The sequence below is a fragment of the Bidens hawaiensis genome, unplaced genomic scaffold (assembly GCF_021521415.1).
Source record: "Bidens hawaiensis isolate Kalapana, Puna unplaced genomic scaffold, B.hawaiensis_p1.1 tig00028894_1, whole genome shotgun sequence".
Lineage (NCBI taxonomy): Eukaryota > Viridiplantae > Streptophyta > Magnoliopsida > Asterales > Asteraceae > Bidens > Bidens hawaiensis.
Window position 1 is genome coordinate 198,051 of NW_027494749.1, and position 72,089 is coordinate 270,139.

The window sequence follows — 72,089 nt, forward strand, 5'->3', positions numbered from 1 at the left end:
TGTTTTTATAAGAGAGAATCGGATAGAAATCTTTTCAATGCACACTTGATGAATGCAACATGAGCCACTATTTATAGGCAATCTGGATGGTGAGGCACGGCCCCGTGCTTGATGAGCACGGCCCCGTGTATTTTTATGACATGTGCCAGATTTGTTTTGTCTTTTGTGTGAGCTGGCAACGGCCCCGTGGTTAACAGGCACGGTCCCGTGCTTTTTAGTGACATGTGCTCAATTCTTCTTTGTCTTTTATGCATTCCCGTCCACGGCCCCGTGCATGCTGAGCACGACCCCGTGCTTTTGTTCTCAGATTTTGTCTTTTCTTGTTCCATAAGCATGGGGGCGTGTTTCTTGAGACATGGGGACGTGTTTCTTTGTTTTCTTGTGTTTTCTTCTGTTTTTCTTCGTCTTTTTGCTTGTTTCTTCGTTTGAGGTTTGGTTTCACCTGAAATTACGTTTTATTATGATAAGTAGCCTTTTATGCTATGTTATTAGATAGAACTTGCAGTTTTTAGAGATTATTTGATGCTGAAAAGATGTATATTTCTATGTACATCAAACATCCCCACACTTGAACATTGTTTGTCCTCAAGCAATCGTCTTATAAATGTTCTCTAAAAACAGCAAATTTAGATTATAGCTATTCCTTAAGCGAGCTCCAAGAAGATGAAACACAATAACCAATCTTTATGTTAGTGATAAATAAGAGAGAACTTTTGTTTTTATGAGCTTCTGTTTATGCAAAACGTCACGTTCTCGCAATATTAACTCACACTCGGTTTTTATATCTGATCATACCTGGGATGTAGGTATGTGAACACTCTTAGCCAAAATGCAATCTGTGATAAATAAACTTGTAACAAGTTCAAATCTTCACCTTTTGAAGGGTTGCATAGATTAGAAGGTAAAAAAGGGTTCCGGTTTAGTGTGAGTAGGAATTGGTATTTTGTGGTGGTTCAAGGTTTAATGGCAAATACAACTTCAGTTGTTTGTCGGGAGTCTTGAGATGTCTTCAATGGTTAGCTCCTTTTCTTTGATTTTTTTTTTTGTAAATACTATATACCTAATGACTCTTTTAAGGTCAGATCGTCAAGTTTTATCGAGGATGTGAATTAATTCTTCCTCAATTCTGTTATGAATATAACTTCCAACTCTAATGGATCATTCGGCTTTGAGCCTAATAGCCCCCACCCTCATTAGTTCGGTATATTCATGCTGAGACTGAGTTTGACTTTTTCTACATCTTCCTTCGTGGGACCAGTTTCCGCAACCTAAGCATCGTTCATATCTTTTTGCTCTTCTCTTCATTGCGTTTTTGGAAATTCCATAGAATGGTGGCATTTGTTCGTTTTAGCGCCACTTTTTCCTCACCTCATTGCTAAAGAGAAAGATTCTCTCCCTAAGTTCTGGAGGCAACCTAGGTTTTGTGAAGTGTATGTAGCAAAGGAAATTGAAATCGAAAGAATGCATTTCCAGTTTTGTAGGGTCTGCCGGTAAAAGACCAGTGTTGTATTTTACCAGTTCAAAATGGATAAGGTGATCGGATTTTTGGGTTTTGTAATTTTGGTAATGGGTTTATGTAAATATTACCTTCTTCTTTATACAACGCTTCGTGCGGTCTTGAAATGAATAATGACAAGTTCTAAATCACACGAAACATATGACTCACTTAAAGCTTCCGAAAAAATATTTATATGGCATGAGGTTTATCTCACAGTAACGGGGGAATTGGGTATTAACGCCATATTTTGCATAAACTTATTCTCAATATTACAAAACTTCTTCTTACTTTTTCACTTTTATGTAATGATTGGTTATTTGCAAAAAAATTTCTTGGTTTTCTTTTTAGGTTTAAAATAATCTTTGTTTGCTGCAAAATATATTTGTTTTAGAGATTTTTATAATTAGTTGGACAAACAAACAATTTGGTCAAGTAATTCCCCTCCCCGCACTTGAATCTCACATTGTCCTCAATGTGATAAGATTCATGAAAATATAAAAATTCTAGTTGAGTATTATGGGTTAAAATGGAGAGTTACTTCCCTACGGGTTAACGAAATTTCGATAGAGCGTCCCCTGTTTTTCGTCCGTTTTCCTGTTTTTGTACCTGTATAATATAAAACTACAAACAACCACAAACAACCAAGCATAAACTGCTGAAAATTGGGTATGGAATCATCCATCCCTAGCCCTATTGGGCTAAATTAGAACCTATCATAATGTCTTTGGCACCAACGGCCACAAAATATCCAAATCAACATAAAAATAAACAAACAAGTACGATGAAAAGTAAATTGTTTAAAACACATAAAAAGTTCATGAAATACTACCAACTCGTGCCCATGCGCGACCTACCAGTGCCGCCAATCATCAGTTACCCGCATCCGGGTCAAACGGTCCCCACTGCCTGTCCATGCGATAGCCCAAGCGATCAATCTCTTGCCTCGTCTCTGCATATTCGGCTGCTCGCTGTGCATCCGATGCAGCCATCTGTTCTGACATCCTGTTAAACGCGGCAGTAGTGTTAGCTGAGAATTGATCAATAAGTCCAAATATACCCTCGAAAGAGTATCGGCTATCATGTGATGAACTGGGGCCGGCCCCTGATGAAGATGGGCCTCCTGTCTGATGGTAAGTTCGGCGGCGGTATTGTCTGGGCGGTGACTGTCGTCTCTCGTGCACGTCCTAAATCATCATCTCTGACGGGTCTTCCGGGTCCCATACCTGGTTGTTCTTGTCACAAAAACTCTTAACTGCCCTGACACAAAAAACACGGCCCCGTGCTTAGCAGGCACGGTACCGTGCTGCATAGTGCAGACAGTACTGTTTTGTTTATTTGTCGAGCTGGTTTATTTTTAACTGGGTTTTTATTTTCTGGTTATTTTAAACTTGGTAAAAACATCCTAAATTTCATTAAGAACATAAAAGTAAAGACATAATTAAAGATAGATGAAATGAAAAGTACAACAACAATTCTCGGGTCCTAACACATAGTTCTAGCGGAAACAACTTAAACGAGAAACAAAGGCAGAAACTTCAACGGCCACCACTTCCGAACAAGTCCTGGATGTGTGGTGGTGCTCGTTTGGCTTCCAAAAGTTCGTCAAGTTTTTTGTTGAGCGTGACGATTTCTCGGTTGAGAAAGTTAAGTTTGGAAGTCACATCCTTGTGGTGGCCATCCACAACATGGAAGTTTTCGAACCTAAGCAGGTCGACTTTGTTAATCAACTCGACTACTCGACCTTCGGTTTGCATATTGCTTTCAACTTGATCTCTTACGATGCATTGGAGTCGCATGACTTGTTACTCGAGGAAGGAAGATTCATGTTGTTTCCCTTTTTTCACTAGCTTCCATTCAACCCGTTTTCCTTCCATTTAGGTAATTTTTGTTTGGTGTGAATGGAATAGTGAAATTATGCATGCATTATATAGAGACTGGAAAGTTGAACACGGCATCGCGCATTAGGAAACACGGCCCCGTGCTGCTAGAAGAATAAATGTTCCTGAGTCAGAGAATTGTACGGAGTCAGCGCGTATCATGCTGAAGATTCTAGGGTGACCACGACGCCGTGTTTAGGAAAGCACGGCCGCGTGCTTTTTGTCCCAGTGTTTTTCATTTTAATTTTTCAACATGATTTACTATCCGGAATTTTTAGAATGACGTTTATTGTGATAATTTGGAAGTTTGGTCATCTAAAAATTACTTTTCATTAAATAAAGATCCTAGAACAATTTCGGGATAAGCCCGGGTTTCCTAAGAAAAGAAAATAGTCGGGTTAAGCCCGAAGTCCTAACACATTGTGCTTAATGCACTTGATTACACATAAAAGCATAAAATTAAGTTTCCTAGAATTCCCCGAAAGGCTCTCCTCCTCCGAATGGTCCTGGTGGTGGAAAATACATGAAGTCGAGAACTTAAAACTGGAGTTGCTCGTTGATTTCTCATAGTTCCATTTTCATGTTTTCCACTGATTCGGTTAGTTGCATGAGACGCATCTCTGCAAGGAGATTCATTTCGGTGAGTTCTTTCACGAGTTCTTGAAGTTTCAAAAGAAGCTCGGTTTTGAAAACATGGCGGGGCATCATTTCTCGGATGTCGGGAAACGGGAATTGCTTCATTAATCTCAGTTGGCATGCTGGATTTTCAGAAGTTTTTGGTTTGTGCAAGGAATGCAATGACACAAGGTGCCTTTTATAACCAAACAGGAAACCAAGTACGGCACCGTGCTTATGGAAGCACGCCCCCGTGTTTTTAGTCTGACAATTCAGTAGACTGAGATTTTTGCAGCGTAGATGCCGGCCCGTATTTTTCGGCACGGGACCGTGCTTTTGAGAGCACGCCCCCGTGGTTTTTATGTTTTCTAAAAATAAATATTTTTTGTTTTTTTTAGTTATTTACAAGGCCTAGTTTTGAGAAGGTCTTGACCAGACCTTATTTCCTCACGTTCTTAATCAAGAAGTTTGGAGGGTTAATACCTCCAACACTTCTTCGAGTGGACCGTCGATATATGGTTTTAATCGATGTCCATTTACTTTGAACTTCTGGCCGTTTGAATTTGAAATTTTGATGGTTCCATAGTCAAAAATTGTTTCCACTACGTATGGACCTGACCATCGGGATTTCAGTTTTCCTGGGAAAAGACGTAAACGAGCGTTGTATAGCAGTACACGATCTCCGATTTTAAATTCTTTATTTCCTTTTAAATGAGCGTCGTGTATGCATTTAGTCTTTTCTTTGTAGGTCCAGGAATTTTCATAGGCCCTTGTTCTTAGTTCTTCGATCTCACGAATTTGATCTTCCCGGTTTGTTCCGGCGGACTTTAGATCAAAGTTCACTGCTCTAAGGGCCAATAGGCTTTCTGTTTCAATTCTACTGGTAGATGACATGCCTTCCCGCAAACGAGCTTGAAGGGTGTCGTTCCTATGGGAGTTTTGTAGGCCGTCCTAAGGGCCCACAATGCGTCATCTAATTTTTCTGCCCAATTTTTGCGATTCATCCCCACACTTCTTTCCAGAATTCTCTTAATTCCTCGATTCGAGACTTCCACCTGTCCACTGGTCTGCGGGTGATATGGTGTTGCCAGGCGGCGGTGAACCCCATATCGTGCTAAGACCTTGTCCATCTGGGTGTTACAGAAGTGAGTACCTCTGTCGCTGATGAGGGCTTTTGGTGTTCCGAATCTTGAGAACAACTTTTTCAGAACTCGTACAACTACTCGAGCATCGTTAGTGGGAAGAGCTTTTGCTTCTACCCATTTAGATACGTAATCGACTGCTACAAGAATGTATTTGTTTCCGAATGACTTAGGAAACGGCCCCATGAAATCTATTCCCCATACATCAAAGATTTCACAAATTTGAATGCCCTTTTGAGCCATCTCATTTTTCGATGAGATGTTCCCGGCTCTTTGACAAGTATCGCATGCTTGGATCAAAGTTTGTGTATCTTTGTATATAGTGTGCCAGAAAAATCCTGCATCAAACACTTTTCTGACCATGGTGGCGGTACCGTGGTGTCCGCCTGTTGGTCCTTCATGACAGTGTTTGAGAATGTCTAAGGCCTCCTTGCCTGCTACGCACCTACGAATGACTTGATCCGCACCTATCCTAAATACGTATGGATCTTCCCAGAAGTAAAACTTAAGATCGGAGAAGAATTTCTTTCGCTGTTGATGGGTAAGTCCTTTTCTGAGAATCCTACAAGCTAAGTAATTTGCGAAGTCAGCATACCAAGGACTTTCGTCTTTTTCCTTTATTACGTCTTGAATGTGCATGAGGACTTCATGTGGGATATTATCATTGATAATTTCCTTGTGAAGTTCTTCGGGGGTTGGACATTCTAAACGTGAAAGATGGTCTGCGGCTACATTTTCTGCTCCTTTCTTGTCTTTAACTTCGATATCGAATTCTTGGAGTAGTAGGATCCACCGGATGAGTCTAGGTTTGGCATCTTGTTTGTTGAATAGTTATCGTATTGCGGCATGGTCGGTGTAAACTATGGTTTTGGAAAGAACTAGGTATGATCTAAATTTTTCAAAGGAAAATACTACCGCTAGTAACTCTTTTTCTGTTGTGGTATAATTTTCTTGTGCATCGTTAAGAGTTTTACTGGCATAGTAAATTGGGTGAAATTGTTTTTCTTTGCGTTGTCCGAGTACGGCTCCAACTGCAAAGTCGCTTGCATCGCACATGATTTCGAATGGAAGGGTCCAATCGGGTGTGGTCATGATTGGTGCGTTGACAAGTTTGTCCTTCAATGTATTGAATGACTCAACACATTCCTCAGAGAAGACGAATGGTGCGTCTTTTTCTAGAAGTTTGGTCATAGGTCTTGAGATTTTAGAGAAGTCTTTTATGAAGCGGCGGTAGAAACCTGCGTGACCTATAAAACTTCTAATGGCTTTGACCGAAGTTGGCGGCGGAAGTTTGGATATGGTTTCTATTTTGGCCCTATCAACTTCTAGTCCGTTTTGAGAAATCTTGTGTCCTAAAACAATGCCTTCCTTTACCATAAAGTGGCATTTTTCCCAGTTGAGCACTATATTTACTTCTTCACACCTAGCTAACATTTTGTCTAGGTTTTTCAGGCAATGATCGAAAGAGTCTCCAAAGACTGAGAAGTCGTCCATGAAAACCTCCATAGAGTTTTCGATCATTTTATGAAAGATGGCTACCATGCAACGCTGGAAGGTGGCTGGAGCATTGCATAGTCCAAATGGCATTCTTCGGTGGGCGAAGGTTCCGTATGGACATGTAAAAGTAGTTTTCTCCTGATCTTCAGGAGCAATGGGAATCTGAAAGTATCCGGAAAATCCATCAAGAAAACAGTAGAACATTTTTCCAGACAATCGTTCGAGCATTTGGTCAATGAAAGGAAGTGGAAAATGATCTTTTCTTGTGGCATCATTAAGCTTCCGGTAATCAATGCAAACTCGCCAGCCTGTGATGGTTCTAATGGGTATTAGTTCGTCCTTCTCGTTCATTACGACCGTCATTCCTCCCTTCTTGGGTACTACCTGAACGGGACTTACCCAAGGTGAGTCTGAGATTGGGTAGATTAATCCGGCATCAAGCAGTTTGATTACTTCCTTCTTCACCACATCTTGCATGTTAGGATTGAGACGTCTTTGATGTTGGACCACGGGTTTGTATTCTTCTTCCATGAGGATTTTGTGAGTACAAAAGGAAGGACTGATGCCCTTGATATCCATGCGATAGCCTTCTTATGGTTTTTGAGAACCTTAAGAAGTTCGTCTTTCTCTTCTTTGGAAATGTGAGATGAAATAATTACTGGGAGTTGAGAGTCTTTTTCTAGAAAGGCGTATTCGAGATGGTTTGGTAGTTCTTTTAACTCTAAGGCCGGTGGTTCTTCAATTGATGGTTTTGATTTTTCATTATTTTCACTGATTTCGCATATTATTTCTGATTCTTCTTGGTAATTGTTGTTGAGATTTTCGTTTTCTAAAATGGGTTTGTTAAGTGTTTTGTCTAAGACTTGTGTTTCTATGGGAGTATTAATGGAGGAATCTCGCATATAGCAACTTACGATGGAGTCTATGATGTCAACACAATATAAAGTGTCATCGTGTTGTTGCGGATATTGCATAGATTTTCCTATGTCAAAAGTGATTGTCTCGTCATTAACCCTGAGAGTGAGTTTACCGGTGCAAACATCAATGATAGCCTTTTCGGTGGCTAAAAAGGGTCTACCTAAAATTAGAGGTACACTTTTGTCTTCCTCCATGTCTAGAATCACAAAATCTAGTGGGAAAACAAATTTTTCAATTTTGACAAGCATGTTTTCAACAATGCCCCTAGGATATTTAACGGATCGGTCAGCTAACTGAATGCTTATGCGGGTGGGCTTTGGTTCTCCTATCCCTAGTTTTGCAAAAACCGCATAAGGCATTAAATTAATACTAGCTCCTAAGTCAGCCAGGGCATTGCTAACAGATAAATTTCCTATGAGACAAGGGATAGTAAAGCTCCCTAGATCGGTCATCTTTGTTGGTAGCTTGCTTTGGAGGACAGCTGAACATTCTTCACTTAGGGTGACATGCGAGAGTTCCTCCAGCTTCCTTTTGTTTGTCAGCACTTCTTTGAGAAACTTGGCATATTTTGGCATCTGAGCAATAGCTTCGACAAAAGGGATGTTGATATGGATTTGTTTAAAGAGTTCTAGAAACTTCCCATATTGGGCTTCCAATCGTTCCTGCTTCAGTCTTCCAGGGTATGGAATAGGTGGAACATAAGTTCGGACTGGCTCCTTAGGTTGGATTATGCTTGTTGGGGTCAGCCTTTCCTGCGTTTCAACAGGAGACTTCTTCTCCATAACTGGTTCTGAGGTTGGTGAGACAACAGTGGTCGTACCGCTTCGTAATGTAACGGCGTTAGCTGTTGCATTCGGGTTGGTGATTGTGTTGCTTGGAAGGGCGCCAGGTGGTCTTTCGGATAATTGTCGGGCAATTTTTCCTATTTGGGTTTCTAAGTTCTGAAGTGATGCTTGTTGACTTCTGAGATCGGCTCCATGTTTTAATAATACTCCGCTGATATCAACAGCTCTTGAGTCGGCTTTCTTTTCTGCTTCATTTGTTTTGGTCATTAATTGGATTAACATTTCTTCGATCTTTGAGTAGCTCGGGTTTTGATGGTTACTCGAGCTTTGGTCTTGGTATTGAGTTTTAGGTTGGAAGGATTGATTCATCGGTCTCTTTTTGAATCTTGGTAGGGGTTGAGTGTTACCTCCGTCTTTCCAGCTGAAGTTTGGATGGTTTTTCCAACCTGGGTTGTAGTTATTGCTGAAAGCGTTGTTCTGTCGAGCGATGAAATCGACTTCTTCCATGGCCATAATGACTTGTTTACAGTCACTCGTCTTATGATTTCCTCCACAAGTGTCACAGGTGAGTCTGTTTTTTGATAGCTCGGCTTGAAGTTGTTCGAATTTTTTAGAAAGAGTTTCAAGCTGTGCTGTGACAATGATGTTGGAATCAACGTGGTGTATTCCTTTATGGGTAGGTGTAGATCTTGGTGGGTTATAAGCGAAACTCTTCTTTGCGGCCTTCTCCAGGACTTCAAATGCTTCGTTAGGTGATTTGGATCCCAGGTCTCCACCAGCGATCTGGTCGATGGCCTGTTTGTTTTGACTGGATTGTGCGTCAAAGAAAGTTTGAACTTGTAACCATACGCTCAGCCCATGATGTGGGCATATTCCTAAAAGACTTTTGTATCTTTCCCATGCTGCGTGTAACGATTCATCATCATCGATCCGGAATCCGGTAATGCTGGCTCGGTATTTGGCAGTTTTGTCGGGCGGAAAATATTTGAGGAGAAACTGTTCAATCATCTGGTCCCAAGTGGTAATGGAACCAGAGGAAAGAGATTCTATCCATTCTAGGGCTTGGCCCCTTAGAGAGAAAGGAAAGAGTTTAAGCTTGATTTGATCTTCTGAACAGTGTTGGATTTTAAAAGTTCCGCAGATTCGTAAGAATCGTAATATGTGAGAAAGAGGGTCTTCGTCGAGGAAACCATGAAATTGAACTGGATTTTCCACCATATTAATGGTGCTTGATTTGATTTCGAAATTTTCGGTGATTTCGATTGGAGCCACTCCATTGCCGTAGCCTTCAAGAGTTGGCTTGTCATACTGGCTCATGTTCGGCTCATTGTTCTGGTCCGCCATCATTTCTTCGGTTTGATTTTCTCCTGATGTGGTGGCGTCTACTGATTCGTCTTTGATTGCTTCTGCGGTTTTCTGTAGTCCGTTTACGAGTTCGTCGACGAAAGAGTCGTTCCGGTTCAGAAATTGGAGAAACAAGCTCAAGCTCAAAAGTAGAGGACATACATGGGACTAAATCAAAATTAAACACTAAAGCAAAAGTTAGCTAAAGTTAGTCTAAAAGGTTAGTCTAGTATTAAACTACGAGTTGTGCTACGCTATTTTTAACTAAACTAAACTAAGGTCTTAATTAAGCTAGAGTAAAGTTAAGGTAAATAAAGGTAAAAAGTAGGCTAGCCGTAAAATCATATTTTAGTATTTAGTAAAAATTAAAAATAAAGTGAAATAGAAGTTAAAAATTTGTACAACTATAAACAATGATTAAATTAAAACTTGGATCGTTCTTAGAAATGTACCGTGTCCCCGGCAACGGCGCCAAAAACTTGATGCGTTCTATGTAGCTTGTATAAAATATGATAGATTGGATATTTAGCTTTTGCACAAGATCGTGTTTTAAATTTATAAAAGTGATTTCTACAAAGACTAAACACACACAAAATAGGCAAGTGTACCTATCGTATATGTAGAATAGTATTTGTAAGAACCAAGTAACGATCCGTGGACACAAATGTTTCTAATAATAAATCATTGTTTTACTTCAATCGGAGGTTTTAATCAGTTTGAGGTTAATTTTTTAATTTTTATAAAATATAAATAATTATATATATATAATATATAGGTGACCAAGATAAGAAATTCTAAACGAGTTGTTCAATTATACGAAGGTTACCATCTAAGATCAAGAATTCACTCCATTTTAGCATTAATAATTAATATATAGACATGTGATAAACTTACCGTAGCAATATATGATAGATAACTCCTTAACCCAAAGTGAGCATCTTTGGCACTAAGGAGATGATATGCGCATTTTAAAGTCCACCCTTTCCTAATGTCATACCATCTCAATGATGTCAATTAAAGTTGGCAAGTAGTTTCGTTAAGTAGAAAGATTAGGATTGACTTCAATTTCTCGAATACCAATTCTAACAACTTCGGGTGATTGTAGTTCATCACACAACCTCCCCTTGGTTGATTTAAGTAGGTTATGATTACACATTCCATTAACATATGGTTTCTTTGGCTAATTTGATATCCTAAGCAAAGTCATTTTCGGGTTACCAAGGTTTAGAAAAATACACCATAACTTATATCTCATCATTTCTAAGTACAATATAAGGATCCATGTTTCGATAATGTATCAAAGTATTTCTATCTTTCAAGAACATGAATCGATCATGAACGATTGCCAAAGAGATTGACAACTACCAACTTTGAATTAGTGATTTAAGATGGTGAAACATTTCTCATCAAAAGATAATTGTAATATAACCATGTACTTAACTAGACTACATCACATGTCTTGATTAATTATCAAGTAAAACAAAGCTTCTTCATAGATTTTAGATGGTAAAAGGAGTTTAGCTCATAATGAGCATTATAATGAACATTAAGATGATTGATAATAACAAATACATGATTAAACTTGGAACAATCTAACCAAATGTAGATGAATCCTTCTTCTTAATGATGGGGATGATGGTTGATGATGATGATTAGTGGTGATGACCTCCAAACCTTCAAACTTTTCACTAGATCTTCAAGGTGAGTGTTAGTGTGTGTTTTTATAAGAGAGAATCGGATAGAAATCTTTTCAATGCACACTTGATGAATGCAACATGAGCCACTATTTATAGGCAATCTGGATGGTGAGGCACGGCCCCGTGCTTGATGAGCACGGCCCCGTGTATTTTTATGACATGTGACAGATTTGTTTTGTCTTTTGTGTGAGCTGGAAACGGCCCCGTGGTTAGCAAGCACGGTCCCGTGCTTTTTAGTGACACGTGCTCAATTCTTCTTTGTCTTTTCTGCATTACCGTCCACGGCCCCGTGCATGCTGAGCACGGCCCCGTGCTTTTGTTCTCAGATTTTGTCTTTTCTTGTTCCATAAGCATGGGGGCGTGTTTCTTGAGACATGGGGGCGTGTTTCTTGAGACATGGGGGCGTGTTTCTTTGTTTTCTTGTGTTTTCTTCGTCTTTTTCTTGTTTCTTCGTTTGAGGTTTGGTTTCACCTGAAATTACGTTTTATTATGATAAGTAGCCTTTTATGCTATGTTATTAGATAGAAATTGCAGTTTTTAGAGATTATTTGATGCTGAAAAGTTTTATATTTCTATGTACATCAGTGATGGTGATGATGATGATGATGATGGTGATGATGATCATGATGATCATGATGATGGTTAAGGTAATGGTGATGATGATAGTGATGGTGATGATGATGATGATGATGATGGTGGTGATAATGATGATAATGATGAAGATGATGATAATGATGATCATGATGATGGTTAAGGTGATGGTGATGATGATAGTGATGGTGATGACGATGATGATGGTGGTGGTGATAATGATGATGATGATGAAGATGATGACAATGGTGATGATAATGATGGTGATAATGATGATGATTATAATAATGATGACGATGATGGTGATGGTGGTCATGATGATGATGAAGATGATGATAATGATAATAATGGTGGTGATGATGATGATGATGTTGATGGTGATGATAATGGTGGAGGTGGTGGTGATGAAGCATATGATGATGGTGGTGGTGATGATGGTGATGGTGATGGTAGTGATGAGGATGGTGATGGTGATGGTGATGATGATGATGATGATGATGTAATGTTGATGATGATGATGATGATGATGATGATGATGAAGATCATGATCATGATCATGATGATGATGATTGATATTGTAACATAATCGAAAATGTAACATAATCGATTATGTAAATAATCGAAAATGTTACATAATCGATTACGTAACATAATCGAAAATGTAACATAATCGAAAATGTAAGTAATCAATTATTTAACCTAATAGAAAATGTAACATAATCGATTATGTAACATAATTGGAAATGTAACATAATCGAAATTGTAACATTATCGACTATGTAACATAATCGAAAATGTAAGATAATCGAAAATGTTACATAATCGAAAAGGTAACATAATCGATTATGTAACAAACATAATCAAAAATGTAACATAATCGATTATGTAACATAATCGAAAATGTAACATAATCGAAAATGTTACATAATCGAAAATGTAACATAATCGATTATGTAACATAATCAAAAATGTAACATAATTGATTATGTAACATAATCGAAAATGTTACATAATCGAAAATGTAAAATAATTGAAAATGTTACATAATCGAAAATGTAACATAATCGAAAATGTAACGTAATCGATTATGTAACATTATCGATTATGTAACCTAATAGAAAATGTAGCATAATCGAATATGTAACATAATCGAAAATGTAACATAAACATAATCGAAAATGTTACATAATCGATTATGTAACATAATCGAAAATGTAACATAATCGAAAATGTTACATAATCGAAAATGTAAAATAAACGAAAATGTAAAATAATCGATTATGTAATATAATCGAAAATGTAACATAATCGATTATGTAACATATTCGAAAATGTAACATAATCGAAAATGTAACAAAATAGATTATGTAACATAATCGAAAATGTAACATAATCGATTATGTAACTTAATCGATTATGTAACATAATCGAAAATGTAATATAATCGATTATGTAACATAATAAAAAATGTAACATAATCGATTATGTAACATAATCGAAAATGTTACATAATCGAAAATGTAACATAACCGATTATGTAACATAATCGATTATGTAACATAAGCGAAAATGTTACATAATCGAAAATTTAACATAATCGAAAATGTAACATAATCGAAAATGTAACAAAATCGATTATGTAAAATAATCGAAAATGTAACCTAATCGATTATGTAACATAATCGAAAATGTAACATAATCGAAAATGTAACATAATCAATTATGTAACATAATCGAAAATGTAACATAATCGATTATGTAACATAATCGAAAATGTTACATAATCGAAAACGAAACATAATCGATTATGTAACATAATCGAAAATGTAACACAATCGATTATGTAACATAATCGAAAATGTAACATCATCGAAAATTTAACATAATCGATCATGTAACATAATCGAAAATGTAACATAATCGAAAATGTTAGATAATCGAAAATGTAACATAATAGAAAATGTAACGTAATCGAAAATGTAACGTAATCGTTTATGTAACATTAGCGATTATGTAACCATAGAAAATGTATCATAATCGAAAATTTAACATAATCGATTATGTAACATAATCGAAAATGTAACATAATCGATTATGTAACATAATCGAAAATGTAAAATAATCGATTATGTAACATAATCGAAAATGTAACATAATCGAAAATGTAGCATAATAGAAAATGTAACACAATCGAAAATGAAACGTAATCGATTATGTAACATTATCGATTATGTAACCATAGAAAATGTAGCATAATCGAAAATGTAACATAATCGAAAATGTAACATAATCGAAAATGTTACATAATCTAAAATGTAACATAATCGATTATGTAATATACTCGAAAATGTTACATAATCGAAAATGTAACATAATCGAAAATGTTACATAATCGATTATGTAACATAATCGAAAATTTAACATAATCGATTATGTAAGATAATCGAAAATGTAACATAATCGAAAATGTTACATAATCGAAAATCTAAAATAATAGAAAATGTAAAATAATCGATTATGTAACATAATCGAAAATGTTACATAATCGATTATGCAACATAATCGAAAATTTACATAATCGAAAATGTAACATAATCGATTATGTAACAAAATCGAAAATGTAGCATAATCAATTATGTAACATAATCGAAAATGTAACATAATCGAAAATGTAACAAAATCGATTATGTAATATAATCGAAAATGTAACATAATCTATTATGTAACATAATCGAGAATGTAACATGATCGAAAATGTAAAATAATCGAAAATGTAAAATAATCGAAAATGTAACATAACCGAAAATGTATCGTAATCGAAAATGTAACGTAATCGATTATGTAACATTATCGATTATGTAACCTAATAGAAAATGTAGTATAATCGAAAATGTAACATAATCGAAAATGTTACATAATCGATTATGTAACATAATCGAAAATGTAACATAATCGAAAATGTTACATAATCGAAAATGTAAAATAATCGAAAATGTAAAATAATCGATTATGTAACATAATCGAAAATGTAACGTAATCGATTATGTAACATAATCGAAAATGTAACATAATCGAAAATGTAACAAAATCGATTATGTAACATAATCGAAAATGTAACATAATCGATTATGTAACTTAATCGATTATGTAACATAATCGAAAATGTAACATAATCGATTATGTAACATAATCGAAAATGTTACATAATCGAAAATGTAACATAATCGAAAATGTAACATAATCGATTATGTTACATAATCGAAAATGTAACATAATCGATTATGTAACATAATCAAAAATGTAACATAATCGAAAATGTTGATAATAGAAAATGTAACATAATAGAAAATGTAACGTAATCGAAAATGTAACGTAATCGATTTTGTAACATTAGCGATTATGTAACCATAGAAAATGTAGCATAATCGAAAATGTAACATAATCGATTATTTAACATAATCGAAAATGTTACATAATCGAAAATGTAACATAATCGATTATGTAACATAATCGAAAATGTAACATAATCGAAAATGAAACGTAATCGATTATGTAACATTATCGATTATGTAACCATAGAAAATGTAGCATAATCGAAAATGTAACATAATCGAAAATGTAACATAATCGAAAATGTTAAATAATCGATTATGTAACATAATCGAAAATGTAACATAATCGATTATGTAATATTCTCGAAAATGTTACATAATCGAAAATGTAACATAATCGAAAATGTAACATTATCGAAAATGTTACATAATCGATTATGTAACATAATCGAAAATGTAACATAACCGATTATGTAAGATATTCTAAAATGTAACATAATCGAAAATGTTATATAATCGAAAATCTAAAAGAATCGAAAATGTAAAATAATCGATTATGTAACATAATCGAAAATGTTACATAATCGATTATGCAACATAATCGAAAATGTAACATAATCGATTATGTAACATTTTCGATTATGTAACATAATCGAAAATGTTACATAATCGATTATGTAATATAATCGAAAATGTAACATAATCGATTATGTAACATAATCGAAAATGTAACATAATCGAATATGTAAGATAATCGATTATGTAACATAATCGAAAATGTAACATAATCGATTATGTAGCATAATCGAAATTGTTACATAATCGAAAATGTAACATAATCGATTATGTAACATAATCGAAAATGTTACATAATCGATTATGTAATGTGACATCCCACATTGGTTGGGAAGGAGAACTATGCCTTCTTTATAAGGAGGTGGATACATTTCCCATCATAACGCGTTTTGGGCGTTTAATGGTAGTGGATGAGAGGAGAACTCCATAGTTAAGCGTGCTCAGGTGGGAGAAGTATGAGGATGGGTGACCTCCTGGACAACCAAAAGCAAATCTGTGAGGCGATGGTGGTACGTCCCGGCCAAAGCGGACAATATTATGGTGCGGTGGTAGCTGGGCTGTTACAAATGGTATTAGAGCCAGGGCCGGACCGGTGGTGCCAGGTCCCGCGAGGACGCTGGACCCCTAAGGGGGGTGGATTGTGACATCCCACATCAGTTGGGAAGGAGAACTAAGCCTTCTTTATAAGGAGGTGGATACCTTTCCCATCATAACGCGTTTTGGGCGCTTAATGGTAGTGGATTAGAGGAGAACTCCATAGTTAAGCGTGCTCAGGTGGGAGAAGTATGAGGATGGGTGAACATCTGGACGACCAAAAGCAAATCCGTGAGGCGATGGTGGTACGTCCCGGCCAAAGCGGACAATATTATGGTGCGGTGGTAGCTGGGCTGTTACATGTAACATAATCGAAAATGTAATGATATAATGCTAAATATTTATGTTTTCCTTGGACTTTTTAATTAATATTTTATTAGTTTTTGTTCTTTTTTAGTCGAGATTTGTATACTACTAACGTTTTTATGTTTCGTAGGTTCCGGGATTTGATTTTGATTAAAAAGGGCGAAAAACAAGCTAAAACGAGTCGAAACGGAGATCCGGAACGCGTCCGGAAGAACCAGGGCAGAGAACCGATCAGACCGGGCCGGTCTGACCGGCCCCCTTGGAAAAGCACGCTGCGTCGCGCGAAGGGGGAAGGCCAAATGCCCTCCGCGCGGCGCCTAGGCACAACTGGGCTAAAGTTATTTCGTTTTTGCTTCTTGTTTTCGCTATTTAAACAAAACCAAGCAATCATAAACTACCTAGGTCGTGATGAACCTTAGTTCGGTTTGATATTTGTTTGGATGTCGTTTCGTTATGAATTTTATGTTCTAAGTTAACAGTTGAGTTTGATTTAATTGATGCGTATGATTGCTTGGTTTTGTTTACTTGAATTTATTGTTTCACATTGCCTTTGTTGATTGTTTCATAGGATAGAGTTTTGTTAGGTCATTTACTGTGTGTTCTTGGCTAGTTTGTGATTAATATGCATTAAAAATCATAGAAACAATAAAATCAATTTAACAGATAATAGTGAACTGCCAGTCTAGAAAGCTGTAAAGTGATAGGTTGTTGATAGATCTTTGTTGGTCAGGATTGCTAGATTTAGTTCTTTGTAAGGAGTCCGTCTAGGTTTGATTGTCAGCTTAGTCTATCAAATTAATTGGGTCTGCTTTGCTATCTTTTGAATTCCGCGCTGTAATGTAGGTTTTCGTCATAAAAGATACTTAGACATAAGCGATTAAATAACCGTTAGGAAGTTTAATATAAAACTGGTGAGTCTTAAAATTGTTAGAAATCCATAGGCGTCTTCTTGAAGTTCAAGGGTCCTGTTCGGGTTTTCTGTCAAGGGTCTATTTTATGATCTCAGTTCCATAACGTGAGTTTTCCATTTAATTAATAACCGTAATTTTGGGGATTCTGGCCTGTGTAGTTATCTTTATCATCTGAAGTAATCTAAGTTTTCTTAATTATTTATTAGTTTAAATTAATTGAGTTTAAGTTTAATAAAATAATTAATTAAGTTTAAGGTAATGATTATGTTTTATTATTATTATATAAATTAGGTTTAGGTTTTGTTATTATATTATTAGTTTTATTATTAGTTAATTATTATTATTAAGTTTAATTATTAGTTTAAATTCCCCCTCAAATATTATTAATAAATAGTCGTGTCTTGTATTTGAGTCTAATTTAGCTAGTTTACGTAATTAAAAAAGTCTCGTGGGTTCGATATCCGGACTTACTTAGCTGTACTAAAGTCGACTCGTTCACTTGCCGGTTAGTAGTTTTAGTTAGGTTAAGAGTCTAGAATTATTACTTAATGTCTAGATTAGCGTGTTTTTATATAACTACTTTTAGCACATCATGTAACATAATCGAAAATGTAACATAATCGATTATGTAATATAATCGAAAATGTAACATAATCGATTGTGTAACATAATCGAAAATGTAACACAATCAATTGTGTAACATAATCGAAAATGTAACATAATCGAAAATGTAACATAATCGAAAATGTAACATAATCGATTATGTAACATAATCGAAAATGTAACATAATCGATTATATAACATAATCGAAAATGTTACATAATTGAAAATGTAACATATTAGATTATGTAACATAATCGAAAATATAACATAATCGATTATGTAACATAATCGAAAATGTAACTTAATCGAAAATGTAACATAATCGAAAATGTAAAATAATCGAAAATGTTACATAATCGAAAATGTAAAATAATCGAAAATGTTACATAATCGAAATGTAACGTAATCGAAAATGTAACGTAATCGATTATGTATCATTATCGATTATGTAACCTAATAGAAAATGTAGCATAATCGAAAAAGTAACGTAATCGAAAATGTTACATAATCGAAAATGTAACATAATCGAAAATGTTACACAATCGAAAATGTAAAATAATCGATTACGTAACATAATCGAAAATGTTACATAATCGAAAATGTTACATAATCGATTATGCAACATAATCGAAAATGTTACATAATCGAAAATGTAACATAATCGATTTTGTAACAAAATCGAAAATGTAACATAATCGATTATGTAACATAATCGAAAATGTAACATAAACGAAAACGTAACAAAATCGATTATGTAACATAATCGAAAATGTAACATAATCGATTATGTAACATAATCGAAAATGTTACATAATCGAAAATGTAACATAATCGATTATGTAACATAATCGAAAATGTAACATAATCGATTATGTAACATAATCGATTATGTAACATAATCGAAAATGTAACATAATCGATTAGGTAACATAATCGAAAATGTTACATAATCGAAAATGTAACGTAATCGAAAATGTAACGTAATCGATTATGTAACATTATCGATTATGTAACCACAGAAAATGTAGTAAAATCGAAAATGTAACATATTCGAAAATGTAACATAATCGAAAATGTTACATAATCGATTATGTAACATAATCGATTATGTAACATAATCGATTATGTAATATAATCGAAAATTTAACATAATCGAAAATGTAACATGATCGCTCGAAAATGTTACATAATCGATTATGTAACATAAATGTATCATAATCGATTATGTAACATTATCGAAAATGTAGCATAATCGAAAATGTAACATAATCAAAAATGTAGCATAAACGAAAATGTAACATAATCGAAAATGTAACATAATCGGAAATGTAACATAATCGAAAATGTAACATATTCGAAAATGTAACATAATCGATTACGTAACATAATAGAAAATGTAACATAATCGATTATGTAACATAATTGAAAATGTAATCCAATCGATTATGTAACGTAATCAATTATGTAACAAAATCGAAAATGTAACATTATCAATTATGTAACCTAATAGAAAATGTAACATAATCGAAAATGTAACATAATTGATTATGTAACATAATCGAAAATGTAACATAATCGAAAATGTTACATAATCGAAAATGTTGGAAGCTGTTTCGACCAAAGGTCTTTGGACACGACGAGGCTTGCCACGGCGTCCAGTGCGACCTCCAGCTCTCATAACGTTTCCAGCTCTCACATTTACTCCCGTTCCAGCCATCGTATTCTAAAAGGAAAAACACAAACGTTATCACTTAAGTAATTATTTAGTACAAGGATAGTAAGGCTAACATGTAATAACAGTGGCCAGTTGTGATTAGCTGATCACGTTACTTTTCGTGTCTTATACACTTTATTTTATGAGTCTATTTGTGCTGATTCTAATCTTTAACAGTTAAACAGTCAAACAAGCAAGAAACCCTATCCATATTAATCAAGATAACATTAACATTTATTATTTAATTGATTACGTAACATAATAGAAAATGTAACATAATCGATTATCTAAGATGACCGATAATCGAAAATGTAACATAATCGATTATGTAACATAATAGAAAATGTAACATAATCAAAAATGTAACATAATCGATTATCTAACATAATCGATTATGTAACATAATCGAAAATGTAACATAATCGAAAATGTAACATAATCGATTAGGTAACATAATCGAAAATGTTACATAATCGAAAATGTAGCGTAATCGAAAATGTAACGTAATAAAAAATGTAACGTAATCGATTATGTAACCATAGAAAATGTAGCATAATCAAAAATGTAACATAATCGAAAATGTAACATCAACAAAATGTTACATAATCGATTATGTAACATAATCGAAAATGTAACATAATCGATTATGTAATATAATCGAAAATGTAACATAATCGCTCGAAAATGTTACATAATCGATTATGTAACATAAATGTATCATAATCGATTATGTAACATTATCGAAAATGTAGCATAATCGAAAATGTAACATAATCGAAAATGTAGCATAAACGAAAATGTAACATAATCGAAAATGTAACATAATCGGAAATGTAACATATTCGAAAATGTAACATAATCGATTACGTAACATATTCGAAAATGTAACATAATCGATTACGTAACATAATAGAAAATGTAACATAATCGATTATGTAACATATTCGAAAATGTAATGCAATCGATTATGTAACGTAATCGAAAATGTAACGTAATCAATTATGTAACAAAATCGAAATTGTAACATTATCAATTATGTAACCTAATAGAAAATGTAACATAATCGAAAATGTAACATAATCGAAAATGTAACATAATCGAAAATGTAACATTATCGATTATGTAACATAATCAAAAATGTTACATAATCGAAAATGTTGGAAGCTGTTTCGACCGAAGGTCTTTGGACACGACGAGGCTTGCCACGGCGTCCAGTGCGACCTCCAGCTCTCATAACGTTTACAGCTCTCACGTTTACTCCCGTTCCAGCCATCGTATTCTAAAAGGAAAAACACAAACGTTATCACTTAAGTAACTATTTAGTACACGGATAGTAAGGCTAACATGTAATAACGGTGGCCAGTTGTGATTAGCTGATCACGTTACTTTACGTGTCTTATACACTTTCTTTTATGAGTCTATTTGTGCTGATTCTAATCTTTAACAGTTAAACAGTCAAACAAGCAAGAAACCCTATCCATATTAATCAAGATAGCCTTAACATTTATTATTTAATCGATTACGTAACATAATAGAAAATGTAACATAATCGATTATCTAAGATGACCGATAATCGAAAATGTTACATAATCGATTACGTAACATAATCGAAATGCAACATAATCGAAAATGTAACAAAATCGATTATGTAAATAATCGATTATCGCCTTTTCCCCTCTCTCTCTCTCTCTGGGCTTCCCCTGTTAAACCGATTACTTCTTTTATTTTTGTATATAAAACCCTTTTTAACTTAATCTTTAGATTTAATCAAGTTTACTCCCTCAGACGTATCTTGTTTTATTTCTTCTTTTGAAGTATGGAGAATAAAAAGAGTTACCCATAACATTGCCTTGAATGTTAGTATTTGTTTATCGCGTAAATGTATTTATTTTATCTTCTACAATGTGGTGAGCTGGTGGTGGACCACCATGAACATGGCGAGTGCATTTTTGTCAATCTAACTCGCCTCAATCTACGGTTGTTATTATTACACTTTACCTACAGTGCACAACCAGGTATCAAAAATCTCATTATTGTTTTATTTATTTCTAGGTATGTCTTACGCGACCTGAAGCCTAACAAAAATACAACTCATTTAATAAGCGAGGTTAGGTTCGAGTTGACACTCTTAACCATTTTGAATAATTTAACATATCTAATTAACATGTTTACAACTTGATTACTATCCATCAACTCATTTGCCACGTTTAGATAAATGAATTAAACGTTTCGTGTTCATGATTATGATTGTTATCCACTTGTACATGACAGTTTCATGCAAAACATTTATAAAACAATAATAGATCCCGGAACCGTTATTCAAACGCTTCATAAACTGTAATTACGTACAACTTATAATTAGTGATGGGATTCCAAAACAAATCATCAAACTTACATGTAAAAATAAATAAAAAATAATATAATAAATTACCACAACAAATATTAATAAAAACCAACTTCCGGCAACTTACCCGAATCCGGCATCTTAACGACCTTTCGGGTTCATAATTTGCGAAAACACCACACTCGGAGTCAATCCATCCGAATCTTCACTAGCCAAACTCCGGCCACCAATGCTCATATCCATCCCGGTGCTTCTCGAATCGTCGTAATCACCGCCACTATCTGCCCCCTTCCCCTTCACCACCACCTCATCATAGCCACCACTACCCCCCATATCCACCACCACATTGCCGCCACTATCCTCCGCACTCTCCTGAAGCTGCAAAGCAAACTCAAGGTTCCACAACACATCCCCCATCGACGGCCGCTCAATCCCTTGATCCGCCACACACTTCACCGCGGTCTCAGCCACTTTCTTAAAACATTCGGGCGAGATTTTCCCTTTTAAAAACGGGTCAATTATTTGGTCAAGGATGCCCTTTGTGTAACAATGTTGCGCCCATTCGGCTAAACTCACTTGCTCTTTCGGTAGTGTCGGGTTTAACGCGGGTCGAGCACATAATATCTCGAAAAGCACCACCCCGAACGAGTACACGTCGGATTTATCGGTTAATTGTTGTCGTCTAAAGTATTCGGGATCTAAATACCCGAAACTACCCTTCACGACCGTGCTCACGTGAGTGTTATCCAACGCGGGCCCAGTTTTCGACAACCCGAAATCGGAAACCTTCGCGACCCATTTCTCGTCTAAGAGAATGTTTGTAGTTTTAACGTCACGGTGGATGATCGTGTGTTTCGCACCGGTGTGAAGATAATGTAACCCACGAGCAGCACCTATGCAGATTTCAAGCCGTTGCTTCCACGATAACGGTTGGTTTTGCGTTTTGTAAAGATGCTCACGAAGCGTCCCGTGCGCCATGTAATCGTAAACCAATATCATTTCGTTATTATCTTCGCAATAACCGATTAGTGAGACGAGGTGGCGGTGGCGTAGCTTTGAGAGCATTTCGATTTCCGTTTGGAACTCGTTTACACCTTGATCGGATAACGGGTTGCCTCGTTTAATAGCAACTTTAGTGGCCCCACCATCGACTTCACCTTTGAAAACTTTACCAAATCCACCAACACCGAGTAGCAATGACTCGTCAAAGTTTTTCGTGGCAGATTTGATCTCAGAAAACGAGAAGTGGCGGCATAGGTTTGATGGTAGTGACGATGCATAGCTTCCGGTGGTGGTTGTTTTCGCAGTCGAGCCCGAGGAATGTGAGTTTCCGTATAACGAAAGCGGAAGCCAACCCGACGGGCCATCGCTCGAGGTCGGATCCTTTTGCTTTTTACTTCTCCGGGAAAATAGGCAAAGGAGCAAACCGATAATGAGGATAACCGCAACGCTTCCAGCAACACCGCCACCGATCAACCCGGTTTTGTTTTTGTTTTCACCCGACTTTTTAAGCACTCCTCTATCGGGATCAATGATCGGTTGAACGGGAGCCGGTGACGGAAGCGACCCTGCGAGATTCCCGTCACTCGCGCTTATCTTAAATATTTCGACACCATTTAATATCGCGTCGTAATATTGTGATTTTGACTTGGGGTTGGGGCGTAATGCGAGCCATAGATCCTCTCGTGGAGCCCCGGAAGCGAAAAATACGACGTAATCTTTATAAACGGGAACGTCTTTTTTTGTGGCCCAAGCGATCACATCCGCTTCGGTTTCGGCTGTTTGATTGTTTATAAAGACCTCAAACACTCGTTGGTTAATCTTACTAATCTCAGGCCCGATTTCACAAAAATGAAGTCTAACAAGATACGAAAAACCCGTGTCAACATCAAAGTACCAACTTAGATTATACCCAATGTTGACTTCCGGGGTGGGGCCCATTGACCGTGCGGTTTTGTACACGTCAACCGGCGCCACATAATCAGGCATACCCGATGGATAACTGATGGTAATATTTGCATCAGTGGCCACCGGGACACCAACCCCTGCACCAAATATGTACGGAGTATCACCACCCCACTGTCGAAAAAGCCCGGTATCACCCGATGGGGAAATCGCCTGCCCGCCAACGTTCAACCTGTACACGTTTTCAAGTACCGTGCCATTATTAATATCAAGCAACGTCCCGGTTCCAACAATTACTGTATTCCCGTCAGACGAGTAAATATCAGGATGTGACACGATTTCTATCCCGTTCACAAACGCATACGAATCGGGAGTACCCGAAGCCGGAGTGAATGTTAGATTCAACGCTCCCGAATCCACATTCACAGAATACTCCTTAAAAATGTAATCATAGTTCAGATTAGTCGTTGTTTCATATGCACTAAAGTTTTTCAACAAGGTATATGATCCAGACACAACAGAGAAGACACCCTGTGAGGCGTTAAACTTAGCGTAAGCCGCAGGATAGAAATAAAGGCGTACGAATTTCCGTCCAGGAGCTACTGGAAAACTGTAGGTGAATTCAGATCTGAAAATGCGAGCGGTCATGTACGGAACAGTCGGAACTGAAGGTTTCTGAGATGCTGCATCGGATATTATAGAATCCGCACCATCTAACGCGAATTTGGAACCTACATCTGAAGTCCATCGCCTATGATCATCATCATATAAATCACCATTGGCATTTGCACCACAATTTAGTAAGATTTTATCGGTTGGGACGTAATCAGCAGCTAAAACCACATGAATCACAAAGCTGAATAGCAGAAAACAATCGAATAAATCGCGATTTCTCATCGTGTTTTCGCAATTTAATTTCCGCCTGAAATGTTGCCAAAAACGATAAAACACTATTAATTCTAGAAATATACAGAAGATTACATAATGAAAATGAGTCAAGTTTGGACTCAATAAGCATTAAATTAGCAGTAACACGATGAACAGTTGATATATTCATACAAAAAATCAGCAAGATCTATAGCTAGGGTTTCTAGTAACGACTTATTCCAACGGATTTGAACAGGACTTGTAAACAAAACGTATGAAATAAGCAGATCTGTGAAGTTACGTTAAACGAATGTTTATATAATAATTGTGTAATGAAGAGTGAAATAAGTATTACCTGAATTAATTAAGTGATGTAGGTGTTAATGCAGTGGAGGTGAGGCTTAATCCATTGATCGAAGTAACAGCAATCGAGTATTATTATTATTATTGAGATATGATAATGAATGTATGATTTTGGTAATGTGAAGATAGATAATGATGAGTTGAGGTGTTATGTTAAATTGGGGAAAATCTAGTGAGAGAAAGTGATATTAATAATAAGAAGAAGATTAGTTCATTAGTTAGCTGGCTGATTTACACTTTTATATGTTCTGCAGAGAACGTGGTTGATGTTAAAGTGGTGGATGTGAGAGCAGAGGCTGAGATCTTCTGAAATTACAAGATTGCCCCTTGTGTGTTCGTACCCAACTTTATAAATTATGAATTATATTTTTTATTTCATTCAGAATTTGACTTTTTTTTTTCTATATTATTGTTAAAAATAACATTTGTAGATTTGTTGTTAAAAGAGTATGAAGAAACACGGATCCACTCTTTACAAATGGGTCTTGGATTCAATAAGTCAATAGGGTAGGATACGGTTAACTGTCAATACGATATGAACACAATTCCTAAAGTCCAGTGACGTGAACCTGCAAAACAGACACCGTGAGCTCGTTACAGGAAGGACAAGAGGGGGGTCTTCCCGTAACCACCATCCGGCGTGAGAATAAGTACAATTCTGATGAAGATAATGCACTTAAGTAAATAGTGATAGTACAGTGGGAGTGAATGAATACCTGATCATGATGATTGAGAGGGTATTTATAGCCGAAGGGTGTGGGAAGGTGATTGGGCCAGCTGTCATTTTCAGAAATTTTCAGAAGATGCTCTCGTAACCGCCTGGACACGTGTCCTCTTTTGATAGGTTCGGTTTATACGTTGCATGTGCATGTATAACCACCTGGACACGCGTCCCTCTATGATAGGTTGATAGCCAACATTGGCCATGTGCTCGGTTATAACGGCCTTGCCAGGTGTCTTGTTAATTGGCCGAGAGGTCACGTATTTCCCAAGAAAGCATCTTGGCAAATCTTCTAGAAGGTAATTAGTTACTGACAGCTGCCCCGGAGCATTACCTCGTGGTCATTTACGCGGAAGGGTACTTTTTACTTGCGGATGACTTTTGAGGGTGCCGGGATGCTTCCGCATGTGTCGTGAGGGTGTTTCTTCCTCAAATGATTTATGCGGATGGTTCTTATGCCCCGCGGGTGTCTTATGAGGGGTTTCTGGTTGACCCGCGGGTATCACTTAAGGGTATTTGGGTCTTTTTAGTACCCTACCTCTATAGAAACACATATGTAGCTTTCTAACTTTAGTAACAAATTTATAATTAGAATCATCTTTTTATATGTTTTAACAAATATGTTGAAGCAATGACGCGGCAAGTTCGGTTTTATTGTCCCGTATGAATCGTGTTAGAATGGGATCTAAGGTCGAAGCCTTGTAACAATCTTGTTATGAGCAAATCAATGTTAATATGAGACCATGTTAATATGAGACCAATTGTTATGTGTATGCAAAGTTATGTAGTGAATGCATTAGAGATCAATTATCGATAGAAAGGAAAGAAATATAAGGTATGTATGTATGATCATTGTCTTGTTTGGGTTTGATGGAAATATTAAACTGTTTCGAAAAAATTAAATTGTTCGGGTTGATAGGGTATGTAAGGCAGATCAAAACTGTTCGGTTTTGATGGTTTTAACCAGTATTCTGAATGGCTAGTTTATATCTATTTAAAATTGATAATATTACCTAATACTAAATAAAACATGAAAAATAATGAAGGTTGGTTTATATTTGTTTTTCAACTGGGGTTGGTTGCCTGATGATATAATAAAGTCTTTAAACATCAGTAACGTATTCATGATATTTTCTCATAGGGTCGGAATTTTTTTTTATCTGTACACAGTTAACCATCGCTATACAAATTTTTTTGGTTCGGTTCGACCATCCGGTCGGGTCGAATTGCGTCGGTCATATATATAGAAAAAAATGATAATCAAACAAAACATTATATAACAAAAAGAGTACGAGAAACTTCATTATAAATGCATAATTATTGAAAAATATATATAGCTTTGTTCTATACGAGCATTCATTTTCTGAAATTTAACCAAAACATCATCTAGTTTGACATTTACAAGCAAGTTTTTTCTTAATGAAACAAATAAAACCATCGTTAAACTCTAATCGCCCATATAATTACGCAAATCGGACCTCACGTACTCCATCGCCGAAAAGCAAATTTCAACACTTACGGTTACAATGGGTAATAATGACACGAGAGAACTTCAATTAACGAATAAACAATACATCAATACAAATGAAGTAAGTGAGCAAAATAATATATAGCCGAAACATTTTTTTTAGATTAAAACGCTTAGTCTTTTAAATTCACCTAACCTATTACTTTCGTTATCATGCTCCTTTTTTTAAATTAGCTTAAATGTATATTAAGTTGGGAGTTTGAGACTTGTGCTTAAAAATTGAGCATAGATTAATTGAGCATTTGAGCTTAAACTTGTATTTAAATTGTTTCCTATTAAACTCAAATTTAGTTGGTATATTATTTATATAACTAAAGTTGTAAATATGTAAAAAAAATTTAAAAAATCATTAGGGCTGGTCTCAAATTTCATAAGGTTATTCTCGAAATTCCAACATGGTCGTTGTGTCGTTCTCGAAATCAAACAGGGGTCGGGGTCAAAATTACATATGGATCGGTTGGGATTTTAACACATATATACTTGTAAAAAAAATTTTCACAGAGTGTCGGCCAACCCCCCACCTCAAAGGGTGGGTACGCCACTGTTAAACATTTAAAAGCTCTGGATTTGAGTCTTACACAATAAAATAAAAAATGTCCAACGTTTCAAGTTTTAAAGTGTCGTTGGAATTGTTAAAAAGGAAAATCATCAAATTACCGTTAACCATGAAACCCGCTATTTACACCAATATGAGTACAATATTAAAATGGAAAGTATGAAAACAAATGAGGAAAAAGAGGAAAGTCCTTGTTGTATTTCAATGAGACAAGGAGGGGTCTATCTTAAAACCGCGTGAAAATGAGGGATACTAAATAATTTGACAGATCATAAATTAAATGTACTCATATCCCCAACACCAACCATATTGATATTGTAGTTGTAGCCGCGTATGAGTGTAATCCATTAACCGTTTTTTTTTTTTTTTTTTTTTTTCACTTAGACCCTTATTAAACTATCTTTATATTCCAATTTAACTCCTTAACTTTTACAATGGAAGTTTAGTTATGCCATATAGCACCAAGCAAGATCAGTGACACCAAACTGAAATTAAGACCTTTCCATTTAGGGAATATCTCGTAAAATAGTAGCCAAGTTTTAAAAGTGTTCCAATTAGGTCACTCATGCATATTTTTCTCAAATCGGGTCACTAAATCTTCAAATAGAGTCTCACCAATTTTATTGTGCGTCAAGAAGTAAATGGAAAATAAGATGTGGGGTCGGAAATTTGAATATATGTAGTTAAACTTAGAAAATTTTAAAAAACGTTAATTATTTTAAAAATTCAAAAATAAAAAATAAAATTAACGTCGCCACTAAACGTCAGCATAAAAAAAAAGATAAAAAGATTTCCTATGTGAAACAAAAAAGAAAAATGCTAAAAAAACATGTTAAAACCTTTAATTTAATAAAATATGAAAATTCAGTGACTTGATTGGAACACATTTTAAAAGTTGAATGATATTATTGAAACACTTTTGAAACCTTGTTACTATTTTATGAAGTTGCCCCTTCTATTTAAGATACTTTTTAATTTTTTTTGAAATGAAAAGAAGAGTGTTCTTGCCGACTAATCAAGTGCTTCTACGAGTCAATCAGCACCGACAAATATATAGGTAACGTGTGACCTGTTGTGACCCGTCTTTTTAAGAAGACGTGTTTAAAATGATCCATCCCCTTTCGAACGGGAAAGTAAGAGGTAAGACAAGTTCTGAACTTAACAAACTAGAATTAAGTTTTTGAGATTTTTTTTTTCTATTTTTTATAAGCTCAAATTTATATAATTACAGTTTTGGGTGAGTTGCAGCTTTGAGTGTTGTACCTTCTGCATCATCTAATATACTATCTTAAGTTGACCCAAATGCCCTGCCTGCCTGAATCTATTAACCAACGGGTCACTTTCTTCTGTTATTTCCTAAGTCACCTCCATCGCTGCGGAACTCATCGGAAAAAAAAACAAGCTAAATATACTCTCTGTATTAGTTTTCCACTAAACCTATTTTTGTTTTATTTTTCACAATCAAAATAAGGAAATTGTGTGTGGGCTTTGTTTACTGTTGGGTTTGCATTTTGTCTAGGGTTCAATATAACAACCTCTCAGACTCAACATCAAGCAAGGTACACTAGGTTACACGATTTGCTTGAGCTTTTGTTTTTTTACTTCAAACATTTACTTGGTAGTACTGATGCTGACATTTAGATTTTTGCACAAGAATTAACTAGCAGCTTTGCTCAAAGATCAGATAAAAAATCAGGGGATTTGCAATTTGCATCCAACAGAACCATGCATTAAGTACACATGTCACTTGGTTATTGTTGTGGGGACATTCGTTTACATTGGTTTAATCTCATATCACTTTTTAGAGTATTGAGGTTATAGATTCTTGGTTTTAAATGGTGCAACGAGGCTGAGGTCGAACTGATTGATTTTGTTATATGTGATTTGTAGAGAGAGAGAGAGGAAAGTGATGGAAAAGCCATCGTTCGGTTTGGTAACGGGAAAAATGAAGCGTATCTATAGATCTTAAAACGGGATTTATGTCCTTTCTTTGTTTAAGCAGTGGCCGTTCCATGGCCTACTTATGGCAATTTTGTTGAAGGGGACTCCGATTCTATTTTGAAGGTTTGTTCTCTAATTTTAATGCCCTTGCATCTTTGATCTTTATCTTTCTTTTGTAAGATTGTTTTTTCTTTTTTTTTTTTAAGATTTACTTATTCATAGTTATATGTTATGATGTTAGTTACTTACACTTCACTTTCTGTATCAACACCTATGGGGCATTGCTGTATGTTTTGTTGTAAATAAATATATATCATTCTATTGTAAGGTGCCCTAACCTTAAGTTACATCTGGTGGTAATCATCAACATAGGTGAGATTTCATTATTGTTTTATGAAAGAACTAGAATTTATGAGTTTTTTTTTGTAGTACGTTACATATGATTACATATTATATTTTATATGTTAATATATCATACCAGTTTCAAACATTTGAGATTAACTCATTTTGATTCGCCTTTTTTAGCTGTTCTTTTAGCTTCAATCCATTAGATCCAGTAGAAACAACATTAACCTACATATTAGATGACTTACAAGCTGTATAATTTAAATATAACCCAATTCTTGAATTAAAAAATCGGGGTACTTGGTGGTTTGAAATCTTGAGAAAAACTGACTAATTTAGCGTGTGCTTAATCATGGAAATGGTTGTCTTGCAGATTCACCAAAGGTTAACGGGCTTCAGGATACATATTCTTCAATTGAAATTACGGTTTGTTTTGTTTCGTTTTGTGATTTACATTTTGTTTATATTGAATCTGATGCAGCATAGAGTAAAGTCGGCATGAATTTCCGTTTTTGGTTTTCACTAGGTTTGTCAAATATTGAGAATGAAGGCCCACGTCGAATTTCTAATGAAGCGAAGTAAAAAAGAGAAACTCTAAAGACGAAGATGGTGGTGATGTTGAAACAGGCGGATGAAAAAGGTGTGTGTCTGTTGAGTTGCATTAGCAGTTTGTTAGTGCTTTTAACCAACTTGGAAGTTCCACATTGACCCTTGAACACGTTGCAAGTCACTTGCAGGTGTGTTTGATTTCAAACTGATAAGAATCCTTGGAAAAAAATTTAAAGTATTTTGTATGCTTGGCAAAATCGGTGGGTCAGATGGGTTTGGCTCAAATCGGATTGTTCTAAATTAAAAATGATCTTTTTGGTTCGTGTCACAATGAATTTTGATGGGTTCAGGTTAAAATGGGTTTTAGTCTTATGTATCAGTTATTTAAATGACCCAACAGTTGGGCATAGCACATGCATCATATAATATTTTTAGGAACAAATGAAAGCATTTATTATTGATAATCTTTATGGGTTTGGTTCATGTGTAGGTCATCAAGAAGTTATTAATAATTTTTCACAAGAGCAGTGGCTTGGCAATTGAGACTAATAGAGGATCCTCATATTTTGTAATTAATAATATCATGGTTGTTACAAGCAATCCTGTTATGCAAACTAATTCTACACATCATCATGTCAGACTTAAATATGCAACGTATATTAGCAACAATAATATAGACCAAGCGTAAGATGTTTGCGCCCCAACACTCAGGTTGCTAGCCCAAACACGCGTTGCGGCGGGTATACCAATTAGTTAAGAATAAAATGATAACACACAATCTTCCAAGTGGATTGGACTAAATAGTCTGGATGAGTCAATTTGGAAAAGATATGACTCTAAAATGAAAGAAAACAAATATTAATAATTAATACTATCAACTTCCAAAATTAATATTATTGTGAGCCTTTAAAATTTCTCAAAATGGTTGGAAATTTAAAATCTGTCAGTCTCATTAATCTTACCAATTTCTTTGAATAATGTTATCTTCTTGACGGTAAATCAAGTTTGGCAAAATTTAAAGATGGTTCTCTTGTGATGACATCATTATAATGGTTAATGACGACATCCCAATGGTTGATGACATCATATACACCGGCCAAGTAAAATTTGGACCGTTTAAAACGATTGGTTTTCTGGTACAATGAGGGTGATGATTAAGAATTTGATTTTTTATGAGTTGATATTTGAAATCTGACTTGAGGTGTTCAAATATCTGACTTGAGGTGTTTCTTAGTGAGTTACGTCTTGAACGGCAAAATTAATGTAATAAAAGGAAATAATCAATAAAGTTAGATGACGGGTTAATTTTAGGGGCGAATAATAACCGAACTGGTAAAATGAATGGTGTCCTATTTCAGAAAGTCTCACTCGTGTATTGCTGTATTTGTGATAGTTACAAACACACCGTATGAAAACTGTTTTTAATAACCTAAGTGTTCGGATATTGCCATTAACCAAACTGAATCGAACAATGTACACCCTAGTTCAAGATACCCAATCGGCTCCAAAGGTCAAAATTGTGAGCCATTTAGGGGTGAATAATAACCGAACTGGTAATTGACACCGAGCTAAAAACCGACAAAACCAATCCGAAAACCAAAATAAACCGAAAAAACGATTCTCGGTTATTTTGTGTACTCTCGGTTAACCTAAATTAACCAAACCGAACCGATTATACATAAAGGTTATAATAATATAAAAAGCTTCTATCCGTAACAACCATCCTATTCTAATGGTATTATGTTTCAATATATTATATATATATACAATTTGCAACTTTTGTGTGCATCATTAGTTGTACATTAAGCTTTCTAATTTGTACATCAAGTTTGGTTGGATGTATGTTACTTTTATACATACTTTTCTTTTTATCATTTTTTTTTACTTTGAACCCAATGTTTTTATCATTTAGCACCAACAATTTTAACTCTTTAAACTTTAGTCCCCTGTATTGTCTATAATAATTTACAAAATTTTCGTTTTAGTATAAACTTTGTGATTAACACGTCGCAATTTGCGTGTATGGTTTAGTGTTTTTATGACTATTTTGTTCCCGTTTAACAACCCCGTTGCAAAGCACGGTGCCTAGATCAAGTTAATTACTGTTTTCTTTGTTCTACGTTTCGTGTGCATGGTTTAACGTTTTACGTATACTTTCGTTCGGAATTAATTTTCTTCCTTTTATTTCATTTTTATATGAGTTTTTTCTGGTGTTGGTGGTCGCTAACGGCGATGTTGCATGGGTTCTACCCAGTTTTTTCATAACCGTATTAGACAGCGAACCGGACGTGCAACAGGTTCATAGGTTTAACCGGTCGGGCTGGCCGAACAACTTTGGCCTAAAAAGTGACGGTTACAGCTGTAAAAAGATTTTTTCAAAAATAATTTTTTTTATAGTAAACCGGCTCAATCGATCCAGTTTTTCGGTCCGACGAACTGGTTCAGACTGAGGGTTTTCTGGAAGCCAGGTGAATTGCATAGAACCGGATCGGCCAGTGAACCGAATCCCGGTCGGACCGGTTCGACCGGCCGATTCAGTCTTAACAACATTGGTTTCATCTGTCACGGTTTTACGCGCCCGCCGCAACGCGGGGCTTGATGCTAGTTTTAAAATAATATTCATCCAAAAATTGTTAGTTTGTATTATATTTTTCAAGAATGACAAATCAATTTCATTTGTTTTAGACTTTAAAGTTTAAGGTTTAATGATAAAGTTAAAATACAAAGGACAACAAAAATGAGAAGGGTGAGAAGAAATATAATTCATTGATCTTATATTTAGATGGTGGAGATTAATTTGAAAATTAAAATTAAATAAAAATAGATGAGAAGGGCATGAAGGTAATAACCCATTTATGAAGACTTTCTCTCTCTACATGCAAGGCACATGTCAATTCCTCTATTATTTTAAAACGTCTATAACTTTTTAATACGACGTTTTTTTTAGAAATTTTTTTTACCAAAATAACGAGCGTTTTTTTTATCTTTAATATGAATATCATATTGTTATATACAAATAAAAAAAAACGTTGGTGGGTTTTTTGTATTGTGTTATTTGGTTGTCAATTGTGTTTTTTAATTGGGTTTTTCTATGCATTGTGTTATATACTTTGGTCATTGTGTATTTCAATTGATACTCATATTAAAGATAAAAATTAAAACAAAGATTACGGCACTGTGTCTTTCGTTTGTCACCGTGTCTCTGTGCTCAACATTTGCTTTATGTTGATTGAATATTACGTTCAAGCCATTGTTTAATATGTAGATTTTATTGTGTTTTACGTTTAAGGTCATTGTGTTATATGTATTTATCATTGTGTCTTACGTTTAAGATCATTGTGTTATATGTATTTACCATTGTGTCTTACGTTAAGGTCATTGTGTAATATGTAGATTCTATTGTGTTTTACGTTTAAGGTCATTGTGTTATATGTATTTACCATTGTGTATTGTGTCTTACGTTTAAGATCATTGTGTTATATGTATTTACCATTGTGTCTTATTTAAGGTCATTGTGTTATATCTATTTACCATTGTGTATTACGTTCAAGGCATTGTGTTATATGTATTTACCATTGTGTTTTACATTTCAGGTCATTGTGTTATATGTATTTACCATTGTGTCTTACGTTTTAGGCCATTGTGTTATATTATTTACCATTGTGTCTTACGTTTCTGGCCATTGTGTTATATGTATTTACCATTGTGTCTTACGTTTTACATCATTGTGTTATATTATTTACCATTGTGTCTTACGTTTCTGGCCATTGTGTTATATGTATTTACCATTGTGTCTTACGTTTCAGGCCATTGTGTTATATTATTTACCATTGTGTCTTACATTTCTGGCCATTGTGTTATATGTATTTACCATTGTGTCTTGCGTTTCAGGCCATTATGTTATATGTATTTACCATTGTGTCTTACGTTTCAGGCCATTGTGTTATATGTATTTACAATTGTATCTTACGTTTCAGACCATTGTGTTATATTTACAATTGTGTCTTACGTTTCAGGCCACTGTGTTGTTATATGTATTCATTATTGTGTTTTACGTTTCAGGTTATTGTGTAATATGCATTCATCATTGTGTTTTATGTATTAGATAATTTGTTGGTATTTTTCATTATATATATATACACTATTACACAACGGTGTTATTAGTATTTAAAAAAACACAATGATTAGATGAAAGACACAATGGCGAAAAAACACAATAACAAACAGAAAGACACAATGACGAAAAAAGATACAATGGTACGCAAAAAGACACAATGACGAAAATCACTTTTTATTATTATATAACAAATTTATACTCATATTAAAGGTAAAAAAATGCTTGTTATTATGGTGAATTTTATTTTTTTAAAAAAATAACATATGAAAAAGTTATAGACGTTTAAAAATGATGGAGGAATTAACATGTGACTTGCATGTGGAGAGAGAAAATGTGTAATATTACTTTTATACCCTTTTTCCTTTGGTCACTACTTGACACATGTCAATTAATTATGACTTCTCATCCTTCTTATTTTTATTCTCCTTTGTAGAATAACTTGACCCGGTTTTTATAATTGTTTTTAAGTAACTTATTATAAAAGTAATTACACCTTTTCAACTATAGCATGAATTTTTTATAAAGGTGAACATAAGAATTTTCTTGATGATATACAAACAACATAATAACTTAAAATTATCAAATGAATAGTACATCATCTGATGGGATCTCTAAGGTTGTTAATGGGTTGTGCTAATATTGAGATCGTTTAAGGCTATATTTTGTGATAATGTGGTTTAGGCGTGAAGCCCTTTCACATGGGTGGTAAGGGAGCGGAGCAGTGTACCACAACAGAGCAGTCCGCCTTGTCATTTTTTTTTAATTTTTTAATTAATCACCCAACCACATTTCACATTTCCATCACACATCTAGATAAATGATGAAAGGTGAAACCACAATTGAACATGGCAAACTTATTGGCACCTATCATCCAACCACAACACAACCTAAGTTTGAAGCCGGCTCATCTAATTTAAGAGAGCTTGATCTGAAGCTTGTCGCGTGAATAAGTTTTAAATCTCGAGCTCAACTACACACACAGTTTTTCTACATAACATATTGATATTAACTAATTCTTCTTATCAAAATGTAATATATAATAATACTTATAGGATAAGCTTGAGCGTGTTTAAACTCAACTTAATTCGTGATTTTAACTCTTGTACGGTTCTACTCATTTACATAAAACCCTAAATCTATCCAAGAAATCTAATATTACAATATTGTTTATGTAAGTAAAGTGTATTTTTTAGTTGATTTAATGCAAATTTTTAAATGAAAGTGAAGAAACACGGATCCACTCCCCACTAATGGGTCTTAGATCCAATGAGTCAACAGGGTAGGGTACGGTTAACTGCCAATACGATATGAACACAATTCCCAAAGTCCAGTGACATGAACCTGCAAAACAGACACCGTGAGCTCGTTACGGGAAGGACAAGAGGGGGGTCTTCCCGTAACCACCCTCCGACGTGAGAATAAGTACAATTCTGATGAAGATAATGCACTTAAGTAAATAGTGATAGTACCGTGGGAGTGAATGAATACCTCATGATGGTTGAAAGGGTATTTATAGCCGAAGGGTGTGGGAAGGTGATTGGGTCAGCTGTCCTTTTCAGAAGATGCTCTCGTAACCACCTGGACACGTGTCCTCTTTTGATAGGTTCGGTTTATACGTTGCATGTGCATGTATAACAACCTAGACACGTGTCTCTCTGCTATAGGTTGAATAGGTATCATTGGCCATGTGCATGGTTATAACGGTCTTGCCAGGTGTCTCTTGTTAATTTGCCGAGAGGTCACGTATTGCCCAAGAAAGCATCTTGGCAAATCTTCTAGAAGGTAATTAGTTACTGACAGCTGCCCTGGAGCGTTACCTCGTGGTCATTTACGCGGAAGGGTACTTCTTACTTGCGGATGGCTTTTGAGGGTGCCGGGATGCTTCCGCATGTGTCGTGAGGGTGTTTCTTCCTCAAATGATTTATGCGGATGGTTCTTATGCCCCGCGGGTGTCTTATGAGGGGCTTCTGGTTGACCCGCGGGTATCACTTGAGGGTATTTGGGTCTTTTTAGTACCCTACCTCTATAAGTCCCCCAGTCTAGTGTTTCTTCAGTGTGAAGTACTTTATGCGGGTGAAATTCTGGACTTAATGTGTATTTGGGGATTTTTAATTCTACAAGTGGATGAGAAATATCTTTTGTTGCTGTGAATGATCATGAAAAAGGACAAGTTGACCACTCGCAGGCGCGTGTGCATGTGACAGGACGTTTATGACGGCTGTCACTGTACCCTACTGTACAACTTTTTCCCTTTTCAAATTTCCCGCGTGACGTGGCGATGCTTTACTGAACGGTTTTTTCTCTCTCCACTATTCGTATCCCATCGCATTAATTGCGGTGAGTATAAATAGAGGGAGTTAAATTCTTTTTGAAGTTTTATCGCCTTTGAATTTCGAATATTAACTTGCTTTCTTTATCTGAAACTGCCGATCTTTCGCTTGATTTCTTTTGAACCAATCCAAATATTTTCACCAAGTGTTTTACATAATGGCGTCCGTGCAATCTGAAGTTGACGAGATAGAGGTCCAATGGGACCTGGATGAGTACCAGAAACTCATTACGACTTATGGTATTCGGCCGGAGTGGGAACCGGAGTTCCCATCTGCTGGTTCTATCGCCAGTTTCCTACCTCCTGGGAAGATGGTGTTGTATGCCGATTATTTTGTTCATGGGAATTTTCGCCTTCCCATCACAAAGTTTTTCCAACGTGTGGTGAAAGCTTATGGAATTCACCTATCTCAACTCCATCCCCATGCCGTCATGCGAATTCGTCATTTCGAGTTTGTGTGTATGGCACATGAGATAGTACCCCGGTTAGACCGGTTCGTTGTGTTCTACAAGATGGCTAACCGGAATGGATGGTTCACTTGTCATAGCTTGCCCGATAGAGTTATCGGTAATATAACTGAAGAAACTTCCAAGGACTGGAAGAAGAAGTTCTTCTGGATCTCCGAGGACATGGTACCCGAGACCATGATCCGTCGTTCTCCTGACGCTCTTATTAATATTACTCCAGCTGCTCACGAGAAGCGTGACTAGTATCACAAGTTGACTACTCTGCCAACCTCAATGCGGGCACTTCCCGAGGAAGCCCTTGTGTGGGCGGGCATGAGCCGGTTATGGCCGTCTCCATATCTGGAGCCCGGTTTCATTGAGCTAAACGGCCGTAATTTCTATTACTCTGTGTTTTGTCTTGTCTTTTTTGAGGTTCTACCATTGACATCTGTATTTGTTTTCAGGTTTCGGATCAATGTTAAATGCCCTGGATGATGGCAAGGGCTGCGTGGGTAGGAACATCCGTGACGCGAAGGATACACCTATCCTTGAAAAAAATGCACAGTACTTCCTTTTTCCGGTTAAAGTACGTGCTGAACCAATTGTCTCGGATTCTATTTTTGAGTTAGATGTGTATATCCTGAACCCTCTTCCTCTTAACGTGCTAACCTCTGACGGGAAGATCGTCATTCTAAGTGACGACTCTGCCATCCTTGAGGAGGAAAGCTCCGATGATGCTTTTGAAATTTCATCTGTCTCACATTTGTTAACAGAGCTTTAGCCGGAAGAGATCCCTCCGTGCTTCTCAGGCAAGTGACGCGGGTACTGGTGCCGCGGATGCCGGGAAGGAACCGAGGACGAAGAAGCGTCGGACACATCGTCCGAGGAAACCACCTCCGCCTAGTCTTGCGGACGCCTAGGATCAGTGACTAGTGAGCTCTTGCTTGTTAATATTTTATTGTTTTTGAAATTGGGATCTGACTATGATTTTCTCTTGTAGATCCATCTATTGCGTCAGTGGCTGGTAGGCTACCGATGCCGACACCACATGTTGAAAAACAACCGTCGCCTCCTCCGGAGAAGGAGGCGGATAAACCTGTTACCCCTCCCGTTGAGACGACCGTGGAGGGGTCCAACTTTCAGCCGGTGACTACCGGGTCCCTGGATTTTCTTTTCTAGGGTGGGGATGCCACTGGCTCTCAAAATGATGACCCTGAAGTCACTGTTGAAGGCTTCAGAGTAAATGAATCTCCTCTGCGTACTGCTCCCCAATTTTATTCTACCTCTTCTCCTTTTACAACGGGCGAAGGAGATGACTTTTTATTCGGACCTTCTGTCCATGGGGTTGGAGGAGGTTCCTCACAAGGTGCCCCACCACAGTCTTCCTCCACTCCCGTTCGTCTCGAAACTTCGAGTTCTCAATATTTCGGGAATGTGCAGCTGGAGGAGACTATGATTTGTATGTCCCATCTTGGACATTGTTAATGGGTCTCGGGTTTCGAATCCCAAGACCTGCATGAGTTTCGTTGAGCACTGTATGCCGCCTGCTGAAGTGGCTTACCAGCAAACTCGCTCCCGCCAAGATCTTCATACTGATTTATCCATTTCTTGACTAACAGCTTAGCTTGTAGTCAAGAAATCTTGCGGGAGTGGCGGATGATGGGCGGGAAGCTGGGTGCAGCTTCCGAAGCTATGAAGGTTGCAAAGAAGGAAGCTGAGGAGCACCGTAAAGCAGCAAGTGCAGCTAGGTGGAAACAAACTGATGCGAAGCTGCACTCCAAAAAGAAAAGGAACGGAATGCTGATGCTGCTAAACGGTGGAAAGAGGCATGCGAGAAGCAGAACGCTGTTCTTGAGGTCGCCCGAGCTGAAATTCAGAGAAGAAGGACGACTTGTCGAAGGCACAAGATGAAATGTCTCGCGAAAGTGTCCGGATCCAGAGCTCGAGGCTGAACTAAGATTGGAGAGGGAGCATCCGAACTTAAAGATAAAACTGCTGCTGAAATGCAGTCTGCATATGACTCCCTTTTGCAATCTCAAACTGAAGCAAGCAACCGTACCTATGACGAGTTGCAAGCTCTTCGCGATAGGGCGGAGAGTGCTGAGCAGGAAAGACAGTATTTCCTCAACCGAGGCCTAGACTCGGTAAGATTTCTCGTATGTTGCTTTGTCTGTGTACTTCAAGTTTTGCACTAATATGTTCCCTATGTTTTGTTGTTAGGTCATTCGCCATGTCAAAAAGAGTACGGAGCTTACCGACTACTTCGTTACTTAACGACTGCTGCTAAAGCATTTGGCCGAGAGGAAGGTTTCAATGAAGGGTTGGTGTTTTCTCGATCCGGACAACCTATTGAGAGCCACCCGCTTCATGGTGTTGACGCGAAGCAGGAGTTGGATATGCGGGTCCAAGAGTATGATGACCTTGTCTTTCCGCTACCGAATATGCTTCCGAGTTTGCTTGACTGAAGACGGCGTGAAGCAGTTGCGGGTCTATTGATGATGATTATGAGGAAGATGAATCTGAAGATGATTCTCCAAAAGCTCCGGAAGACACATCCGCTCCCAACCCGTAGATAGGCTTAGGTCTAGATTTCGTAATTTCTTTTCCATGTTTTGTAATTATCACTGTTAAATATTAATGAAAAGAACTTCATTTTTGATAATATCTTCGTGAAATATCTGTCTTTGTATTTTGAACTTGTGTAAATTGGATAGATAACACTGGTGACGTGGCGGAGAGAGAGTTTTTAGGCGGCGGTTGACAAGATGTGTAAAACGCCTGTTTGCCAGCCTGTAATCACTTTTTCGAATCTCCCGCTTGACGTGTCAATCATCCTGTGGCCCGCATTTTCTTTTTCCTCTGTCAGTTAGACAGTAGCATTAATTGCGATGGGTATAAATAAGCCTTGATGTCTTTAACCCATTCTTATTACTCACATATTTTCTCTTTCAATCATACCAGAGAACTTTTGCTTTCTTTACATCCGTTTTCATATTTTACACAAAATGGCTGCCCAGAAGAAAAATCCCCCTGCTATTAATGAAGTTGGTTGCGAAATCAAGGAGAAGGATTTTGACGATATTAAAAACGTATATGGTTTTCCTTCGGAATGGAAGGCCGAACGTTCGTCCAAAAGAGCCATTGCAACGGCGCCTCCGGCGAAGAAGATGGCCGTTTACTTAGACCATTTTACCACCGGGAACTTCCGATGGCCCGTGACTAAATTTGTGCAGTCGGTCTTGACAGCGTACGTGATTCATTAATGGAGTTCCTTGTCTGTAACTCAAGAAAGCGCATCTCCTTCTCTGCCATTCCTACTTTATTGATAGTTATAACCTATTAAGAAGGTAGGTTCAGTCCAGGAGGCTAGTTTGAAATGAAACCCGGACTCGCTGAGGTTCACACACCTTTCTTTATGAAATTACACAGCAAGCTTCCAGCTTGGTACTAATACCTCTAGAGTATAGAGGGGTTATGGAGAGGCGCGCAACTGTGCTTCCTCGCTTCGCCAAGAAAAGCACTTCTTCCTGGTTGAAGGGCGCGCTACAGGCCTACGCTTGTTCCTGCGCGAGAATTTCCGGCTTTTTGGCCGTATCTTGCTCCTTTCTTTCGCCTCAGCAGTGAGCGCTACTAGATCTGATTCAACTGAATAGGGGACTTGGATATGCTCTTGCTCCCGGCAGATATGATGGGCGAGATAGTGAAAAAGGGGGAAAGATGACTCTATGGCTGAGGGGAGGAAAGAAAGAACGCATATGGATATTATGTCTGTCGGAGGTTCGAGAATCTATGAAAGGACATCTAAAGCTAAGGTTACGAAGTAAAGGAAGTCCGAGAGAAGTGGTGATCTCATCTTGCTTGCTGGGATAGAGGAAGCTTCCGGACCAAGATTCATCCTTTTGGGATGCTTAGAATTCGACACTTCGAGTTCTGCTGTCAAGCACACAACTATGATCCTTCCGTCGGCATGTTTGCCGTACTTTACAAGATGACCTTTCGTGAAGGCTGGTATAGTTTTTCTACCACCGGCAAGGGGTCTATCGGCTTCGAATGGCTTCGCAGTATTCATGGATGGAAGTCAAAATTTTTCTGGATCCGGGAAGATGTTGTCCCATTTACGATGACCCACCGGAAGCCGGAGGAGAAACTACCGGAAGTCCTTGCTTCCGAACACAAAGGTCGTGCCTGGTTTCTTACCTTGACCAAGACTCCGACACCCATGCGTCCCATTCATGAAGGGGTGATGGTGCATGCCAAGATGAGTCGGTTATGGCTGTTCCCTACTTTGGAGACGTACTATGAGACTTCCGACGGAGGTAACTTCTTACTTGTAACATCCCGGATTCTCAGTTTTCTTTCTTTAATATTCTTTGATTGTAGGTGAAGGCATGATCCTTTCCACTCTATTGGACAAGGTGGGGGGCATGATGGTACGCCGCCCCATTACTCAGCATGACGTGCCTTTTTTGGAACGTACGCGGTACAACTTCCTTTTCTCCACCACACTTACTCCAGAACCTGTTGTCTCGGAAGCGATGTATGCTTAAGGTGAGGAGTATGTTACAAAGTGTGAAGGTATTCTTCAACCCCGTCCTATAACTGCCGCTACTTCGAGCGGAGTAATAGTACTTCTCTCGTCTAGAGAGGAGTCGTCACTCTGTGAAGGAGGGTTATCAAGTGGTGCTATTAACCCTTTGCATTCGACTGTAGGTTTGACCCGCTAGCAAGATTCGAATGCCACCACCGACCCGACAATAGGTGAGGAAGGTGGTCCTTAATCCATTGAGGGTGAACCTCAGGTTACGGATGCGGGTGCTTCAAAGGCTGCTGGCAAGCGGAAAGTACAGCCTTCCGATGTTGCACCTAAGAAGAAGAAGAAGAAGAAGAAGAAGAAGGAGAGGACCAAAGTCCTTGACTTGGGTGCTCGTCTCCGAGAGCTGTCTGCCCAAGATGTTTCGAAGGGTAAGTTTTGAACCATTATGATTATAGTTTGGACTTTCCGTTTATTGATAGCCTAGAAACTTTCACTTCGGAAATTTTCAGGTTTCAAGAGTTCAGCTGCTGGACAGCTTCCGACTCCACCAACCTCGCCATTAAACACTGTTCAAGATCCGATCAATTTATAAGATACTTCTCCTATCAGGGAGAAAGAGTTTGGTGAGTTTGAGAATCTCCGCACATCTCCACCCCGTCAAGAGCATCTCTTTTGGAATCAAGGTGGAGTTAGTGTGTTCCAAGATGGGGGGGCAGGCTTCTTCGTCTCAAGTGGATGAGGATACTGCTCCGCACAATCCTCAGTGGTCACGACACTGGAACTCAGTATTGAGCGATGCGGACGTTTGTCATGAATATCTCCAAGAAAGTCTTCCTCCTGCTGAGAGGGAACGACAACGTCGTCGCATCCGCTAGGAGTTATTAGACTCAAACTCCTATCATATGGCGAATACTGTTTCCACCAACCAAGAGATACGCCAGGATTGGTTGGCCATGAACGAGGAGCTAGACGAAACCGAGCACAAGCTGCTTGACGCAAAAAAGAAAGCTCTTAAGGCGCTGAATGAAGCTCGGGACAGTCATCGGGCCATGGAGGCGGCGGAATCCGAAAGCCTTGTCGCTGAGGAAGCCAAAGCTGTTCTCCAGAAACAACTGGATGAACAAGTTGAGCTAATAAAGACCCTTCAGGCTGACTCAGCGGCCAAGGACAAGCGTTTATCCGTCCTTAACGCCAAGAATCGAGACCAAGCCTTGGAGTGTACTGGTCATAAGATGGATCTTATCCGGGATCAGGCGGATAAGAAGTGGCTTCTAACGACCGCAATTCCCAAGGTATCAAGTCTTTAGCATAATCAATTTGGATTCGTATGTGCTCACACATGTTTATTTGACTTAACAGGTTATCACCGACGTCCGGAATAGTGACGATCTTGGGAACTGTGTTGCGGTGCTTCTCCGTGCCTCCGTGCAAACAGGTCGGCAAATGGGTTTTGAGGAAGGCTATAACTTTGCTTCCGAAGGCAAGCTACCGGAGGAGTATATTTTGTCTGGCATGGATACTGCTTCTATCCTTATTGAGAAAACCAAGGATTTTGACACTCTGAAGTTTTCCCTTTCTGATCATATATCGGAGCTCGCGGACAAGGAGGATGCCATAGATCAATTAAAGGAGCTGTTAGATCTTGATGAGGAAGAAGAGGAAGAAGCTAATAAGACTACGGAAGGCGAAGATGTTGCCCCGTTGATGTATATACCTTTGTTGTAAATATTTCTTTCACTTGTAATCTCTTTTGACTATAAATAAGAAGTCTTGTTTTCTTCCGGTGCACTTTGTCTTATCTACCATAATATAAGTGTCTGTCCGGAACTTCGTTTTTGTCAATGAAAGATTACAAATTGTCAAAATAACAAGATCTTTTATAGATTGGGCATAAGCCTTCTTACAATAAATGAAATTGCATAACTTGCTAGTCTACGTGGGCACGCAAGCCAAAAAAAGAAAAGAAAAATACTTGTACTAGATGTAACATCTTTTCAATTGAGCTCCGTTCCAGGTTCTAGGGATCTCAATCCCCTCCAACCTCTCTAACTTGTAGGCACCTTTTGATAGCACTTGCTTAAGTTTATAGGGTCCTTCCCAAGTCGGAGCCAACTTGCTCGGAGGTTCCTGGCCGGAAGCCTCATTATTGCGGAAGACAAAGTCTCCCGCATCGAACTTGCATTTTTGGACCCGCGAGTTATAGTACTTCTGAAGTTGTCGCTTATAATTATGCTCGCGGATCGATGCTAGGTCTCGTCTTTCTTCAAGTAAATCAAGATTCATCCAGAGTTCGTGATCATTATTGTTAATTAACAGAACTCTCGCGGATGGAATCCCAATTTCTGCTGGAATCATGGCTTCGGTGCCATAGGTTAGACTAAACGGCGTCTCTGAATTGCTAGAGTTCTTTTGGGTGCGAAAGGCCCAGAGTACATGGGGCAATTGTCAAACCAACTGGTCCGTTTAGTACCCAACCTTGCCTTGATCCCTTCTTTGATAGTTCGGTTGGTCTTTTCAACCTGACCATTTGCCTGCGGGTGAGCTACAGATGTGAAGACTTGGGTGACTTGAAGCTCTTTCAACCATTCCTGTAGTCCGCTATCGGCAAATTGGGTCCCATTATCACTTAACAATTCCTGCGGGAGACCAAATCGGCAAATGATGAATTTCCAAAGGAATTTTTTCACGCTTGAAGCCGTAATTGATGCAACCGGTTTGGCTTCTACCCATTTGGTAAAGTAATCGATGGCCACTATCAAGAATTTGACTCGTCTCGGGGCTTCTGGAAAAGATCCCATGATATCGATAGCCCATTTTTGGAACGGCCAGGCATATATTACCGGAATCAGCTCGTTTTTGGGGCACAGGGTATTGGGAGTATGACGATAGCAAGAATCACACTTTCTGATTTCTTGCACAACGTCCAAATGCATTCTGGGCCAATAGTATCCTGCGTTCATGATCTTTGCGACTGTCATTCTTGGGCCTGCTTGTAATCCGCAGATGCCTTCGTGAATTTCTCGAACTAGGTAATTTGCATCTTCCGCATCAACGCAACGTAACAGCGAACCAAGGAATGATCTCCGGTATAAAATGCCATCAGTCAACTGGTAATTCAAAGCTTTGTGTTTGATCTTCCGGGCCTCAGCCTTTCCTACTGGAAGTGCTCCGGAAGATAAGTAAGTTTTGATGGGCGTCATCCAAGATTCAACCCCAGTTTGAATTACCAGGACTTGATTTTGTGGAACGGATGGATGGTCCAGGACTTCTATACGGATATCTTTGGCAAAGTGCTCAAAATTCGTTGGAGCGAGCTTGCTAAGAGCGTCCGCCGATTTTTTCTCACTCCTCTTAATATGAATAACATTGAAAGAGGCAAACTGGCGAATTAAGACCCTCGCTTGCGACAAATAAGAAGCCATGACATCATTTTTGGCTTCATATGTCCCATTTATTTGTCCCGCAATTAGCATGGAATCCACCCGTGCTTCCAAATGTTTCACTCCGAGCTTTTTCGCTATCCGCAGGCCTGCCAAGAACGCTTCGTATTCCGCATCGTTGTTAGTACTTTTAAAGTCTAACTTGATGGCGTATGTAAATTCATGCCCCTCAGGGTTAACTAGCCTTAAGCCTGCACCTGATCCTTCGCTGCTTGAAGCTCCATCCGTGAACAATGACCAAACTTGCCCTTGTTCCGGAGGTGCTCGGGGTTGCTGTTCGATTAAACATTCTTGTTCTTTGTGCTGCGGGACTTCCGTGACGAAGTCCGCCAGCACTTGCCCTTTTATTGCCGGTCTTGGTTTATACTCGATCGAGTTTATACCCAGCTAAGACATTAATAGGATGGCCTTGGAAATACCTGCGGAGCCGTCTGGCAGCGTAAATCAATGCCAAAACCAACTTTTCCAACATCGAGTATCTTGTTTCCGAGTATGATAGCGTTCTACTAACGTAATAGATCGGATTTTGAACGTTTTTTCTATCCATAAGTAAGACAGCACCAACGGCAATGTCGGACGCCGATAAATATAATGTTAATGGTTCACCCGCGTGAGGAGCTGTTAACGTGGGTAACTCCATTAAACATTTCTTGACCTCCTGGAATGCTTGTTCGGCTTCGGAGTCCATTTAAATTGTGCCTTTTTGAGACAATTCCTCAATGTTGATATGAACGGGTAGGATTTAGTAGCATGGTTTGCCAGAAACCTGTTTAATGCTACTAATCTACCGTTAAGTGTTTGAACTTCTTTGAGGGATGTGGGAGACGGCATGCGGGCTACTGCTTGTATCTTGTCCGGATTGGCCTTGAAACTCGTGCCTGTCACAATTACCCCGAGGAACTTTCCTTCTTCCATTCCGAAGGAACACTTTGCCGGATTTAGCTTCATATTGATGCTTCTTAGTGTTTCGAAAGTTTCCTCTATGTTCCTTAACATTTGATCTTCTTCGGTACTTTTGATTACTAGATCATCCACATAGACTTCAAGGTTTCGACTGATTTGACCCTTGAACGCTTGATCCATCAGTCTTTGATATGTGGCCCCCGTATTTTTTAACCCGGAAGGCATCATTCTGTAGCAAAATGTTCCTTGATCGGTGCGGAATGCTGTCTTGTCCTCATCAGCAGCTGCCATATGAATCTGGTGATAACCCTTGTAAGCGTCGAGGAAACATTTGAATTTAAATGGGGCCACGGCGTCTACCTTTAAATCGATTTCTGGAAGTGGGTAGCAGTCTTTTGGACATGCTTTGTTTAGATCTTTGTAATCTATACACATCTTCCACGTTCCATTGCTCTTCGGGACCATCACTAGGTTGGCCACCCATGTTTGATACTTGATTTCTCGAATAATTCCTGCATGAAGAAAATCTTGCACCTGTTCATTCATGGCCTTTGTTTGTTCCGGGCCCATCTTTCGCTTCATTTGCACAATTGGGGTGATTAGTGGGTTCACCTTCAACTTGTTTTCCGAAATGCTCCGTGGGACACCGGTCATGTCCACGGGTTGCCATGCGAAAATGTCGATATTCTTTGTCAATAATTGCTTCAGAAAGGTTCTGACGATGTCAGAAATAGCCGGGCCAATTATCACAGTCTGGTCAGGGAATTTCTTGTTAAGAACCCACTTCTCCGGTTCAGTTCTCTGTTTTTGCTTTGGAACCTTACTTGGTTTCGAGCTTTCAGTCGTGAAGCAATGTCGGTTAACATGAATTATTGCTACACCAGTACGGGTTGGAACCCCTACTGCCCCGTGGGCTGTGGACGGATTGGAATTGAAGTCACCGATTGCCTCTCGTCTGAGAATAATATCGTGTTTGGAAGTTGCCGGTAACACTAAAAATTCGACTTCCCCAGTTCTTGAGTGAACCCCGTCACTAAGTGTGACTGGGAATGTGATGACACCCCGCGGGTGCATTATTTCCCCACCAAACCCAGAAACGGGTGCATGGATAGGTCGTAATCTTTCTTTATCATCTTCCTCGAGCTGTTCAAAGCACTGTTCATACATAATGTCGGATGTACTACCAGTGTCAATGAACACATACTGCGACCGATAATGCCCAAATAGGGCAGTGATTATCAGAGGATTTTTATTGCAAGGTCCTCCTCTGATACGTGGAAAAATGACTGGCTCGTTTTTCCATTCTTCATCTGCAAACTCTTTCATCTTACTACTGTTGTGTTGACCTCCTTGAATCATGTGAACGTTTAGATCTTTGATTTGTCTTTTGGCCGGACTCTGGTTATCCATTGCGGGAGGTTTGCCAGGCCTGGTCATACATCCTTTACCAAATGATCTAACTTCCCCATTCTTTACAGCCGCCCCTATTTCATTCCTTAGGGCCACACACTCGTTTGTATTGTGCCCTATATCATTGTGGCACGTGCAATGTTTTTTGTTATCAAGGAATGACTTCCTCGGTAACGGTTGAGGCTTGCGGAAGGTCAGATTCTCAGTTGTGAGGATTTCTGAAGGAGTTTTTGACAGCTGAGTCCAACTGCTATTGGAAGATCGTGCTGGAAAGTTGCGTTTGTTCTTATTGCCAATCAGCGATCTCGCATCAAACTGCTTTGGTTGTTCTGAGGTCGGTTGCAACCTTGACCAGATTGTTCCTTTAGCTTGTCGATTTGGTCTTGGAGTTTGAAACTCGACTTTTGGTAATTGCTTCTGGCTGCTGGACCCCAGTGTTTTTTCAGTTCTTGCAAACAACTTAGCCGTTGTCATGATTTCATCCCAGGACTCAGACATTCCATATTTTCCGGTCAATGTGCGGATCAGAGCATCGCTATGACCATTCTTGCGAAATGCTCCCCGCAGCATATCTTCACTAACCCCTCAAATGTTAAGGCTCTCGTTATTAAAACGAGTAATGTAGTCCTCAATGGATTCATTATTTCGCCTTTCAACATCTAGTATTTCTGAGGGATCACGAGTGTGCTTCTTTTGCTGACTGAAGTGCTGAGAGAACTTCGCTACAAAGTCTTTCCAGCTCTTAATGTGTCCGCATGGTAATTTTTCAAACCACTCTCGTGCAGCTCTAGTAAATGTCAATGCGAACATGTCACACCAGTATGGAAGAGTCCAACCGCTGACTCCTCCGACTGCCTCAAATCACAACAAATGATCGCTGGGATCTGTCATACCATTATATGTTCCACAGATGTTGGAATCTTTGCGTTTATCGGGAATGGAGCCGTTGCGATAGCCGGAATGAACTTTGATTTTTCTGCGAAAGATTCCGGACGGTATGGTTTTGAAAAATCGTGTTCAGCATTACTGTGGTACTCCGCGTGGCGAACAACTGGTCGCGGGTAACTAGCCTCTCCATATGAAGGGAGACGACTATCCCCACTGTAATAGCTACCCTCGGGATGATACGTTGAATCATATCCGTCTAGTTCATCCTCATAAGACGGTACCCGCATGTCTATGCGGGGACGAGGATGTAACTGATGTACATAGAAATATACATCTTTTCAGCATCAAATAATCTCTAAAAACTGCAATTTCTATCTAATAACATAGCATAAAAGGCTACTTATCATAATAAAACGTAATTTCAGGTGAAACCAAACCTCAAACGAAGAAACAAGCAAAAAGACGAAGAAAAACACAAGAAAACACAAGAAAACACAAGAAAACAAAGAAACACGCTCCCATATCTCAAGAAACACGCCCCCATGCTTATGGAACAAGAAAAGACAAAATCTGAGAACAAAAGCATGGGGCCGTGCTCAGCATGCACGGGGCCGTGGACGGGAATGCAGAAAAGAAAAAAAAGAATTGAGCACATGTCACTAAAAAGCACGGGACCGTGCCTGCTAACCACGGGGTCGTTTCCAGCTCACACAAAAGACAAAACAAATCTGGCACATGTCATAAAAATACACGGGGCCGTACTCATCAAGCACGGGGCCGTGCCTCACCATCCAGATTGCCTATAAATAGTGGCTCATGTTGCATTCATCAAGTGTGCCTTGAAAAGATTTCTATCCGATTCTCTCTTATAAAAACACACACTAACACTCACCTTGAAGATCTAGTGAAGAGTTTGAAGGTTTGGAGGTCATCACCACTAATCATCATCATCAACCATCATCCCCATCATTAAGAAGAAGGATTCATCTACATTTGGTTAGATTGTTCCAAGTTTAATCATGTATTTGTTATTATCAATTATCTTAATGTTCATCATAATGCCCATTATGAGCTAAATTCCTTTTACCATCAAAAATCTATGAAGAAGCTTTGTTTTACTAGATAATTAATCAAGACATGTGATGTAGTCTAGTTAATTACATGGTTATATTACAATTATCTTTTGATGAGAAATGTTTCATCATCTTAAATCACTAAGTCAAAGTTGGTGGTTGTCAATCTCTTTGGCAATCGTTCATGATCGATTCATGTTCTTGAAAGATAGAAATACTTTGATACATTATCGAAACATGGATCCTTATATTGTACTTAGAAATGATGAGATATAAGTTATGGTGTATTTTTCTAAACCTTGGTAATCCGAAAATGGCTTTGCTTAGGATATCAAATTAGCTAAAGAAACCATAGGTTAATGGAATGTGTAATCATAACCTACTTAAATCAACCAAGGGGAGGTTGTGTGATGAACTACAATCACCCGAAGTTGTTAGAATTGGTATTCGAGAAATTGAAGTCAATCCTAATCTTTCTACTTAACGAAACTACTTGCCAACTTAAATTGACATCATTGAGATGGTATGACATTAGGAAATGGTGGACTTTAAAATGCACGTATCATCTCCTTAGTGCCAAAGATGCTCACTTTGGTTTAAGGAGTTATCTATCATATATTGCTACGGTAAGTTTATCACATGTCTACATATTAATTATCAATGCTAAAATGGAGTGGATCCTTGATCTTAGATGGTAACCTTCGTATAATTGAACAACTCGTTTAGAATTTCTTATCTTGGTCACCTATATATTATATATGTATATATATATTTAATTATTTATATTTTATAAAATTTCAAAAATTAACCTCAAAATGATTAAAACGTCCGATTGAAGTAAAACAACGATTTATTATTAGAAACCTTTGTGTCCACGGATCGATACTTGGCTCTTACCAATACTATTCTACATATACGATAGGTACACTTGCCTATTTTGTGTGTGTTTAGTCTTTGTAGAAATCACTTTTATAAATTTAAAACACGATCTTGTGCAAAAGCTAAATATCCAATCTATCATATTTTATACAAGCTACACAGCACGCATCAATCACTATCACCATCACCATTATCATCATCATCATCATCATCATCATCATCATCACCATCATCATCATCATCACTATCACCATCATCACCATTATCATCATCATCATGACCACCATCACCATCACCATCATCATTATCATCATCATCATTATAATAATCATCATCGTCCTCACCATCACTATCATTATCATCAGCATCACCACCATCACCATCACCATCATCATCATCATCATCATCACCGCCACCTCCACCATCATCACCATCATCATCATCATCAACATCATCACCCATCATCATCGCCATCACCATCATCATCATCATCACTATCACCATCACCATCACCATCATCATCATCACCACTATCACCATTGTAACATTTCGGGCTTTTCTTTCTTATTCTTGTACTCGTTACCCGACCCGTTTAAGGATTCGGGTCACTCATTTAATAAAACTGGCACATTTATTGAGTATCTATATTGTTTTAGTTTTATTATTTAATAGTTAAATACTTAAAACTTACAAGAACTTGCAACTTTCACCCAAACTCAAACTATAACCTATTCTCGTTCCATCTACAAACTCCGGGGACCCGATATGTAAATTCTGATATTAAAACAATATATCATAACCCAAACCACCCCCTGGTCCGACCAGCTGACCTAAACCCAACCCGCGCACCCTAAACCATTCAAAATCCTTAATCCCGCTCGTTTATGATCAATTAACTTTGGCAAGTAGCATATTCCGTCGAATAAATGCGTAACCGACACTCAATTATAGTAGGAGCGTGTTGACTAGTCCGTAATTTGATAAACTAACCATTTTAAGCCTAAACAAACCCTAATTTCGTGATCTATATAACCCCCTTTTTATGAACCAATTAAACTTGCAGAATCCTTCTACTACCTATCGCGACCCTTTCCCCTAGAACTAATTCAGTTATCAATCCCAACCCGTCACCTAATTAAACCCCTTTTGGCCGCAACCTAGCTCGCTCAATCACACCATCTTATCAAACGTTATAATCCAATTAACATGTATGTTCGGGATCGCTATTCATCATAGAACAAAAGCCCTAACTCAATTTGTATCAATTATAAACAAATCAAACAAACCCAGAACTAGGGTTCATATATAATTTTAGGGGTTTCTTTGGCTTTCTGTACATATATTATTGTTAACGCTTTCTTTCACAAGCTGTAGCACCAGCCCAATGGCTGGTGCCTGTTTGTTTAAATCACTAAAACCGGCCAGGCGCGGTTTCGAGCCGCCCTGGACGCGGTTTTGATTTTTTTTAAAACCCCTTTAAACAATTATCTTTTATATTAATTTATGTTTATAACATTTAATAAACGAAGTTTGATTATACCGAACCTCTAAGTCTCACGAAACCCGGTTTTTATAGCTTTATATTTTTAAAACCTTTTTAATCAAATTTTTACATTTACTACATATAATACAATATTTTGATAAACCGAACTTAAATTAATAATAAATCTTCTTTTGAAACTCCACGTTAACATACATATATTACAAAATATTTATCTTAGTTATCAAACATAAATAATTAATAATAATGAAATTAAACACTAAAAATAATAATAGTTATAATAATTATAATAATAACATTTATAAATATAACAATAACCTTTATATTTAACGTTAATGTAACTTTCAATATCTCTAACCTCATCGAGACCCAAGATCCGTCATATTAAGTTGTCATTTATAGTTAACTCACTTTATTATTATTAACAACTTGGATTAATTGTTGGCAAATCTCGAGGAGCTTGACCATTTTCATCCTAGCTTGTTTCTTTTATTATCTCGTCCTCGTTTATCTCGCATTAAGGTAAGTAAATTCACATCCCCCTTTTTACCGCTTTACAATTTTGGGGGCGTTATGCGTTCACAATTAAATTATTGTTTTCACTACGATTCCACTATATGCGTAATTGAAATTGCTCGATTAGTTGATATGTGCAAATATGACTATGTGTTTACTTTATGTGGTTGGTATCCTCATCCTCATCCTCATTAGTATGATCATACGTCGTCGAATTAGCTCGTTATCAAAATGATTCGAGTGAAAAGACAACTTTTATTTATTGTTATACTAGTTGTAGTGATTTACAATTATCGCACGGAATTGTCATTTTATTATTATATATACTCAAAATCGTGGTTTACTTGCTCAACTTTATGTTGACAAAATATATATTTTCACGCATGGCGCAGGTAGCTTTATCGGATGAATCAAGTATTGGAAGTTAGATGAGACCTTAGGTTGCTTGATGAATGAAGAACATTTTTTTTTGTTTTAAGTTATTTATTGTTGATTTGTAACGTTATTGTTAAAACAATGTTTGTGCTTTTGAAAATTGATATATGAATGAATAATTTAGATATTGACACGTGTATTTTACTTAATGTCTTCTGAGCTATGATACAATTAATGTCGTGCCCCGACATGTTCCGCCGTAGGTTGGGGTGTGACAACTATCATCGTCGTCATCAACATCATCATTATCATCATCATCACCATCACCATCACCATCATCACCATCATCATCATCATCATCATCACCATCACCATCCCCATCATCATCATCATCATCATCATCATCACCATCACCGCCATCACCATCATCATCATCATTATCATCACCACCACCACCACCACCATCACAACCATCATCATCATCACCATCACCATCACCATCACCATCAGCATCATCACCATCATCATCTTAATCGAAAATATAACATAATCAAAAATGTTACATTTTTTAAAATATATCATAATCGAAAATGTAACATAATCAAAAATGTTACATAATCCAAAATGTAACATTATTGAAAATGTAACATAATCGAAAATGTTACATGATCGAACATGTGATGTAACATTACGGAAATTTTGAGCCAAAAATGACAAGTTTTCAAAGTCTAGGGATCAATTCTGCAAAATTCCAAACTCCAAGGTTAAAAATAAAAATTCTGATTTCCCGACCCATCGTGCTACGCGATGGATCAGAAAAGAAACCCATCACGATACGCGATGGGGAGTTTGACACGTGTGCCACGTGGCACACGGTGGCATCATCTGCTGCCACGTGTCACCACGTGGCAACACTACTGCCACGTGGCGCAACGCCTGCCACATGTCACCACGTGGCAGGTCTACATGGTGATTCAGCAGGCCTATATTGCGATACTGGATAGGCCAGCCCAGGGACCCATCGCGTACCGCGATGGGAGCCCAAAATTTGTCTATTAATAGCAGGTCCGGGATCTTCATTTCCCACACCATTTCAGCTCACAACTTTCTCTCTCTAACATCTCTCTAGCCATATTATCATACCTCGAAGTCCGTGCCTTGTTTCCTCGATAAGCGTGCCCCAATTCCTCGATTTTCGTGTCGATATTTCCTCGAAGTTCGTGCCACCCTCCACCCACATACAACCAAGAGGGTGTTTGTTCTCGAAAGGCGTGTAGACGATTGTCAAAGATTACTGATCATTGGCGTGCTAAGGAAGGCGTACCAAGTTGATCAAGAAAATAAAGCAGCGTTGGAATGCTGCTCGAGTTCTTAGGGTTTCCATTACACCAATAAGGTTAGGCGTAACGACAAAATAATATAATATTATATTCAAGGCTTAAGCCTTAAATCGAGGTTATACTCGATACCTCGATAAAAGAAATATAAACATAACAAAGAAAAAGAATGAAAGAATGAATTGTGAATATATATATATATATGTGTGTAAGTATATATGTACGTTCTTTGTTATGGAACTATTATTTAAGCAATAATGAGTATTCTTAAATAATAAAAGAAAAAAAAATAAGTTTCTTAGAGAAGAAGAAACGTCGGGTTTTTATATAAACTAAAGGTTTATAAATTACTTTTAAACTAAAGGTTTTCAAGTAAATGAGATATATGAACTAAAGGTTCATCGAGGTATAAAACAAGACTAAAGGTCTTAAGCCGGATTGTATATCCGACTAACAAATATTTATACTCGTACTATAGGTGCGAGATAAAAAGGGAAAGACCCTCGGACGGTGAGTGAAGCCGATCCCAAAGCGAAAAGGTGAATACGCCCCCAAACTTTTATAAACTTGTTTTCAAACGAGTCAAACGTGTTATGTGAAAATTGTTTACAAGAAACTACGTGTTCCTAAAACCATTATAAATGAAAGTATAAACCTAGCCCTCAGGCTGTGGTATACGTGTGTCTGGATCCTTACATAGGTGGTACTACGCGGTGGGCACATTGCACTACCCTTGGTCATAGGACGCTCTCCTGCAGGGAGTACGACCTTTTGTGTATATTTACGGGTACTTAACTAAGTCGAACGCTTTGGTGTTTGCTGAGGTGACCTAGAGTAGAGACTTGAATTTATAAATGTGTTGTTTTAACTTTGTTATTCCTAAGCTACGTTGGGCCGAGGCAGGCGTAGTCTCGAGGGGTAATAAAGTGAAAGAAACTATTTTTGCGTCAGCGTGTTCACCAGCATTCGTTGCTGACGTATTTTATTTACATTGTGCAGGTGAACAAAGTTAGTGCTTGGAATGACGAAGTACTATGATATCTGATGGCTCGGATTTATTTTGTAAACTTAAAATGGTGGTTTGTAATGTAAAACAATTAATACTTTTTGTTATAACTTAAACGAGTATTTTTATAATCCCGTCTATGTTACATTTTGATCCTTAAAGATTTATAAAGTCTTCCGCAAATTAACGCAACTCTGATTTATTTACAATCATGGTACCAACTGTTGGTCGCACACCTAGGCCTAAGATGGGGGTGTGACATGTGACATAATCGAAAACGTTACATAATCGAAAACATTATATTTTTGAAAACGTAACATAATTGAAAACGTTACATAATCAAAAATGTAACATAATCGAACTCTTTATTTTTTGAAAATGTAACAAAATAAAAAATGTTACACAATCGAAAATGTAACATAATCGTAAATGTTGCATAATCAAAAACGTTACATTATCGAAAATGTTTTATAATCGAAAAGGTTACACTATCAAAAATGTTACATAATCGAAAATGTAACATAACCAAAAATGTCACATAATCAAAAATGTTACATAATCGAAAACGTTACATAATCGAAAACGTTACATAATCGAATATGTTACATAATAAAAAATTTTACATAATCGATATACACTTAGGTGTATATTTATAATAAACTCACTTTGTTTTACTGATATCTGAACATGCTACATGTAACATAAAAGTCCGAAAAAACCCAAAATACTTACAACGACCTGATAAACCGTATAGACATAAGAAAGATGGAAACTTGTCGCACGCGTAGAAAAATTCTTAGGTCTGTCATTAGGTGTATTTAATGTTATATTTTTTTTGTTGAGTATATATAATTGTAACATCCTAAAATTTTAAGGTTGAATAAAAAAGTTATGTTTATTGATTTCGCGTTATTGATTATTTAATATCGAGTAAGGAGCGGATCATGGACTTAGATTAATTGAGATGGGTTAAATGAGAATGGGCCTTAGGTCCATGGGCTTAAGGGATATAAATATCCCCTAAACCCTAAAACATCACTCATTCCATCTTATTCTATAACACTCCAAAACACACCCACACCACACACACCGCCGGCGGCCGAGGGAGAGGAACGAGCGTGATTCGAGAGAGAGTGAGCGATTAGTTGTGATTAAACAGGTTAAACGAGATCCAGACAAGCACAAAAAGGTATGATTCTTGATCTTTGAAGTTTAAAGATCCAAGCTTTATAGTGTTTATACGACCGAAAACGGTTGGGGAGCGTAGTGGGTGATGTCGAACCATAACAAGGGTGTTAAAATAGCCAAAAATGCTTGATAGAAACCAAACATCGGCTGAACTGGGCAACTTCGCCTTCAAAGCGATAACTTCGCCTTCAAAGCGATAACTTCGCCTGAGGCCAAGTTCGCCTAATTGATAACTTCGCTTACGGCCAAGTTCGCCTAACTGGTAACTTCGCCTGAGGCCAAGTTCGCCAAATTGATAACTTCCCTTACGGCCAAGTTCGCCTAACTGGTAACTTCGCCTGAGGCCAAGTTCGCCTAATTGAATATTTCGCTTACGGCCAAGTTCGCGTAACTGATAACTTCGCCTAAAGCTAAGTTCGCTTAAGGTTTAACTTCGCTTAAAGCTAAGTTCACCTAAGGTTTAACTTCGCTTAAAGTCAAGTTCGATTAGGAAATAAATTAAAAACCTAATGAAAAATGTGTTAAGACAGTTAATGGAAATAAAATTTTTAAGACAGCTCGACCCCAGCCAGGGGCTCTGCCCCTTGGACCCTGCTAGGGGCTGCCGCCCCTAGACCCCGCTGCCAGGGGCGCTGCCCCCGGACCCCCGTTCGTTGTGGGTCATATAAAGATAGAAATGCAATATGAGAAGTGATAGTTAATTGATGCATATACTTGTTATACAGTCAGCCGTGCACAACTGAAGAAAGGGATTACAATTAACGGTGAACGTAACCGTGTTCAGGTGAGTTTCTAGCCCCATTCCTTGTTATGTTTTCGGGGCTGTGTGCATACTCGATGTGTTGTTAATATATTTATCCTAAGTGATAAGTGTATGCCATATGTGATATATGTGATATGTATGAATGATTGCTTGATGGTACGTGAACGATCTTCGGATATTGCACGTACCGTCAGGTTGTAACGCTATGTATAAGGTAAGTATGATATGTATGCTTATGTGTATGAATGTAATAAAGTTAATAAAAGAAGGAAAAGACGGTTGTATGGTTGTATGGTTAAGAAAAGGGTACCGAGCCCTAATAATACTCGAGGTATGATGTATGGTTGTATGGTAACGAAGAGGGAATCGAACCCTACTAATATTCGAGAACTAGGGACCAGACCCTTATAATATCTGTGATGTTAGGGACCAGACCCTTATAATATCTGTGATGTTAGGGACCAGACCCTTATAATATCTGTGATGTTAGGGACCAGACCCTTATAATATCTGTGATGTTAGGGACCAGACCCTTATAATATCTGTGAGGTTATAGGGCGAAAGGCTCTTTAAAACGTAGGATTATGTATGTAAAGAAAATATGAATGAAAGTATGAAAGTATGAATGAAAGTATGAATGAAGGTATGAATGAAAGTATGAAAGTATGAATGAAAGTATGAATGAAAGAATATAAGTTTATGTGTATTGTATAGTGTATGATTAACTAGAACTCACTCAGCGTAGCTGACTTTTAGTATGCACGCAGGTGAGTAGGATGAGGCAGCTCGCTTGAGGAGACACGTGGCACTGAATAAGAGGTTGGCATCGAAAGACTCAAGACGTTTAAGTTTAATGTTTCGTTTATTTTGAAAGACAAAATGATGTTTTAAGACAAGACGTGTTTTGTTATGAAATGTTTTATGAAAGTTTTAAAATTCCGCGAATGTTTTAATTAACTCTGATATTTAGAACTGCGTTTATGAGTAAATCCAACACGAAAGTAGGGTTACCGGTGACGGGGCCTTACAATAATATTACGTCACGTTTTAAAAACTAAGCCAATGGTAACCACAATCAGAAATAATTCAGCCGATTCTAATAATTAACGAGATCAAATCGACATTCATACGTGATTGTGTTCTTTACTACACAAAATAAAGAGAATTGATGTGTTGTAAAACACACTTACTTTCCTTATCGTTTTATCATGATTTAATTGCTTTTTAGTTTAATTATTAAGAGGTTTAGCTTGTTTTTGCTTAATTTTACAAAGATGGATGTTTACTTGTAGGTTATGAGTTTTAATGAATAAAAGTGGCAAGTTTGAAGACTCTAGGGGCTTATTTGAGCAACTTTGAAGACTACAACTCAAGGCCCGACCCAAGCCCACAAGTTAGAAGCCTTACATGCATAATATATTAATTAAACAAAAGAAAAAAGAACCCTAACAGCCCATCAATCCCGAAATCAGCCCCCAACTAGTAAAAAAATAACCCTAAAAGCTCCCATTCAAGAGAAAAAAAATCGTTTTTTGCAATTCTTGAGCCAAGGGAAGAAGAAGGAGGCTAAGGACAGTTGTGGACAGCAGCTACGGGTCATATACATTCATAATCTCAGCCATATAACCCTAAGTAATCATCCATAAACTTTGTCCTTTGTTCAAGAACCCTAACTTGTTAAGTTTAAACTTTTTGTTGGATTGTTTTGCAAGTAATTTGAAGTTTAACTTGTGTTTGATTGTTCTTGATCATTGAATGAGTTTTATTATGTTTTGGTTGAGTTATTTGATGTTTATCTTAACTATATGCTGCTGTCCAAAATCAATGTTAGGCTAAACTAGTTAGTTGTACCTAGGTTAGATTATTGTTGTTAAGTTTTAGTAAGTAGTTTGGATTGTTGATGATCATGGATTAAATTTTTAATGTAAAGTTTGGTTTAACATTGAATTAGGTTGTGTTTAGTGGCTGTGAATTTGTTAATTACACTTATAAACCTCTTGCTTTAATTAATTGAATGAGTTTTGATTGATTGTTGCTTGTTAGGACTCTTTACTTAGTGTTTAGGGTTTGTTTGCGGGTTGATCAACCGTAAGGTTTAAGTGAGTGTTTTAATTGAATATAATCAGCGGGTAGACACCTTCCTTGAGACCGAGAGGTGATAGGAAGTAAACTCGTCTCATAGCTTTTACTTGTTAGGATTAGGATCGCGCGAGAGCGGGTTCGGTTCTTGTCGGGTTTGGGTTTGTGAGCGATTAGTTGACCTAGTTTAAGTTAAACTGAATTGCTCCTCTATTCTTGGTTGCGTAGTATTCGTCTCCATTAGGGTAGTGTGTCGGTGAGACCGAGAGGAGAGTCGGCATTAGAGCACGTTAACAATTCGTCACCCGATTTGTTCTTAAAATCAACTAAATGTAGGTTAGGGCTTGTTAGAGAGACCGTGAGGTAATCTAGCTTCCTGAGTGAACCTTAGTTGTGTCATTCTTTAGGAACCGGTGCCGTGAGATTCTACAATCCAATAGCTTACTATACCTTCAATATGATTCTTACCTAGGTAGACGTTTTCTCCGATTTCAGTAAAGTTTCCAAGTTTCGTCAAGAGTTTCATTTAATTAAGTTAAGTTTAGTTAATTAAGTTAGTTAAAGTAAGTTAGATTAAGTAGTTAATTATACTAAAAATCATTTAAATATTATTAGGTGAGTCTTGGTTAGGGTTAAGTATCATATACGTTTTCAAGTGTCCTTGTGTTCGATACTCGGACTTCCTTAGGTCTATACTATTAGTGATCGGTACACTTGCCGGTTGTGTGTGGATTCGTTAGGATTTTCGTTTAATAAATTTAAAGCTTAGTTGTGAGTCATTTAGAAAGAGCATTATTATACACACATCAAGAATTATGTCAATGCATTTTAGTACAATTCAAGAACAAGTTGTACTCAATGTTGTTTCTCTCGTACACTACCATTGGTAGACTTTGTGGAGGCCACTTTTGCGGGTGTCGAACGGTCAGCTTGAGAAAACTGAATCAAGATTTGCATTAAAACTGAAATAACCCCCAATCCAATTACAGTGAATGTTAAACCCTTCTATGAAGATAAAAGATTGGACCGTTGCAAGAATTTGAAGGTCCCGAGTACAAGCAGACAAGCCGAAGTTATAACCACCTATTGCACGAATAATATTTCCGTTATGTAAATGTTTAATTTTGCTACATGTAATTATAGCAGTGTTCTTAATTCTTAACACAAGAGATTTATTGGTCGGCCGATATCAACGAGTTCTGAATCAACAAAGAAGTCTGTTACTTTATGTTTGCCTAAAAATCATCCTGAAGTTAAAAGGAACAATTTATGAAGTATAAATAAGAAAACAAACAATAATAAAAAAATATTTCATATATATGAATAAAAAAAGTAAATATTAAAATATGTACCTTGACAACAAAAATATCTTTACACCATTGTGCAATACCTTCTTCGATTTCGGGTAGATCCTTCATTAAACGGCGTTTGACTCTAACATCAATCTGTACAAAATAGGGAACAAGTCAAACATGTTATATAAAGGAACGAACTTAAGCAAACGCAAACTAAGGAGCGTAAATGAACGTAAAAGAACAATCATAAATGGACGTTCACGAATATAGATGAACAAATAATTTTGTTCATGTTCATTCGTTTACAAAATAAATGAATATAAACGTCCTGACGAACATTTCACAAATGGTTCACTAAACTTCGTTTATAGGCCTAGTCATATGGATATAACGATTCCAAAAAGTTGCCTCGAGTGTATTATTTTAGTACAAGCAAACTCCTAAATAGCTTTATTGAAAAATGAATTATTATTTTTTGTTCATGTGTAAAACAGAATAACGACGATATCCTTAACATCGTTACAACTAGTGCTACTATCAAATGCTTTACTGATATTTATTTTCATTTTATGGTATTCAGTTGTTGTAAGACACGTGCTAATATATCTTTCGGTGTTTAATGATTTTTTTAGGTTTTATCTTTTAGTTGTTATATCGAGTATTGATATCGACCGAATTCTCGTCACAACATGATATGAGAATTCCACTACTTATAAATAAAGGAGTATATAATTTAATGGGTTGCAAGTCAACATGACCAAAGGCCATCATTTGGGAAAAGATATGCCGTTATTTGGTCCGCTGGTTAATCAACATTCGGGTCGGTCTATTGTCTAAGTTCGTAAATATAATCAAGGCTTTAAGTATATTAATATATAATAGTTTAATGTCAACTACGATAGCTCGTGTGATACATGGGTGGTTAAAAAAATATAACAACACATCTAAATTTAATAATATACGTAATAACATACATTTTGGATTCATAAGATATAAATAATGGTTGATAAAATTTTATAATTCATAAATATTTAAAAAGTTCATTTAATACAACAATTAAATTTACATTTATAACTTTGTTAGTAATTTTATAAAGGGGGCAACTTCATATAATAGTAACCAAGTTTCAAAAATATTCCAAATTAGGTCACTCAACTTTAAAAAAATGTTCCAATTAAGTTACTCAATTTTCATATTTTATTAAATTAAAGGTTTTAACATGATTTTTTAGCGATTTTCTTTTTTGTTTCACACAGGAAATCTTTTTATCTTTTTTTTTTATGTTGACGTTGAGTGACGACGTGGATTTTATTTTTTATTTTTGAATTTTAAAATAATTAACGTATTTTATTTTTTTTAATTATAACTACATATATTGCAAATTTTGATCCCCACATCTTATCTTCCATTTCTTTCTTGACGCACACAAAAATCGATGCGACTCGATTTGAAGATTTAGTGGCCCAATTTGAGAAAAATATGCATGAGTAATCTAATTGGAACACTTTTGAAAGTTGGTTACTATTTTATGAGATATTCTCTAAAGTGGTAATAGTATAAGTTGACATCATATCTGACTACTTTAATTAATTGACATATGAAATAATTGTTTTTGCTTAAATAGTATAGATAGATTTAATAAATATACCAAATAAATAATATATATTAGTATATATACAATTATGATAAAAACTAAATAATATATATCACGTTATTATAAATTCGTTATAAATAAAAATATATACAAAAATAACAATATACATAAATAAAGTATAATTTATTAATTAGTAAATAATAAAGCACAAAGTGTGCGGGATTTGAATATATGTCTTTAAGCTTTGTTTGAAAAGGAATTTGGTCTTTGAAATGCAAGTGTGAAAAGCTATACATTTTGCTACATGGGATCCAGGACGTGTGAAAGCAAAATCGCACACCCCCCTTGACCTATTAGTCTTAAATAATTGCCGATTACACCAATAGAATTTTAATTTGTTAGTTTCTGTTATTTGGTTTAGTTTGTCTTACCAAGTGTTTGTGTTGATTGTACGTTTTTGCAAATGAGTACTGGGAGGATACCTCACCTGTGTTGTCTACTTCCCTCCGGTACGATAGAGTTAAAAATAACCTATTTGTTACCGAAAATAATATAACACCATAACGTGATCGATTGTAAAAATAATTAGTAAAAATGCAACTAGGTAGTGTTGATTGACAATGTTACTTTCAAAAAATTTTGTTAGAAGGGTTTCAAGATTCATTTAGGTGTATAAAATAGACCACTTTTCTACAATAATATTTGATAATCAGTATTTCTAACATAAGTTTGCATTTAAACATTTAGGTTTGCTGGCTAGTCCGGATTTTATCAGGAACAATCTCAGTGAATTAAAACATGAAAACGCCTAGATGTGCTTTTCACGTCAAACATATCACTGGTCAAAAGCTGTACCACTATATGGATCCAAAGGTGAAAGTCCCCTCCAAATGTAATTTTTCACTCCCTAGCCCCCACTAATTTTGAATGTCATAATCTACAAACGTAAAATTATAAGATCTTGCGTACACATTTTACGAATAATGAGTCTATACACTCATTTATCTCCTTATTTATCTATTTACTTACCTTTTAGTGTGTCACAATTGCATATTAGTATACAATCTATATAACCCAACCATAATGAAAACACAAAAACCAAACTAAATCAAGTGAGGTGCTACTGATGGTTTAGCTATGCTTCTTTTATAACCAATCTTTGTGGGTTAGTTAGAACTAGAAGGCAAAGCTTGGACCAAGGAGAAAGAGAGGGGGGGGGGGGGGGGGGGGGTCAATAAGTATTGATTTTTCAAGCGAAAATGCATACTTTTACACAACTGAGAAAAAAAACAGTCGGAAGTTTTTTTTTAAAAACAATACATCGTTTTATCTCATCAGTATATTATATATATTAACGACATTTGTTTCTTGTTTTTTTTTATTTCAAAACTTGGTTTAAAAGAGAATACCCTTCACATATCCACTTTCAAACACATTCTAACATATCAACTTCACATTAGATTTCCCCTCATATTTAAAACGCGCTCGTTTTCTTTTCAATGCTACATTTACTTTCAAACACCCATATTAAAACAAAATTTAAAATAATATATGTATGACTATATATTATATACACTAATACACACACAAAAATAATATATGGGTCTCACTCTCCTATATGTTTCTTGTTTTGAATTTCAGATGAGAAAGCGAACGCTACCTCAAAATGAATTTCTAATGGTGATATTTAGTTTCATACATGATGTTCTTGTTCCAAATAATAAAAAAACAAAAACATTTACAATTACAACCAATTTATAAAAATATCTGTAGTCAATCTTTCTCCCCATTGTATTTTTCAAACAAAATATATATCTACTAAAACAGTTTTACTCTATATGAACATTATACATCACATATATTCTATCTTTTTATATAAATATATATATATATAGTTTAACAGTGATACATATACATATACGTCATATCCAAAAACTAGTGCAACATCACTCACTTTGTTACACACTCGCACGTAAGCACGTAACAACCTACGACTCCTCTCTTGTCTGGGGTACTATTGTTATAGCGCGTGGATACGGAAATCTATCTTTACATATTTAGGGAATTTTATAAAACCACTACTTGTATTTTGGTACCATTATAATATGATATGAACAATAAAAATATACATTATTTTGTAGCTATATATTATTGGCAACTGGCAAGTATGTTATCTTGCAACCAGATCTCTTAAGACCAAATAACGTATGGAGTATTCCTCTTGGCCTGAAAGTTTACCAAGCAATCGGATCAAAGCCATTCAAGAGCTCATACAAGGTCAAGTATTGATCGATAGTATTCAAGAAATCCGCGGTCAACCAGAAAAGAACGAGTCTAGTCTTAAGTCAGTTGATGATACACTGGTGCAAATTATTAAGATGTTTGATAAAACTCGTTCAATCTTGAACTCAACCTTGCCTAACTTCAACGTGACTCCTCAAAATCGAACTTATGATCATATAAGCTCCAAATAATTTGGATGACCTAAAGTCAGAAAATTCTATGGAAAGCGTTGTGATACCGGTAAAAACTAAAAGAGCGTGTTATAAAAGAAGGTATGTTATATTGAATTTTACATAACTTGATACTATTATAATTGTATATGATGTATGCATGATATATATGCTATGTTGAAAGTATCGAATATGACATGATTTATGTGTAAGATTTGACTTTTCATATGTTATCCTCATCGATAGAAGATGCTGATAAAACTCTTTGATAAAATACATAAAAAGCTCTTCGGTATTTACAAATGTAACTTCTGCTCTGATTGATGATGGACATGTTTGGAGAAAGTACGGTGAAAAAGTAATTCACGACTCAAAATACAAGAGGTATGTATAACTTTTATTATATGCAATATAACTCTTTAATTGTGTTAAAACTTAAAACCAATATCTTTAGTTAGATGTCATAATAGATTTTTTATATTGCTAACTACTCTATTGACTATAATTTACGAGTTAAACTAAAACAAATTTCAAACCTTCTTTGTAGTTAGATTAAGAGTTATTACTCTAGTAAAACATGTTTTGCTCATTCTACTGATGCATGTTTAATAATATGCAGACAATATTCCAGGTGCACTCACAAGTTTGAACAAAGGTGTCAAGCAACCAAACACGTTCAAAAGATCGATGACGAGCCACCGATGTATAGGACAACCTACTATCAGCACCACACATGCAAGAATTTACAAACAACACATCAAATCATTTTGGATTCTCCGAACCCTAGTGACAATTCGGTCCTTTTTAATTTCGAAACAAATACAATCATCAAGAGAAACCAAGTTGGTCATTTCTCCTCCTTAACCAAGCATAATCCCAAGGAGGGCATTCCTTGTTTAAGTATGCAACACGACAAGGTTTCTTCGTCTGATTATAACACTACGAAGGATCCAATCGCACGGTCCTCACAAATTTCGTTGAAACATAACTCTCCGGTATCATCAGGGTTAGATCATGAGAACAAGGTCCATTCTGGAGTGTTTTCGTCTGCATGTAGCACAAATCCAGATGAAATCTGCAATATGCTTGGAAGCAATGAATTTGGTGATTATCTCTCTGAATTGTGCTATATAACTGGTAATTAGTTTCCATTTTGGAGAATTGTATGTAATTTCATGATTTCATCATATAGATGGCAGCCTGGCCGGATAAGTGTAGCCTTCTTTTTTTCCGTTTTTTAATAAACTATGTTAATAAGTTTGGTTGTTATATATATATATATATATCCAAATTTGCCGTAAGTGTCTGATACAATCCTTAGAGGGGATTAGGCTCCAAGAAATTAGAAAGGAGGTTAGAGACCAACTCGGGACAATTTTCTGATGATTTTATAAATGAAAAAAGATTACAACTTAAATAGGAATTGGGAATACATGTCCACCATGCCACTACTAGCATGTACACCATGTCCTACCCTTATTTCTTGCCATGACCTCCACTACTTAGATCATGTTAATTACTGACTCAACAAGTAAATAAAAAACGTAAATACTAGACTAACAATTGCTGAGAAAAATTAATAAAAATCTAATCCATCAAACGAGCTGGTTTCGCATATTGTCTTTTGGGCCGATTGGATTGGGCCGTGGTCTTTGGGTTGCTTCCCTGATCCGCATCAGTGTCTCTACTATATGAATGTTATTAACTATTAGCACCTCATTCCAAATTTTAAACAATACTTGCGGTGTCACACAAAACTTCATTCCACGGACCGCGAACACATGGGTGGTATAGAATTAAACTAGCTCAATGTACCACCAAACCGACTTCATGTACAACCCAGAAGTTGAGGGATGGTTATGGCTTCGAATATGGTCCTCATAAGACCAACCATAGTGGAACACTTAGGCCAGTGTTTTGGCCCAAAAAGCCGGGGAACACCGTCCCCTCCGGCATTTTGGGGGCGTTTTCGGCTCAAAAAACTCTCCCAACGTTGTGGAGAAAACGCTTGATGAATAAAATGGTAGGGCCAAGGTGAGAAACCATCCAATAGAATGAGAGTGTGGGGTGTTGTGGACATTGTGACTACGCATGGTCTAATACTATGTCAACCCATTATAGCATTTACTTTCACCAAAGCATAAAGGTTGTGTCAAACAATATGTCAATTATGCCAATTAATAACTGATCGACATATTATTATGATTATAGACTAATAATCATAATATACTTGGAGTCAACTGCCATGAACGAGGCCACAACGACCCAAAAACTGCGCGGCTATGCCTGCAGAGATACTATCAAAGACAGGAGATGACAGACTCTTCGACCCATCCCTAAAAGACCAAACAATTGCTGTAAACAAAGCAACGACCACATCCGAGGCAACCCAAGCAAAAAGAAACCTCTAAGAAATAACAGCTGCATCACCATCGAGCAACCTTGAACCTACCACTCGCAACTCCAGACCCAAAAACAATGTCATCAACGAGAGCAACACATGGAAAACAGGTCATGTAATTACACATCCAACACAAATTACAAATGCATTTTCTATAAATGAATGACAAGCTAACTCATTTGCTTAACATTTTCAGGCGACCCAAATAATAATTAAAAGCACAACAAAAAGGTTTTAGTAGAAACACTAGAGCAATGCAGGTACATTTCAATCTGAAAAATGTTGACTAAAATACACAACAAATGCTTATAACTTTTCGTCCAATGTAGTGAAGCTGCAGAACATCAGTGACGAAGCTTGGAGTGAGGCACCGGGGGGGCCGAGCTCAAAATGCATACAAAATTTCACAAACGATGGGGGGGCCGGGCTCAAATTTTCGGCCGAAAAAAGGCTAAACTTACACTACGTATAAAAATTTTCGGGCGAAAACAGGTAAATTTACACTACTGCGCAAAAAAACAGGAAGGGGTCGGGGCCACCCGGGCCTCAATGAAGCTTCGCCCATGCAGAACATGTGTTAGTTTCAAATAGACCATGCCATAGTCCACTTACAATGAAGGTATAATTGTATAAAGCTATAAACTTATGTTAATATAATAGACAATATTTGATGGATTTGCATTTGATACTCAATTTTTGTGTTGCGTTTTGCAGGGTTGTAATTTGAGGCGTTCACTCCCTGAATTAATATTAATGCTATTAACTGGTAACGCGCCAAAGACTTGGACCGGTGATGAATTCAGGAAAGTAATTGACGAAACACTTTCCCAAATTCGACTAATCCCAGGTCGACCTTTTAATCCGATTCACTTGATTTCATCATTACTTATATTTGACTGAGAGTATAAATTAATATGTTGTTAATAAATTTTCAAGTTTTGACTTTAATTTTATTTGAGTGTTTGATAGTCTGGTTGTTCGAGCCGAGGGTCTCACTGGAAGCAGCCTCTCTATTCCTAAAGGGTAGAGGTAAGGCTGTCTATATCTTACCCTCCTCAGACACTACTACCGCCGAGTACGATGATGATGATGATGATGATAATGATAGTTTGGTACTTTGGTTGTGTATTTTTATCATGTGCCATGTATTCTAGCTACTGTTTTTCTTTTGTCACTAATTCAACATTACATTATAGACGCGTGCATGTTCATGCAAATGCAAAAGTGCCTTAATCCACCCACCACCAAAACATATGAGGTCAAAAGACTCTTTTGTTGCCTTCTGATTATGTAATGGTGTAGTTTCCACAATCATATTTAACTCATTAGTTAATTACACTTTGTATTGTCTTGAATGAACATGAATATGCTTGAAATTTTTTGTATATGGACTTTACGTTTTTACGTGTATTTCTTTGTTCGATTTAATGGTACCACCACGAAGCACGGATATAAATACAAATCGTATCCGACCTCTTTATGTAAACAACTGAATCAAAGCGCATTTAAGCTCGTAACTGTTAACGGGTCTTGAAAGAATTTTGAAAGTGAAGTTAGTTAACGTGTTTTAAGGGTACAAGAAAACTGATTCTAATATATAAATAATAATAAACTTTTGGCATCATATGTCCAAAAACACTTTTATATCTACAAACAAAACAAAACAAAACAAAACAAAAAACAAATTCAACTTCCCTACGTTGAACAAAACATCACATCTTCCAGGAACCAACAATAATAATCTTTGTATTAACATTCAAAACCCTTCTACACTCGACCGTCGAGCCGACGCTGAGGACCTCCGGCTCTCTGGTCGGTCCACACCGCCATCCATCGCAAGGTTAGCGGCACAATTCCGCGGTGGCAAAGAAGGCGGCAATACCGGCAAACGTGGCGGCGGCGGTGGCGAGTAACTCAACCTCGGGGCGGGGTAAATAATCCCGTTCAAACTTAACGACTTCGCCATGTGTTTTCGGCTGATTGTGCCTGGTTCTTGTAACGGGAACCGACACGAGAACTTCATTTCTTGTATTATTTTGAGATGTTCGACTATAGTTCGCATTGTCGGTCGTTCGGACGGGTCTTTTTGAAGGCATCTTTGGGCAATGTCTGCCATTGCTCGGGCAGCTCGCGCAGCAAACCGCCCTTTAAGTTGCGGGTCCATTATTAGCGACAGGCGACTGTCATCGGCTAAAAAAGGCCGGCTCCATTTTATTAAGTTTCTTTCCTCTTTCGGGTGTCGGCTGTCAAGGTTTTTTCTACCCGTCAGAAGTTCTAAAAGGACAATGCCGAAACTCCATACGTTGCTTTTAGGGGTTAATAATCCCCTTTCGAGTGTCTCGACCGAAAGATTCGCCATTGCCTGAAAATAAGTATTTAATAATTAATATATTATATCATTACTGAAACTATATATCAGTAATCGCATTTGACAAAAATTATTTATAATTAAAAAACAAATTGATGTTTTATTAACAAAGTTGTTTTATTAACATTTGTATTTCTTTCTTGTAAGTTTGTATGTTTAGACTTTACACAATTAATAAACAAATTAATTATAAAAAAAATAAAGATAACGGGTTAAACACTCATGCTCATGTCAACTTGTGAATATTCGTGTTGTGTTGTTCACGTGTCTGGCACGTTTTGACAGCTTCGTTTCAGATTTATGGGTTTGTTAAACCCACCAACCCACGAGCACGACCCGTTTGGGGACCTTATACGTTATCCCTTATAAAATTATAAATTATTAGAGAAATTATATATTTGTATTAATATTTAACCCACTAATTATTTACAAAATAAATAACGGACGTGTTTTGAGTCGGCATACCCAACTGTACCAAAAACCAACGCATTACCCGAACCCGTTTTAAATACCATAAATTAGTAATCACTTTTAACCCAGTAATTATTAAAAAAAATAAGTATAAAAATCTGAATAACTTACAGGTGAACTTTCTGGAATATCGGTCTCGGGAATGTGAGTCATGCAACCATATCCCGAAAGCTTCGCACTAAAATCTTTATCGATTTGTATATTAGCAGTCGAGAATTCATGAAACATTGCCTGCAAAAACAAACTCAATTAGCAAAACATTAATAATGCTACATTATGATAACAAAAAAAGTCAAAGACGGTGAGTACCTGAAACGGTCCTTCCTCGTGCAAAAACGTGAGTCCTTGAGCCGCACAAAGTGCCACTTTCATTCTAGCATTCCAATCAATAGGCGGGCCATCGGTTCTCCCATACAAAAGACGGTCCAAACTTCCATGAAAAAGCCTCTCATAAACCAACATTCGTTTATCAGACCCCTCACGTGCGTGAAACCCGATTAGTCTACAAAGGTATGGGTGTTGTAGTGATGCTAGTGTGTTCACTTCACTAATGAATTCCTTCAAACCCTGAATATCATTGAAACTCGAAATATGAGTATCAGTTAATCCTATAATTGTGTGTTTTGATCTTGATTATGTGATATTTAGTGTCCAAATGTTTTGAATTTGGTAATAAGATAATTATATGTTTTAAGTGTTTGGTAAACTCAAAGATCAAACTATTTAATAAATTTAAAGATAAATTGTCGAAAAAATGATACATTTTCGTAAAAAGAAAAAAAGATAAATTATTTTTAAAACGGGATATTAAGTCTAACGAAATACGTTAAAACCTAAAAAAGGAAGTGAATAAGTAATGACTCGTATTTCCTTTACACAATGTGTTGATCTAAACATTAAAAACTTATTATTATGACTTCAAGTCGTCATAATCATATAATCAATTCCATATACCATATCCAAACACCCCTCAATTGTGATACGTCACGCAGTTATGTAACCGCACAATCAACGTTTATTTGTTTTTTTCCATAATATACACACACACACACATATATATATATGGTCAGCATTGCGTACAAGTGCTTAGAAGTTCTCTACTTAAAACTAGTTCTGTATAAATAATAATTACCTGAGACGAAGGATGAAGACTCGTAACGGTCGCTTGAAGATTCTTATTAACATCTTCCCCGAACGAAGCTTTATACATAACAGACGAAAGACCTTCCGACACGCATCTCTGAGGCGAAAAGTTATGACACGCTGCCGCAAGTTCTTCAAACGAGAAATTTTTAAGCGTTCCGGATGCCGGAACCGTTAGCGGCAAGTGGTTTCCCGTTGGTGGCAACGGCAGAGGACCTGAAACGTTAATTAGCGGCCCGCTCCCGCTTCCAACTTTAAAGCTTCCCAATGTTTTCAAATTGGCGGTGTGTGGTGCCGGAAGCGGTAGCGGTTGTGGGACTGGTGGCACCCCACCGCCGCCGCCGCCGACACTACCTTCGTATTCGGTTGAGAGGGTGTCTTGCTCGGCTGCATCTAATGTTGACGGGGCAGATAATGCACGCATGCGGCTCATGATGGTTGACTGGCTCGGTTGAACCGG

The 72,089-nt window shown here is 36.9% G+C and overlaps 1 protein-coding gene and 1 pseudogene across 2 annotated transcripts in view; both read right to left on the reverse strand.

The window, feature by feature from the left end:
• Positions 1-22,308: 22,308 nt before the first annotated feature.
• LOC143577897 (receptor-like protein kinase FERONIA pseudogene) lies at positions 22,309-25,769 on the reverse strand (annotated as a pseudogene). The gene is made up of 2 exons (XR_013143189.1): positions 25,473-25,769; positions 22,309-25,172 (listed from the first exon to the last, which is right to left on the reverse strand). The product of XR_013143189.1 is annotated as a receptor-like protein kinase FERONIA pseudogene (transcript).
• A 43,624-nt stretch (positions 25,770-69,393) lies between these two features.
• Positions 69,394-72,089, reverse strand: part of LOC143577899 (putative serine/threonine-protein kinase PBL11) — a 4,434-nt gene continuing 1,738 nt past the window's right edge. The window contains exons 2-5 of the mRNA XM_077061618.1: positions 71,619-72,089; positions 70,796-71,053; positions 70,598-70,717; positions 69,394-70,009 (exon numbers count right to left, since the gene is read on the reverse strand). The exon at positions 71,619-72,089 is cut by the window's right edge and continues 182 nt beyond it. Coding sequence (XP_076917733.1) covers positions 69,404-70,009; positions 70,598-70,717; positions 70,796-71,053; positions 71,619-72,089 — 1,455 coding nt within the window. The 3' untranslated portion in view covers positions 69,394-69,403. The remainder of the gene's footprint in view (positions 70,010-70,597; positions 70,718-70,795; positions 71,054-71,618) is intronic.